General features: G+C 39.5%; 2 protein-coding genes and 1 long non-coding RNA gene across 4 annotated transcripts; all 3 read left to right on the top strand.

The window, feature by feature from the left end:
* The first annotated feature begins 6,423 nt into the window (after positions 1-6,423).
* LOC117088203 lies at positions 6,424-13,100 on the top strand. Of its 2 annotated transcripts, none has more exons than XR_004439066.1 (3): positions 6,424-6,606; positions 9,572-9,742; positions 12,887-13,100. It is a non-coding gene; the product is annotated as an uncharacterized LOC117088203 (long non-coding RNA). The 2 variants fall into 2 exon arrangements; XR_004439069.1 differs by lacking the exon at positions 6,424-6,606 and adding an exon at positions 7,665-7,733.
* LOC117088198 (cyclin-dependent-like kinase 5) lies at positions 10,113-12,164 on the top strand. The gene has a single exon (XM_033219315.1). It carries the CDS (start codon positions 11,091-11,093, stop codon positions 11,967-11,969), a length of 879 nt encoding a protein of 292 aa, XP_033075206.1. The 5' UTR covers positions 10,113-11,090; the 3' UTR covers positions 11,970-12,164.
* A 6,208-nt stretch (positions 13,101-19,308) lies between the features above and the next one.
* Positions 19,309-47,765, top strand: LOC117088191 (arf-GAP with GTPase, ANK repeat and PH domain-containing protein 5-like). The gene is given in 8 exon segments (XM_033219305.1): positions 19,309-19,995; positions 20,364-20,432; positions 22,718-22,786; positions 32,347-32,447; positions 35,035-35,070; positions 45,153-45,204; positions 45,837-46,071; positions 46,074-47,765. Coding segments are annotated over 8 exon segments (1,215 nt in total). The 5' UTR covers positions 19,309-19,974; the 3' UTR covers positions 46,706-47,765.
* Positions 47,766-64,440: the final 16,675 nt, after the last annotated feature.

Raw genomic sequence — 64,440 nt, 5'->3', positions numbered from 1 at the left:
ATATACATATATAGATAGATAGGTCTATATAGAAAACCATCTATATCTAGATAGAGATAGCTATCACTAGATATCTCCACCTATCTAGATACATTATTTATCTGTCTAATCCTCTATAAAACTATCTTAAAACCATCCTAATTTAAAAATCAAGATTCATCTTAATTTAAAAATCTTAATTTAAAAGTTAAGAACCATCTTTATTTTGTGGTTCATATATACCATGGAATAGTAGGCAGCCATGAAAAAGAGTGAGATCAAGTCCTTTGCAGGAACACAGATGGAGCTGGATGGAGGCCTTCATCCTTAGCAAACTAATGCAGGAACAGAAAACCAAATACTTCATGTTCTCATTTACAAGTGGGAGCTAAATTGTGAGAACACATGAACACATAGAGGGAAACAGACCCTGGGGCCTCTGGGAGGGTGGAGGGTGGGAGGAAGCAGAAGATCAGGAAAAGCAATTAATACTAGGCTTAATTAATGGGTACTGAGTGGTGAAATAATCTGCACAACAAAACCCTGTGACACTAGTTTACTTATATAACAAACCTACACAAGTGCCATTGACCTGAAAATAAGTTAAAAAATTATAAAAAATATGTAAATAAAAATCTTTAACCACCACAAGATGGCTTATCCCAAGAATCATCTTAATTTAAAAATCTTCACATCTTAAGAACCTACACGGGAGGCTGAGGCAGGAGAATCGCTTGAACCTGGCAGGCGGGGGTTGCAGTGAAGCGAGATGGTGCCATTGCACTCCAGCCCAGGAGACAGTGTGAGACTCTGTCTCAAAAAAAAAAAAGGAAGCAACTTTGCTGCTTAAATTGAGTGTAATACCCATTTTTATTTAATGTGGTGAATGAAAAATTTGGTTTTCATTTACCACCCTACAATTGAATTTTTAATTCCTCCACATATTCTATTTGCCTTTCTCAACTATTATTTTATAGATAAAAGGACTTACAGAAAGCAAACATATAACTCAATATTCGAATAAAAGTGCTTGAAATAATTTATATTGAGCACTTTATCCTTCTTTCTTAAAAATCTTAAGCTATACACATTACATAGCCAGGCACTGATGAGAATCTAGTACTAGATAACCTTTTCAAAGGCACGGATAGAATGCTTTCCAGGTATGGATTGTTTCCATGCTCCCCTTCCATACATTTTAAAGCCATTGCATAAAAAATATGGAATTTTGTAGAGAGGAGTGAGTTTATATCCTTTAATATTTTCTCACTTTAGAAATGTAGTCTTGGAATGATATAAACTCTGTAAACAGACTATCATGCTACATTTACAGAGAATTATATCAAGGTGTCTATTTTTAAGACAAGAATACAAATTGTGTTTTTTCTAATAATAGAAATGGATAAGCAGAATTCTGGCTTCTAATAATGAGAACATACTCTCCCTTAGTTTGAAATAAGTTAGATAATTTAACTTTCTCATGTTATCTTGAAGTTAATACATCGTTCGTATTGAATGTATCAGTGCACTACTTGAAGGGGTACATTTGGCACCATCCCTTTTATCCTCCACATAAAATGATTCAGTGTTTTAATACACCTCTTTCCATATCCTGCAGTTTTGCATAGCAGAAGAAGCATGCACTTTGAGGAAAATATACCTTTTAATTTTTTGTATTTTAAATATTATGGGTACAAAATATTTGTATATAATTATGGAGTACAAGTGATGTTTCAGTACCTCCTTTTTGATCCCAGATCTTCCCTGAATTTTTTGTCCAATTTGTATTGCATTATTTGTGTTTGAAAAGGAGTCATGATGTTCAGTATATACTATTATAAAATAACTGCTTCAAAGGATGTAAAGTATCTGATACTTACTATGTCCAAACATGATTTTTAAGCAAATGTTCCTAACAATACGTAAATAATAACATGGAATAAAATAAATTCATATAACTTTATGATAATAATTTTACCTAAATTAAAGAGTGTTATGTGCAAACAGATGGTATATGACACTTGGCATTTAATAATGCAATTAAGTCCAATTGAATATATTGTTTGATTTATTTCCACAATCTTTAATACATGTATTGTAGATCCAAACATCAAAAACCATAAGTAGCCTATATAATGCCTTTTTTATTCTCTGTAATGTTTTTAATGTAAATATATAAAAGAGCATCTTAAATTATTTAAATAAGTCAATTATTTTATATGTGGATTTAGTATTAGAACATATATTTTCTTTTGCACGATAAACTTTTTTAAGTATCAGAAATTATATAATTATATAGTGACTTTTGTTCACAAAGTAAGTTAGTTGTACATACCCACAAGGTACTCGAAAAATATTTTTGTCAACATTGAATGCATTTTTCTCTTATGGACTCTTAAAAATGTTAACAAGCCAACACGTGAATGTAATGAAGTATTTTTTAATCATCTTTTCTAGTGTTGATAATGAGTTGATTATATAGTCATTAGAGTGACAATTCAACAAATATTTTCTGTGGCATAACAAATGTCATTAACTTGCTAGTCTGTCATGCTGTTGCAAAGCTAAAACCACATTCATTAGTGTTTTTCGTTGTTGCTGTAGTGGTGGTTTGTTTGTTTTGTTACATGAAGTGGCCCACTTCTTGTATTAAATTATTTATTCTTTCTGAGAATGTTCTATCAGAATGTAATAAAACCTTTAAAAAATGATTTAAAAATGTATTCCCATAGGTGGGAACCGAACAGTGAGAACATTTGGACACAGGGTGGGGAACATCACACACCAGGGCCTGTCATGGGGTTGGGGGAGAGGGGAGGGATAGCATTAGGAGAAATACCTAATGTAAATGACGAGTTAATGGGTGCAGCAAACCAAGTCAGCACATGTATACCTACGTAACAAACCTGCATGTTGTGCACATGTACCCTAGAACTTAAAAGTATAATAAAAAATATATATATATTTCTACTGAACACAGGGTCTGTATATTAGATGACCTAGGACTGGTAGGGGACTCTAATCCAGGGGATTGTTGATAAACTCAGACAACTTCTATAATGTTTACATCGTTACTCTTAAAGTCATGTCATTGATTGTCTCAATATTGGAAAATAACATGTCAATATTCAGTGTATCAATAAACTGGAGGAAAAAATGGGCCAATATCCCATTCAATTAAAGACATTAAAAAGAATGTGTATGTATTACTTCTGCTCACATCTTAAATGTTCATCATGTTGTCACCAAGCCAGATAGAACCATATACTGGGGAATGTAATGTTTATCTGAGAAACCAAATGTCTAAATACAAATTTTAGTAGTATGAAGTAAGAGGAAATAAATATGGGGAATTTTCTAGTCTTCTCTATTACATATAAGTTGCAAGATTTGGCTACTTTAAAAACTATTAATATTTACTAATTTTTCATCAATTCAAATATATTGTGGAGAGCAATTTAATCAAATTAGATAACAGTCCTAAATATAAAATTTAACTGTACATCTTCCAGAAGCCAAAAAATGAGAAATTATCTGTGGCTTTTGGCTAGACAAAGATTGCTTAGATGTGGCCCAAAACAACCTAGAGAACAAACAGATAAAACAATTATAACAACAATAAATATGACTTCATAAAAACAAAAAATTCTATATTTCTACCCTATATGCCTCAAACTAGGAATACACATTTCCAAATTATATCTGATAAAGAATGTGTATCTAAAATATGTAAACTCAATTATAAGGAAAATTGCAGACCAATAATAAACAATAAGGAAAAGAATATATTTGAACACATACTTTGCCAGAGGAAATTCAGAGACAGCAGGCAATAACATCAAAAGATGTTCAATATCTTTAGCCATTGGAGAAATACAAATTAAATGAGATGCCATTCCACACCTACTAGAATAAGTACAATTAAAAATACTCATCATCATGTGTGTGGGTGATGATTTAGAACAACTGTAACTCAAATACCGATGATAGGAAAGTAAAATGATACAGTCATTCTGGAAAAAAAAAATGGACTATTTCTTACAAAGTTAAATAGACACCCACTATTTTACCTACTTATTCTACTGTTGCTCTTTAAGCAGAAAACATTATGGCACATACACATACAAGAATGTGTTTACACGTGTCCATGGCAAACTTATTTATAACAACACTAAACTGTAGACAACCCCAAGTTTATCAGTGGGTGAATAAATAAACCAAACACGGTATACTCATAACGCAAGATATAACTTCACACAGAAACACACACACACACACACACACACACATTCACACACACACGCACGCACAAAACCGTATTTTCAACAGTGATGGAACAATTGAACATCCACATCCAAAAAAAGAATATAGACACTGTGCTTACACAATATACAAGAATGGATAATAGATTTAAATATAGAAATGTGAGGCTATAGAAGAATGTTATAGGCTGAATTTTATAAAAATTAAAACTTTTGCTGTAAGAAAGACATAGTTAATATTTAAAAAAACAAGCCAAGACTGGGAGACAATATTTACAAAACATGTATCCAGTAAAGAGCTGGTATGAGCACTCCACAGAACTCTTAAAACTCAAAAAGAAAAAAATAAAGATAACTAATCCAGTTAAAAAATGGGCAAATGTGAACAGACATTTGACCGAGGAAAATATATTGATGGCAAATAAGCAAATGAATATGCTCAACATCATATGTTATTAAAGAATTGCTCATTTGAATGAGATACCACTGCATGCCTACTAAATGGCTAAAATCCAAAACACTGACAACACTAAATTGTGTTGAAGATAAAGAGCAAGGGAAACTCTCATTTATTGCTTGTGGGAATGCAAAATGGCACAGCCACGTTAGAAGATAGCTTTGCAGTTTCTTACAAAGTTAAATGTAGTCTTACCACATGGACCAGTAACTTCATTCCTATCCAAATGAGTCAAAAATATTTCTACACAAAAATGTCACATGACTCCTTAGGAGTCATGTGTCAAGTAGCCAAATCTTGCAATTTATATGTAATAGAGAAGACTAGAAAATCCCCCGTATTTATTTCCTCTTACTTCATACTACTAAAACTTCTCTCATAACAAAACTTGGTAGGTACCAGATGCCCGCAACAGGTGAGTAATGGTTCAATAAACTGGCATATCTATAAAATGGGATATTCAGTGATAAAAAATAAGCTATCAAGCCATACAAAACATGCAAGAGCCTAGCATGCATATAACTTAGTGAAAGAAACTAATCTGAAGAGGCTGTACACTGTGTAATTCCAATGATATAACATTCTTAAAAAGGGAAAAACTGTAAAAAGATCAGAATTTCCAGGAGTCTCCAAGGGAAGGGATGAATAAAACAGGCACAGAAATGTTTAAGAAAGTAAAATTATTCTTATAATATTGTAGTAGTGGATACATGACATGTGCATTTGTCCAGACGCATGAAATGTATAATGTCAAGAGTGAACCCAAAACTAATGTATGAACTTTCATTTATAATAGTATGTCAATATTGATGCATCAGTTATAACAAATGTACCACACTAATGCAAGATATTAATCATAAAGAATATGGAAGGTAGAAGACAGTGTATGGAAATTCTCTCTGCTTTGTTAGTTTTTACTACAAACCTAAAATCTATTAATTAAAAAAAGAAAGAACTGTTGTTACCCGTATCAGCACAGGCAAAAGAGTAGTTATGTTGCCCTCCCCTCCCCTCCTGTGTGGCACCTGCACGGCCCATCTTCATTTCTGCAAAATCATTGTGCTTTCCAGCTCTCGTTAGTCTTTTTCTCATTCTCAGTGGTCTCCTCATTCTGTATTTTAAAGTGGATTTCAAACGTTTATATCTTGTTCTGAAGTGGAATTTTATTGGGTTAAAATCGGGGTTATTTTAAAATGTTAGAAAAACTAGCATTCTTGTAGCACTGGAACTGAGCTTTTTCTAGTTAGGTGTTCAGGTTATCAGGTTATATACTCCCTGAACTTTGGAAAAGTTTAATGGAGATGGGGGTCCATTTCAAGCTTTGTTGTAAGGATTTTCCTTGCTTCTTTTTTTTTTTTGAGACGGAGTCTCGCTCTGTTTCCCTGGCAGGAGTGCAATGGCGCGATCTCTGCTTACTGCAAGCTCCACCTCCCGGGTTCACGCCATTCTTCTGCCTCAGCCTCCTGAGTAACTGAGACTACAGGTGCTCGCCACCACATTTGGATAATATTTTTGTATTTTTAGTAGAGATGAGGTTACACCTTGTTAACCAGGATGGTCTCGATCTCCTGACCTTGTGATCCGCCCACCTCGGCCTCCCAAAGTGCTGGGATTGCAGTTGTGAACCACTGTGCCCGGCCTCTTCTCTGCTTTTTGAGGCATTAAGAAAGGTTCTCAGGAAATGTGTCTAAGATAATTTTGAGAAACTGCATGAAACCAGTGTCTCTCCAAGATCTTTGTGCTTTCCTCACGTGCCCTTTCTTGATGGTCTTGACAGGACGAGGTGGAGCCCACCCATGAGCTGGTCCAGACTTTCATCTCCACTCACTCCACCAAGATGGCTTCAAGTCGAGTGATGCTATTTTCTGGTTCCAAGCCACTTGGGTCAGAGAATATAGATAATCACAGGTAAGTCTGCTTTTTTTCCTATTTTTAATTAAAAGATATATTATGGAAGATTTTATCACCCGTAATTCTGCCATCATAACACATTTTGTTGGGATTCATTCTATTTTTTGTTTTTCTTTGTGTGTGCATGTGTCTCTGAGGGCTCTTCACTTATCTGACATTATGAGGGAGTCTTTTCTTGAAATAAAATACAGGATGCACTTTTCAACAGACCCCAAATATTCCTCAAATACCACGCCATCTTCCATTGGTTGCTTTTTTGTTTTTTTAGGAGACCTGAGGCCACTTGGCTTTCTTTTGGTGGCCGAAACACTAGAGCAGAGTCAGGGAGTTGGTGGCTGTCCAGAAGCCACATGCCTTCTCTCTGAAAGTTTTATTTAGGTTATGTTGTATTATCTCATGGGTAGGTTTACACTGATATGGGGCTTATGTGAATTATTTTTCAGCCTGGGTTAAGAATTTGTATACTTTTATACATAGTGGATGTTTGCAAAACATTGGTTTTGTTGTACTGATTTATGACTCCCAGTAAAATTTATCTGAAAAATTTGAGATAATCTAGTATATAGTTTGTTACAATGTGCATAAACTATCTACCACAGTGACTGACATAATGAGTGTTATTAGCTACTTTCATTTTTGCATATCCTTCTAGTCATCCTTATCTACAAGCCTACCCTCTTCTAATATAGTTACATTTAAAATATGTAATTTTATTTCTATATTCTCAGCATTTCCTTTTTCTATACAGTCTTTACAGTCTTTATGTAGTCACATTTTGTTATTATTGGTGTATTTTTTTTTTTTTTTTTTTTTTGAGAGAAGGTCTTTGTCTCCCAGGTTGGAGTGCAGTGGCGTGGTCTTGGCTTATTGCAGCCTGGAACTCCCAGGCTCAAGTGATCCTCCCACTTCAACCCTGCAAGCAGCTGGGACTACAGGAGTGCACCACCACTCTGACTGATTTTTTTCTTTTTTTCTAGAGATTAGTTCTATGTTGCCCAGGCTGGTCTCGAACTCCTGGGCTCAAGCTATTCTCCCACGTTGGCCTCCCAAAGTCCTGGGATTACAAGTGTGAGCCACTGTGTCTGGCCTATTATTGCTGTCTTCAAACTTGGCCATCTCTTATGGTATGATTTTTCATTTTTTCTAATTTAGGTTTTCATACTTTTATATATCATGCTATGTTAAATATCTCTGTATAGTTTTCTTTCATCCAGTGATTTTAGCCTCCTTATGATCTTCTCTATCATTTATGGCACTGGTGACTTAAATTGAATGTTCTTTCTGTGTCATTCCTCCTACGTTTGTTACTTGGCATTTTTAACAAAGAGCTTTCACTTCTCCTCTTTATTTCGGTATCACTGCTGACTAGTGCACTTGCGTTTTATTCTATGGTTTATTTTCCATCACTGTCATTGTTCTTTCTGATGCCTGTGCTGTCCCAGATTTGGCCATGGGAGCCTTCAGCCTGTATCCTGTGTCCTGTCAACTGTCTCTGTTAGTCTTTAGCATTTCTTACTTTCTGACAGAACAAGAGGATCCAGGCTCATGTTGCCCTCTTCCTGCCTTGGGCCTGGACTCAGCCATTTCTCTTAAGGATCATGTGTTTTTAGCTTAGAAATTAATCAGCTTTCCAAAGGATCTACAAAACACTAACTTCCCTGTTGAGCAATTGTTTTCTAAAATTAGATTTTTTAAAAAAGGGTTATTCCTTTATTCTCGCTGTAAGTTCTTTTGAAGTGTGGTGTTAGGGAACCATGCCTGAGTTTGCTTATTAACTCCTCCAGTGTTGATCAGATCATTTTTTCCCTGCGCTATGTCATCTTAAACATGTTAAACAATTCCTTGACATTTTTCTATTTCTTTGTATTTTCATTGACTATATTGCCATTTCTAGATTAGCTGGTTAATGTACAAATCGAATTATTTTGCATTTCCTTGGTAATACAGGCTGTTGATGCTAAAGGAGGAAAAACAAATGGACTTGAAAACTGATCAGATGCATCGGAAAGCCATTTTTGGAGATGATTCTATGCTAACATCCTCTCTCCTTTCTTGATCTCTTAATTTTTTTTTCTTACCCAAGTATATACAGGTTGATTTTGTCTTTCTAGAAGATCCAAGATCTTTGGTTTAGAGATATATTCTCTTACTGTTAACTGGTATTAGAATAGCCTTTTCTGTATTTTATTTCAATACATTTTGAGAGTAGAAATGATTATATTTTCTTTTAACTTGTGAAGTAGAGCATGGCATACAAATGTTGTATTCACAGTATTTCAAAAAATTACCTTCTTACTGTACAAGTTGTATTTGGCATATAAAGTCTATCCAGCTTTGTTTTAGATGCAGTGTGATTATTACATGTTGATAAGGTATGAATTGGAGGTGGGATCCAAAATTACTGTACTTATTGTAATTTTTAAGCTAATTGTAGGTTTGGTGGTGAATATTTTGCTTCTGCAAAATGCAAACAGCATTTCATCAGAAGTTGTTTTATGGTCTTTCAGACATTTTGTTTTATATCTTTGGTGCTTTTTGCCCATGAAGTATCTCTTTTGTGTGTTTGTGCGTGTGTGTATTGATCTGCCTGTAAATTTCACAGCGCTCATTGTCAGGGATCAGCAGAATCAGGCCTAGGCAGAGAGCTGAGCAGTACTCTAGTACGTCTGTGTGTCCTGGTTGCCACGTTATCTCTGTTGTATATTTATAGATTGGAGAACTCTCTGACCTGTAACAAAGGTTGGATAGGACAGAGACAATTGGGAGAGGAATCCTCTGTTCTATTGTTCCCTGTGCCCCACTCCGAAATACGCTCTGAAATCTGTATTTAAATATTAAATTTGTATGGTTAATGTATTCTTTTTTAATGTCAAAAAATTAAATGATTGGTCAGCCCACTTAATATTTACAATGCAGGACTGACTTTGCATATTCTCTGTCTTGTATTTTTGCTTTATTTAAGCTAAGCTAGCCTTCAACGTTGGAAGCTGAATTGACAGTTGAAAAATAATGACATGTATACAAGGTGTGTTTGGAGGATTGCGGATGCAGGGGCACTGTACTGCTAAAGGAGTGTTGGAAGCTCACTGCAGAGGATGATAAAAGCAGACTGATGTGTATTACCTGCTGAAATGTAAGCTGGAGGCACAGGTGAAGATTACTAAACCTAATGAGCAGTTTGGCAGATAAGACAGGCTGTCAGGCCATGGCAGTTCAGCAGTGGGCGTGCTGCCTGTGAACCAAGTCATCTGTTCCAGAGGCCTACACTTAAATACCACAAGTAAAATCTTCCTTGTCACTGATACTTGGTAACACAATGAAACAGATACTGTCTTTCAGATTTCCGGTTGAATTACCAGCCATTAACATCTGGTTGTAATTTTGGGTTGGATTTGGGTTGTAAAATTATTTTTAGTTTTGCCTGTTCACATTTCATCCATAAAGCACAAACAAGATATATTTTCCCACATAAGAATGTAAGCAGTATAAGACTTAAAACACACTAATGAAATATGCATGGTTACATCCTTCAATAAACTAAAACTTGCATCTGTGATCTTTATTATGCAACACTCTGAAGTAACATTACAGTCTTTTCAGTGTGCTGTGTCATTTATATCCCTTACTTTATCCTAGGAATCCTGTATTGCCATTGAGCATATGAAAACTGAGACATGTGCATAACTTCTCCCAGTTGAGCCCATCAGTGGGGAGGAGCTATGTACCGGGGACATTTGCAAAGATTTTCATGAGTCTGTTGGATATAACAGCTTCTTAAGGAAACCTCACAGTTTACCTTCCCTGTTTTTTTTACCATTTGTAAACTAAGGCTCACTGATGCAAAATACAACACATTCTGTGCTGTGGCATAACTGCAGCTTAGGTTTTCATATTCAAGACAAGCACAAGTATAGCTGGAAAGGTATGAACACTTATTATGCCTCAGGATTCCTCTGTTGGTTTAGCTGGGGCATTTCCAAACAGCTGACTTGGGGCTAAAGCATCTTTCTATCTGGCATCAGTATTTCTAAGTTGCCTTTAAGCTTAATAAACGGTTGGTTTTTAGATTTCATTCCTTCAATGTGGAACACTGCAATTAAAAAAAATCACAGATATGTAGCGTATATAGTATTGTATATGTATATGTAATATAGTATTTTACACTAAGTAATAGTGACTGGCAGTCCATTGGTTGAAGAAGTATTATTTTTCAGATATTCCGCTCTGTGTCATCAGCTGTAGACACTGACCTGGTATTTATCTGGAAGGGCTGTCAGGGGTTCACAGTGCTGCCTGTGGGTTATCTCCAGACCCTTTACAGATGGCACTTTAGGACAGGGTGAGTCACAGGTTGCACTAGAAGTTGCCTTTGAAATTAGACCTGAGGGGGCGGGGCTGGAGGCTCGGGTGCCGCCTCCTCTGCAAAGCCAGGGCCAGAGTCTTAAAACCGAGGGCCCGCAGGGGTCCCCGCGGCCGCCGCGATGCAGAAATACGAGAAACTGGAAAAGATTGGGGAAGGCACCTACGGAACAGTGTTGAAGGCCAAAAACCGGGAGACTGATGAGATCGTGGCTCTGAAACGGGTGAGGCTGGATGACGATGATGAGGGTGTGCCGAGTTCTGCCCTCCGGGAGATCTGCCTACTCAAGGAGCTGAAGCACAAGAACATCCTCAGGCTTCATGATGTCCTGCACAGCGACAAGAAGCTGACTTTGGTTTTTGAATTCTGTGACCAGGACCTGAAGAAGTATTTTGACAGTTGCAATGGTGACCTTGATCCTGAGATTGTAAAGTCATTCCTCTTCCAGCTACTGAAAGGCGTGGGATTCTGTCATAGCCACAATGTGCGACACAGGGACCTGAAGTCCCAGAGCCTGCTAATAAACAGGAATGGGGAGCTGAAATTGGCTGATTTCGGCCTGGCTCGAGCCTTTGGGATCCCTGTCCGCTGTTACTCAGCTGAGGTGGTCACACTGTGGTACCGCCCACTGGATGTCCTCTTTGGGGCCAAGCTGTACTCCACATCCATCGACATCTGGTCAGCCGGCTGCATCTTTGCAGAGCTGGCCAATGCTGGGCGGCCTCTTTTTCCTGGTAATGATGTTGATGACCAGTTGAAGAGGATCTTCCAGCTGCTGGGGACGCCCACCGAGGAGCAGTGGCCCTCTATGACCAAGCTGCCAGACTATAAGCCCTACCCGATGTACCCGGCCACAACATCCCTGGTGAACGTCGTGCCCAAACTTAATGCCATGGGGAGGGACCTGCTGCAGAACCTTCTGAAGTGTAACCCTGTCCAGCGTATCTCAGCAGAAGAGGCCCTGCAGCACCCCTACTTCTCCGACTTCTGTCCGCCCTAGGCCCCAGGATCCCCGGCCTCCAGGCTGGGGCCTGGCCTATTTAAGCCCCCTCTTGGGAGGGGCAAGATGGTGGGGGGTGCCCCGTGCACTGTGCTCCAGCTGTGCTGGGCCCAGCTGGGGTGGGGTGCCTGAGCCTAAGTTTCTCACTCCCTTTGTGGACTTTATTTAATTTCATAAATTGGCTCCTTTCCCACACACACACACACACACACACAAAAGAAATTAGACCTGAACTATGTGGAACTGGAACACTTGTACACAAAGCTCTCTACCATCCAACTCCTGCTGAAGTCTTAGGGAAGAACAGTTTTCCAGATTCGTTCTTTCCACACACAAGATTTCCCCACTGCCCAATTACTCTCACCTTTTTTTTTTTTTTCCCTTGACTTTTATATTTTACTGGACTCTGGAGTCTTACCTTGTACTATCACCTTTGCATGGGAGTGTACCTTATTTCACCAGTTATACTATCTGTTTATCAAAAGCAGAAGTAGTTACTTACACCTGAAAATTTGTACCGAGAATATAGCTGTGAATATGTTACGAAAGTATACTTAAAGTAAGAAATCAAAGGAAGTATATTTAAATCAAAGCACGAAATCCCATTTCCAAATGGCAATAAAGCGTGTGTTACATAGAGAGAATCAGTGCAGGAAAGTGTTTTAGTAGCCCAGATTCAATTGTACACTGGTGAATAAGCAAGAGTTCTTTTTCATTTTCATCTTGCAATTAACCAGGTATTTGGGTTCTTTTTCTATTCACATATGTCAGATAGAGACATGCGTGTTGTAAATTATTTTGTCAGAATGAAAGCCTGGCAGATTAAATGCTTTCTTCTCTTCTTGCTGGACTTGATATCAATCTCTTCTTCATTTCTTGATAATATGTTTGGTTATTTATGTTTTCATTGCTGTTAGTATCAGAGATGGCTTTGGATTCCCAGTTCTGCGTGCTCCTGTCTGGCTCCTGAACCCAGCTGGAGAGGTGAGTCAGTCCCAACTGGTGAAGTACTGAGAAGAAGCTACACAAAAGGCAGCAAGGTGTTAATAAGTGTACCTCTGACATTTTAACCACCTCTGACTTTTCCATCTAATGGACAAGTAGTAGTCTCTGTCAGAGCTTCATTTTAAAGAAAAAAAAGAAACTTTGAAGTTATCAACTGTTTATTAATTTATGCTGTTGTGTTTACTCAACTCATTTTATTGACTTGTAAATTAGTAATTTGTGACCTATTATTTATGAATTCATTGCCTACATGTCAGCAAACAAATTTTCTTCTCAATAAAGAATCTGGTGGCTGGGCACAATGGTTCATACTTGTAATCTCAGCATGTTGGGAGAGCAAGTCAGGAGGATTCCTTGAGGCCAGGAGTTCAAGACCAGCCTGGGCAACATAGCAAGATTTCATCTCTACCAAAAAATGAAAACATTGGCTGGGCATGGTGGCTCATTCCTGTAGTTCAGGCTATTCAGGAGCCTGAGGTAGGAGGATCACTTGAACCCAGGAGTTTGAGGCTGCAGTGAGCTGTGATCCTAAAACTGCTCTCCAGCCCGAGTGACACACCAAGACACCATCTCTTCAAAAAAGGAATCTAGGGGCATCAGTGTGTGCATGCAGCATGGCTTGTGAATGCGGAAGTGCATGTGTGCATAGTTGGGCTCAAGAATGTGTTGATGATTACACCTTCTCAGAATGAAGATAATGTGAGGTGGAGTCTTGCTCTGTTGCCAGGCTGGAGTACAGTGGCACTATCTTGGTTCACTGCAACCTCTGCCTCCCGAGTTCAAGCGATTCTCCTGCCTCAGCCTCCCGAGTAGCTGGAACTACAGGCACATGCCACCACACCTGGCTAATTTTTAATATTTTAGTAGAGATGGCGTTTACCATGTTGGCCAGGATGGTCTCGATCCCCTGACCTCGTGATCCGCCTGCCTCTACCTCCCAAAGTGCTGGGATTACAGGTGTGAGCCACTGTGCCTGGCCTGAAGGTCACTTTTAGAAAGATCTCTCCACATCTTAGATTTGAGTCTTCCTTTAAATATTTTTCTCATTGACATTGGAAAGCACCTGACCATATATAAAATGAAGAATTTTCATAACTCCAAAAAGGATAATTATGACATCATCTATTATTTCTGTCTCTTGTTTCATAAATCTAAACCATCAACCTGCTTATTTTTGTATACTGTCACACTGTGTATTCCCTGCATTGAATGCCTTTCTATTGATATTCTCTGTAAAAATTATGGGAATTTTTCTGCACCCTACATTTTCTGTTATGGGGATTAAATATCCACTATCCATGTTTTTCCAAGTTTCACAGCAGCAACGGTAAATACCGCCCTCCCAGCAGCCTGTTTGTCCTGCTATTGTGTTTCTGTCACATTACACAAAGCCTCTTTGTCTTTGTAGTCGTACCCTACTAAGTTTTTAAAAAATTATGTAATATGTGTATATGCAAATACCTATATGTATGTGTGTGCACATACAGCTGATATCTAGTGAGATTATGCAGGCATGAACTACAGAATTAGCTTGTAATTTTAAGAAAATAAATTATTTTGTAAAGATAAATCTCATGTTTAAGAAGGGGAATTACAATGGAATCATTTAGGGATGCCTCAGCCTAAACATAATATGGAAAAAGCCATAACCAAAAGTCATGTTAGGTACTGCTAGGTTACTCAACCTATCATCACATTTAACTAAAATGTCAATTTGAACCATGATCAGTCTAGTTTGGTTAATATATTATTTAAATCAACTTGTGAAGTCTTCATTTTAAATGTAGAATTTGTGTTAATGAACCGGAGAATAACATTCTGTTGCTTGGAAGACGTGTTAAAGCCTAAAGATTTATGACGTTGTAAAAGAAGAAAACCAGCTGGTGATCAGTTGGCATTAGTACATAAGGATGTACTCATATTTGGTAATAGCCATTTTTTTCTAACTAGAGTAAGAGAGTTGGGAACGGGAAGCAGAAACGAGGACACGGATGTATAAAAAATCATAGAACAAAACTGCATTGAGTTCTGAGTATGGGTCTGTGATCCGTGGTTCAGTCTGAGAGGTTCATGTGTCCCTTATGAGAAGGGACAGGAAAGCCAGGAGGACAGGAGTGTGTTTGGGCCTGTGCCTGTGCTTCCACCACAGAAGTCAGCAGCTCTACCTTTCTTTTTTCTCCTCTTTATCTAATAATTGTCTCCTCTTCAAATTTGGGAAATGAGCTTAATCAAAAGTTTGTTGTGTTATTGTTTGTTTGTTTTTGAAATGTGGCCTCAGTGTGTTGCCCAGGCTGGTCTTAAACTCCTGGGCTCAAGTGATCCTCCCTCTCAGCCTCCTGAGTAGCTGGGACTACAGGCGTGCACCACCACACCCAGCTAAGTTAATGCTAACGTATAGTTTATCTGCTTCAGTTTTGAAGAGCAGGATATATGTAGTTCTGTGTGTATGTGTGGGTAGTGCATGTGTATATGTATATATATATACACACACACACACACACATATATACACACCAAGACACCATCTCTTCAAAAAAAGAATCTAGGGGCATCAGTGTGTGCACGCAGCATGGCTTGTGAATGCGGAAGTGCACGTGTGCATAGTTGTGCTCAAGAATGTGTTGATGATTATACCTTCTCAGAATGAAGGTAATGTGATGTGGAGTCTTGCTCTGTCGCCAGGCTGGAGTACAGTGGCACTATCTTGGTTCACTGCAACCTCTGCCTCCCGAGTTGAAGCAATTCTCCTGCCTCAGCCTCCCGCGTAGCTGGGACTACAGGCACATGCCACCACACCTGGCTAATATATATTTGTGTATGTGTATATATATATTTATTTATTACTAGTCCATTGCTGCTACAACAAACTACCACCATGTGAGGGCATAAAACAAATTTATTACACTCCTGTATGTCAGAGTCTGATGTGGATCTCCCTGGGCTAAAATCTAGGTGGTGGAAAGGCTACCTTCATCTCTAGAGGCTCTAGGGGATCTTTTTTCTGGCCTTTTCCACATTCTGGAGTCTGCCTGCGTTTTTTAGCTTTGGGCTCTTCTCCACTCTCACCATTAGCAACCTTGCATCCCATAGGCCCTTCTTCTATGGCCACATGTCTCTGTGGCTCTTTCCTTCCCCCTTCCTTCCACTGTTAAGGACTCATGTGCTTACTTAGTCCTGAATGGAGACGCCATTGTCATCCACATGAGCCCACTGTCCTAATCCATACAGGCTGCTACAAGGAAATGCACTAGACCGGGCAGCTTATAAACAACAGAACTTTGTTTCTCACAGTCCTGGAGGTTGAGAAGTGCAAGATCAAGGTGCCGGCAGTTGTAGTGTCTGGAGAAGGTCTGCTTTCTCATGGAGGCTTCCTTCTTGCTGTGTCTTCACATGATGAGAGGAACAAACAAGCTCCGTTGTGCTTTTAATAAGGGTGCTAATCCCAGTCATGAGGGCAGAGTCTCCCGTCAAGCTTAACCTCCTAATACCATCACCTTGAGGGTTAGGATTTTAACACAGGAACATTGACGGAACACAACACTCCTCCTGTCAAGGTTAATCATGTATGATGTACCGTTTTCATATAAGGTTCTAGGAATCTGTGGACATCGTTGAAGGGCCATTATTTTGCTGACCACGTTATACATATATTTTAATATTCTAGACTAGTGTGAAAACAATGGCAGTTCCATTGCTTTATATATGTGTATGTGTATATATATGTATGTATATATATAATATATATATTATCTAATGCTATAATTAAGAAAAACCTTGTAGACACAAATACACCCTTTTTTCAAAAAAAAAAAAAACTTTTTTTGCTATTTTACTTCATACTGCCAACTCCTTTTTCCTGAAACTGCTTCAACCCTGGGATTCTATTTTGGTATTAGTTTGATTTTATTGAAATATTCATGAATGAACATTGACTTGTATATGGATTTGAAAGTCACAGTAATGTTCCCATGAATTCATCTGTGAGTAATATTTTATAGACAAAATGTCTGCACCAGGATCAGGACAAGGGGAAGATGTATAATTCCCTTGTTCTAAGGTACTGCCGTTCATTGTCATTATTTTAAAATACGAGGGTTGACTGATGTTAAAACACAAAAAGGGGCCGGGAGTAATGACTCCCGCCTGTAATCCCAACACTTTGGGAGGCCAAGGCAGGCAGATCACCTGAGGTCAGGAGTTTGAGACCAGCCTGACCAACATGGTGAAACCCCATCTCTCTTAAAAATACAAAATTAACCAGGCATGGTGGCACATGACTGTAATCCCAGTTACTCAGGAGGCTGAGGCAGGAGAATAACTTGAGCCCAGGAGGTGGAGGTTGGGATGAGCCAAGATTGCGCCATTGCACTCCAGCCTGGGCAACAAGAACGAAACTCCATCTCAAAAAAAAAAAAAAAAAAGAGTGTTTCGCAAGGTTGAAGCATAAAGGGTTAATAGAATCATTTATCAGTTTTATTTCTGTACATCTGCAAGACACAATCTGAATATGAAATTAGAAAAACAAAAATTCGTTGGGCAATAAGAGCAAAACTTCGTTTCAAAAATAAAAAACAAAAAAAGAATAGTAATCTACAGTGTCACTTCCCGTCCAAGCTTGACTTCTACCTTTACTTTCTGATATGGTTTGGCCATGTCCCCACCCAAATCTCAGCATGAATTATAATCCCCATAATCCTCATGTGTTGAGGGAGGGGCCTGGGGGGAGGTGATTGGATCATGGGGGCAGTTTTCCTTATGCTGTTCTTGTGGTATTCAGTGAGTCCTCATGAGATCTTACAGGATTTTGTTTTGTTTTTTTGTTTTGTTTTGTTTTGTTTTGTTTTGTTTTTGGGATCAAGTCTTGCTCTCTCGCCCAGGCTGGAGTGCCATGGCGCCATCTTGGCTCACTGCAGTCTCTGCCTCCTGGATTCTAGTGATTCTCCTGCTTTTGGCCTTCTGAATAGCTGGGATTACAGGCATGCACCAGCACACTCAGCTATTTTTTATATTTTTAGTAGAGATGGGATTTCACTACGTTAGCTAGGCTGGTCTCCAACTCCTGACCTCAGTCAATCCCCCCACCTTGGCCTCCCAAAGTGCTAGGGTTATGGGTGTGAGCCACTGTGCCCAGCTGAGATCTGATGGTTTTATAAATGTTTGACAGTTGCTCCTTCACATGCTCACACTCTCTGTGCAGCCACCATGTTAGTTGGACCTGGTTCCCCTTCTGCCATGATTATAAATTTCCTGAGGCCTCCCCAGCCATGTGAAACTGTGAGTCAATTAAACCTCTTTCCTTTATAAATTACCCAGCCTCAGGTATTTCTTTATATCAGTGTGAAAACAGACTGATATAATTTCTGATACTCATGCTTGAAGAACTAGGGGATTCAGACTACCTGGGATCAAATTGTGGCCCCACCCTTAACAGTCATGTGAGGTTACTTGAGGAGGTTACTTACCTTCTCCATCTCAAGTTTTTCTGTAAAATCTGTAAAATGAGATTGTTTTGAGGGTTAAATGAGCATAGCACCGTGGGAACACTGTCAGGCACACACTACTTGCCAGATGTCGAATATTATCTTTATTGAGTTAGGACTGTGGTAACCCACTTTATGGCTCTCGATTTTGTATGACAAAATCATGCTTAGTGCTTTGTAGTAAAATAAAATCTGAAAAGTCCCTGCCGTGGAAGGAAGAAATAGCTGGGAGAAAAGGGAGTTTCAGCATTTCAGAGCTTGGAGGGACACGTTAGGTTTCTATTTTATGGAGAAGGAGGTGGAGGCAGGATGGGTCCTAAGGTGTCATTCAAGACACACAGCCGTAACTCTTTACTGAGAATAGAGCTAGGGCCCCAGGGATTGCTGTGGTCAAGTTGCAGACAAAAACAACCACTCATTGGAAGACAGGAGGGGAGTGTTTAGTTACAAAAGCAGTCAACCATTCAGGTGTATCTATATTCAGTCAGCAAATAAAAGTTGTTCAACTTGGTTGCTAATGGGACTCACTCTACTGAGGCTTTGTATAGAACTCACAGAGGAAGATGGCTTCAAGTAACGAACTACCCTGTGCTTTTCTTAGGACTAAAAAGCTCAGGAAGCTGGTGATGGATGAAAACCTTAGTCCCACTGGCACTGCAGGAGGGGCCAGGAGAGCAGCAGCATCATAAGCCACAGGGCGGGGCAGCCCAGCCAGGGGCATTCTGAGCTGTTGGGGATGGTGTCAGCCAGGGTGGGCCATGTGAGCTGTCGGGGAGGGCACTGTGAAGTGTGGGGTGGGGCATTGTGTGCCACATGCCTAGCCTCCCACCTGGGTCAGTGGGCTTCAGTCTGTAGGTGACTACAGAAGGAGGAGGAGCTCCATCTGTTCTTTCTTCAGGCAGTTGTTGTGTCTCTCAGCACTTGTTGGGTTCACAACCTATTAAATAAGCGGCTGGTCTTCACCCTCCCAGACAAGTCAACTCAGGGGAGGCGGCAGGGTGTGGGCCTTGGCCCGCAGCCGCGGCCGGGGCCGGGGCCAGGGCCGGGGCCAGGGCTGGCCTGTGAGGTGGGCAGGCAAGCAACGGGCAAGACCATCTCTGCAAGTGCAGCATAGCCTCGGCCTAGGGCAGTGGGAGTGCGAGGCCAAAGCTGTGAGCAGAGGCCCAGGTGGTGGCAGACAGTAGAGGCGCCCCATGGGGAACATACTGACCTGTTGTGTGCGCCCCAGCGACAGCCCTGAGTTTGACCAGCAGCAGGGGTCTGTGTGTCCCTCTGAATCTGAGATCTATGAGGCAGGAGCTGGGGACAGAATGGCAGGAGCTGGGGACAAGATGGCAGGAACTGGGGACAGGATGGCAGGAGCTGGGGACAGAATGGCAGGAGCTGGGGACAGGATGGCAGGAGCTGGGGACAGGATGGCAGGAGCTGGGGACGGGATGGCAGGGGCGCCCATGGCTGCTGCTGTGCAGCCTGCTGCGGTGACTGTTGAAGTTGGTGAGGACGTCCACATGCACCACAACCATGACTGGGAGATGCCTGAAGGTGAGGTAACGGGTGCCATCTGCCTTGGGCTTGCCTCTGGCTGTTGCTGTCCCCAAGGTCCCCTGGGAGGCATCGCCCACTTCAAGCTCCTTTCTGCCCGTAGCCAGCTTTCCCACGGGCTGGCCAGGAGCACAAGCTGGCTCTGCCTTGCATTCCCACCCCTTAGTCTTTCCCCACCAAATCCAGCAGTTTATTTTCGCCTCCCCTCCCAATTGCTCAGTTCTTGCTCTCTCATCTTTCTCCCAGGCTGCCATGGGACCATTTATTTATGGCTCTTCTTGTCAAATAAGCAGCAGTCAAATAAATGAGTTGATCAGTTTTTACAAATGATTACATCATTTTTTTCTTTTCTCCTTCTATACATATAGCTTTGGAGTTTAACCCTTCTGCCAATCCAGAGGCAAGCACAATATTCCACGGGAACTGTCAAACAGATGGTGAGACAACATTGTCTGTAGCTCTATTTATCATCCTGTGGGACTTTGCTAAGGCTTCTTTGGAATATTCTCTTCCTTTTCTCAATAAAAACTCAAATATCCCAACTTTCCAGCAGCCATCTTATTTTTTCTTTGTACCTGTCCAGATGGTACCTAAGTGAAGGAATCAGGTAAGTGCCTAATTGTTTCCTTTGTTAAAGTAGCTAGATCTCAGGACAGTTCATATTCAGATATTTGGGGATTTCTTATTTAAAATCGTAATGGAGGTTACCATGGGAGAGGCTGTATGGGATTCTTAATGGGCTGCTTTAAGTCACCTTGATAGAAGCTGCTTAGTTTCTTCTAACTGTAATTTGAACACAGAAGAGGGTGGGGGGAAGAGGGTGCTTAAAATAATTGTGAAAGGTGCAAAATGTCACGACCAGGGATGCAGAAAAATGGCTGTGTGTGGAGGGGGAGGGTTTGTCAAAGAAGTTTGCCCATGAGGCTCTGATGACTTTAAAATTCTTACTTTAACACAAAATGTGTCTCCAGATTTATTCTGGTGACTTAACAGATTTTATTTACCTCCTTGTTCTGAAAGATAGGTGAGGTTCATGGTCAAAACTTTCAAAAGACATCAATGTAGACTTTTAATGTGTATTATAAAAATTGCAGGTTAAAATCTCCGACCTTCCCTGTAAGAGTGTTTGTTGCTGTGGCTCTCCCTTTGTCCTTTCCCCTCCTGACAATAGCATCTTGTTCAAAGATACGAAAATTGGAGTTTTGGCCAGGCATGGTGGCTCACACCTGTAATACCAGCACTTTGGGAGGCTGAGGCAGGTGGATCACCTGAGGTCAGGAGTTCGAGACCAGCCTGGCCAACATAGTGATACCCCATCTCTACTAAAAAAATACAAAAATTAGCTGGGCGTGGTGGCGCATGCTTGTAGTTCCTGCTACTCTAGAGACTGAGACAGGAGAATTGCTTGAACCCGGGAGGCAGAGGTTGCAGTGAGTAGAGATCACGCCAATGCACTCCAGCCTGGGTGACAGAGCGAGACCCCATCTCACAAAAAAAAGAAAGAAAAAAGAAAAAAAGAAAGAAAGTTGGAGTTTTTTAGTCTCTACACTGCTGGGAGAGGCAGGGGATGGGTGGTGGTGGAAAAGAGAAAACAGTTGATTTGCCTCTAAAATTTTGTGAAGAGATGAATCTAAGTAAAAGTAATTCTGGGTAGTAATATAGTTCTTGAATAAAAATTAAAATTTTCATGGAAAACATTGCATCACAATGAAATTAAATCCAGTTGGCTTATTGGTTTCATTTAAATGCCAGAGATTTCATTACTGTAGAGGAAATGTCTTGTAGCTCTTCTATTTAAACTTTGGTTGGGCTCTTAATTTTTTAAGAAGTAGAATAATTAAGACTCATGATGAGTGTGACTTTGTAACTTGGAAGTACTATCCTCACTTTTCAAGATATTTAAGAATTGCTTTAGAATAAACAATATATTATGTGAATTAATTGATTATACCTTTATACACAAAGCGTGTAAGTAGTTGTGTAAACTTATACTCTGCTTGCTGATGTAAGGAAAGCCTCTGAGTGATGTTACACACCAGTTAGTAGATGGGTAGTATTGGATGAGAGCCCCAAAATGGCTGTTTATTGTCATTCTTTAGGATTACAACACAGTTTATGTATGTTTCACTTGGCCCTTTCCAATACAAATAAGGCCTGTGTATGTTCTCCCTTTGTATTGCTAGTGAAGAAATGAAGACTTAGAGATATCACATGACTGTGGAAGACAGCTACTCAACAGAACTAAGGTTCTGTGTCCTCAGAATGACATGGAAGTGACAGATATGCTGAATTTACTTTTAAAAAATTTTAAGAACTCTAGAAACTTTGCCTATAAAATAGACCTATCTTTTAAAACTTACTGCAATCTTGATTTATTTTATGCAAAGTTGATTTTACACAACTCAAAGCCAACTTTTACCTCTTTTTCTCTTCTTCTTCTTTTTTTTTTTTTTGAATAAAGGAGGGTGTCACTATATACTCATGCTGGCTTCAAATTCCTGACCTGGGTTCAAGTGATTTTCCCATCTCAGCCTCCTGAGTAGCTGGGACTACAAGCATGTGCCACCCTGCCTGGCTCTATCTTATGTCTATACATTCATTTCAATGGATAAGAATAAAAGTAAAAGTAGTGAAATAGCCTAAATACAGCAGTTGAGTAAACGAGTTGATAAATTTTAATAAATGATTACATCTTTTTTCTTTTCTCCCTCTATACATATAGCTTTGGATTTCAACCCTTCTGCCAATCCGGAGGCAACCACAATATTCCAGAGGAACTCTCAAACAGATGGTGAGACAACATTGTTTTTTCCACCAAGAGAAATAGTACAAACTCTTGTTTGATCAGGTGTATAACTCATATTAGTTTAATTTTTCAACTTTTCACATATTCACTTGTCTTATTTTAACATGTGATATACTTTCCTTTAGTTATCTTGTTAGTGAAAACATGTAAACTTTTTCTTTATACATTTTGCCATCTTTTTATCAACACAATTAATTTGTCATGTGATGGAGGAGTCATGGATTTCTCTTTATTCATAATTCTTGGCCCCTTTTCCCTTGCTCCAAAGAGTACATTTTAAAGATGAATGGTAGAACTTAGGCTTCAGCTTGGTTTTCTTTTAAACAAATTAAAAACATAGCTGTTTATCATCAGGGATTGAATCTGTGATTTGGGCCTCCTCTCACACAGTCCTCTGACCACATTCATTTACCACATCCAAGTTCATGCTACTCAAAACTTTAAAGTTATTAACCCTTTCATTTGATGTAATGTAAATTTAAACATGCCCTACTCCTGCTTATTTTCCTTAAAGTTATCGTTAAATCCTCATGTATTTGCTAAAAAGCCATGCACAACCAAGTTTTCCAGTTGACTTAAACAGCAAGAATACAAGTGAGGGTTCTATAATAATATGTGAAGTAACGCAGCACAGTAAAATATAGGAATTTGTAACCTTTGTTTTTATAGTTTGAGTAGACTTTGCCCATCTTGAGTCAGTTATTTCTGATTAGAATTTGTGTTCATTTTTTACATTACTATAAAGAGATACCTAAGGCTGGGTAATTTATAACAAAAAGAGGTTTAATTGGCTCATAGGTCTTTGGGCTGTACAAACATGGCTTCAACATCTGCTTCTGGTGAGGGCCTCAGCAAGCTTACAATCATGATAGAAGGCAAAGGGGAAGCAGGTGGTTCCACACGGTGAAAGAGGGAGGAGAGAGAGGAAGGGGGAAGGTATCACACTCTTTTGTTTTTTTTTTTTTTTTTGAATGGAGTCTCGCTCTGTTGCCCAGGCTGGAATGCAATGGAGCGATCTTGGCTCACTACAACCTCCGCCTCCCACGTCCAAGCAATTCTCCTGCCTCAGCCTCCCGAGTAGTTGGGACTATAGGCGGGCACCATAACACCTGGCTGATTTTTGTATTTTTGGTATAGACGGGGTTTCACCATGGTGGCCAGGCTGGTCTCAAACTCCTGACCTCAGGTGATCCACCCGCTTCAGCTTCCCAAAGTGCTGGGATTACAGACTTGAGCCACTGCACCTGGCCGGTACCACACTCTTTTAAACTACCATAATGAGAATTTGCTTATTACCATGAGGGTGGGACCAAGCCATTCACTGGGAATCCCCCGACATTACCCGAACACCTCCCACTAGGCCCTATCTCCAACATTAAGGGTCACATGTTAACATGAGGTTTGGAGGGGGAACTTATCCAAAACATATCAGAATTGTATTTCCCAGTTCCTTCCAGAGCCATGGGCTTCTCTCACCTAGAGAGCATGGAAGTGGTAAAAGAAAAGCTAGTCCATGTCCCTCACTCTTCAGTGGTAGGAACTTTTGCCTACAAGGCCCTTCCAGCATCAAAGGCAGAGGCAATGTAGGAAACAAAGCATGGCTCAAGTCCCTCTTTGTCCCGACCCGCAGGACAGTCGAACGGGCCCTGGAAGGGGGAGTGGGAATGGAGGAGACAAGAAAACACAAGAAATGGAGACAAGACAAGTAGCCTGATCAAGTCTCGTTTAATGGTGGTGGTGCAATGCCTTATATTGGCTGGCAGAGGAAGAGGTTGGGCCAGGGCGGTGACGGGGGCCGGGTCTTCTCAAATTACAATCGCGCATGCGCCGTGGGTTTGTACTTTTCCCAGGCGAGGGATCGCGCCTACGCCCTAGGCTGCATATCTTCCTGGGCGGGAAAATGTTTGCGCGCCTGCCGGAAAGGTTGGCGCACGCGGGAACAGTTTAGGCGCGCCCGGGAAAAACTTAGGCGCGCGGGAAAAACTTAGGCGCGCGCGGGAAGGGTTTGTAAATAAAGAACCCGGGAATGTGCCGTCCTGTCTCCGCTTTGCAGAGATCAAGCAACAGAGGTCGGCTAATTCCGGGCCTCATGGCTCCGGACAGGTCCCCCTTTTTTATATATAATTACGGCTAGAGGATTGTCCCTCGGGAACTGCGCCTGTCTTAGGTTGGAGTAATGCATCTCATCACTGGTACCCGTCATGGGATTAGGCAGTAGCTTATGACGGCCCTCCTGTCTTAGGTTAGTGAGAGATGATACTCTCTTACCCGTCATTGGCTGTCCAGTTCAGCGCATAGGGAAGGTGGTCATAATGGGTGTGAGTATGAGCCACCGCGACCTTCTTGTTCTAGGCGATGATAATGGACCTGTATAGGCTTCGCTTGGATAGCCTCGACTTGTTGCTTAATGAATGTCATGAGCTTATTGAAGACCAAAGGTCCTACAGAGAGTAAGAGCAATAGGCAAAGCAGGGGGCCCAGGAATGGCATAAGATAGGGAAGGAGTCCATGGAACCCAGTCCAAAACGGGTTATCGGTTATTTCTTTTCATCGTTTTTCTAGGTCTTCTTGTAGACGCCTGATTTTGTCCCTGACGATCCCGGATTTGTTGGTATAGAAACAGCACTTCTCCTGTAAAGCCAAGCAGATGCCGCCCTGTTCTGCAGTTAGTAAATCTAGGCCTCTTCTATTTTGGAGCACTACTTCTGCCAGAGAATCTACCTGATCTTGTAAATCTTGTATAGTACTTGAAATGGCCTGCATATCTGAGATCAATTGGCGAGACAATTTGGTGTATTGAGTAACAGAAACCCCTAGGCCTGTAGCCCCAGTTGCTACGGCAGTAGTTATGCCTAATCCTGCAAGTAAGGGGATAAATTGTATTGCCCTTTTGTTTCTTCCTAAAAAGTGATCTATAGCTGGGATAGGTACAGGTTCATCTCCAGGGATAATGTCTACGTCTGGCAAAAGTGTGGCTAAGACACAACGTCCTGTCCAGTTAGTAGGTAAATAGGTATAAGCCCTATTATTGCCACATATAAAAACCGAGCTGTTTGGGGCACACAGTGATTGGGAAATATTTACTATGGTGGAACAATTATTGAATTGATTGAATCCTACATCAAGGTCGTAAGTGTTATTAAGGGGAGGGGAGTAGATGCAAGAGGAACTAGGAAATTCTAAAGGCTGTACTTTAAGGGGAGGAATTATGATGCAAGGGGTATTGGATGTATAATTTAAGTTATTACTGGGTATGGCAAGAGGAATGGGATCTCCTGATTGCAGACACAGCCAGCAGTCATTAGCCAGACTAGAGTTGGAATTGTTAAGCAGGTTGTGAGTAGCCGTGAGGAGGGCAAAGGTCTGGGCATCAACTTTCTCTTTCCCTCAGGCTTTGGGCAAGGCCAAGGGGTGGTAGTGAATTTCCGGGTACAGGGACCTTTGTATCAAGTTGTGCAATCTTTTCTCTAAGCTCCTCTTTTGGGTCTATTACTGCCATAACTGCGGGGGCAGAAGCCTTATTATAGGGAGGGGGATAAGTAAGAGTTTGTGGCCAGTCAGAATTACGATATTTTGCTGCCCCTTCCTCTAAATTATCCCAGTTTACTTCTGAAGGGTTAAGGTTATTTTTACTTTTGCTTTCATTAGTTGTAGGTAAAACTGGGTATTTTTTAGCCTTTTCCTTATATGATGTTTCTATATTCGTAAAAGAGGGGACCCCAGCCTCTTCCTCATCGCTTTGTAGCGATATAAGGTCTATTTCTTTATTAGGTATGGATTTTTTGAGGTCGGTTTGGGAACTGCCTCTTAATATTTCCTCAGTCTGAGTAACCACCGCCATTACCTCAGGATCTTTTTCTTTTTCCTTTTTATCTATTATATCTCTGATTAGATTCCAATAAGAAAAAGCTGTCACCGGAACCTTCTCTGGTCCAAAAGTACTATAATAATCTTGAAAACAATCTCCCACTCTACGCCACCTCTTTACGTCAATGGTCCCCTCTTGTGGAAACCAAGGGCAGGTTTCTTTTACAAAATCAAAAAATTTAAACAAATCATTACTTTTAACCTTTACTCCTCGTGTTTTTAAAGTCTCTTTTAATTGCCCTACATAAATCTGATGCTGGCTTAATTCTTGTCCCATAATCAGACACTATTACTCACCTCTGGTTCCAACGCGGCAGGCTCCCGTGACGTCCGGAGGAATTTCTTCCACTTTCACTTTCGGCCAACTTTAGTGCCTTCTTCCTCACTTTTTCCCCCGTGTCCAGGTCCCTGTTCGGGCGCCAGGTGTCCCGACCCGCAGGACAGTCGAACGGGCCCTGGAAGGGGGAGTGGGAATGGAGGAGACAAGAAAATACAAGAAATGGAGACAAGACAAGTAGCCTGATCAAGTCTCGTTTAATGGTGGTGGTGCAATGCCTTATATTGGCTGGCAGAGGAAGAGGTTGGGCCAGGGCGGTGACGGGGGCCGGGTCTTCTCAAATTACAATCGCGCATGCGCCGTGGGTTTGTACTTTTCCCGGCGAGGGATCGCGCCTGCGCCCTAGGCTGCATATCTTCCTGGGCGGGAAAATGTTTGCGCGCGTACGGGAAAGGTTGGCGCACGCGGGAACAGTTTAGGCGCGCCGGGAAAAACTTAGGCGCGCGCGGGAAAAGCTTTGGGCGCGCGCGGGAAAAACTTAGGCACGCGCGGGAAGGGGTTGTAAATAAAGAACCCGGGAATGTGCCGTCCTGTCTCCGCTTTGCGGAGATCAAGCAACAGAGGTCGGCTAATTCCGGGCCTCATGGCTCCGGACACCTCTTAAGGCTTTTATTATTCTGGCCTTTTTTTTAGAAAAACAAACATGGTTTTTTTTGTGCTGCAGACACTATGACCAATTAGGTTTGTATACTCGTTTTAAAATTAAAATTTAGGAAAGGCTCTGTGGCTTACACCTGTAATCCCAGCTCTTTGGGAGGCCGAGGTGGGTGGATCATGAGGTTAGGAGATCAAGACCATCCTGGCTAATGCAGTGTAACCTCCTTTCTGCTGAAAATACAAAAAAAAAAAAAATTAGCTAGGCATGGTGGCACGTGCCTGTAGTCCCAGCTTGTCAGGAGACTAAGGCTGGAGAATCGCTTGAACCCGGGAGTCAGAGAGGTTGCAGTGAACTGAGATCCCACCACTGCACTCCAGCCTAGGTTACGGAGTGAGACTCCATCTCAAAAAAAAAAAAAAAAAAATTAGGATACATTACTTTCGAGTTGTGTAAAGACCCCTTTTTTGTTTTGTTTTGTGTTTAGTGGCATATTCGTAGATAATCACTAAGTGTGGTTCAAGATGCTTACAGGGATTCTGTTGCATCTAGAGATAGATGCCTGGTCAGGAAGTAGTTCTTAGAGCTGTTAGCTCTTAGCTTCTGATAATTAAAGTAAGCTGTGTGTAAATGCAGAATGAGAGAATACTGATGGATCATGGCTTATATATGCAACAGTTAAACTTTTTTATTAGCTAAGATTTTCATCTGGCCTAATTTTTTTGCCCTTTTCTTTTGTACATGAGGATTCCTTCATTTGTATGTAATAGAAACAAAAGGTAAAGTAGATGAAAAGCTAAGTTTTTAGATTTGACTCTATGATATTAATCGTGCCAGATAATTTAAATTACAAATTATTGAAAATAGTTTTTTAAAATGGAATTTTGTCTCATTTTACATAGGAGTAATCACTAAGATGTTAACAACCACTTTTATTTTATGGTATTTGTATCAGAAGTGACCAGTTTTTTTTTTTTTATTCTTAGTTGTAGAAATAAGAAGAAGCTCAAGCCTGTAATCCCAGCACTTTGGGAGGCCGAGATGGGTGGATCACGAGGTCAGGAGATCAAGACCATCCTGGCTAACACGGTGAAACCCCGTCTCTACTAAAAATACAAAAACTAGCCGGGCGAGGTGGCGGGCGCCTGTAGTCCCAGCTACTCGGGAGGCTGAGGCAGGAGAATGGCGTAAACCCGGGAGGCGGAGCTTGCAGTGAGCTGAGATCTGGCCACTGCACTCCAGTCCGGGCGACAGAGCGAGACTCCGCCTCAAAAAAAAAAAAAAAAAAAAAAAAAAAAAAGAAGAAGCAATTGTACAAACCATGTAAGTAAACAGTCAAATAGTTAAGAAATTGATAGTTTGACATAAAAGTTGTCTCTCTTGATTTCTTTAAATTACAATGTGGACCCAGTGGTGGTAGCATGGACCTCTTTTTGTGGATTTTCTAAATCTCTTCTGTTTTCCTAAGTATTAAATGTATCCAGAAAAGTCTTTAGTTTAGTGTGTCGACTTTTAAGGATGTCTGATATTTAAGTTACATTTCAATAGTCTGGTTGTGGTAAAAAGATCTGCCTTAAGGCTGGGCATGGTAGCTCATGCCTGTAATCCCAGCACTTTAGGAGGCCGAGGTGAACGGATCATCTGAGGTCAGGAGTTGGAGACAACCATGACCAACATGGTGAAATTCTGTCTCTACCAAAAATACAAAATTAGCCAGGTGTGGTGGCGCATGCCTGTAATCTCAGCTACTCAGGAGGCTGAGGCAGGAGAATCACTTGAACCCGGGAGGCAGAGGTTGCAATGAGTCAAGATTACACCACTGCACATTCCAGCCTGGGTGACAGAGCAAGACTCCATCTCAAAATAATAATAATAATAATGATCCACCATGATCAAATGGGTTTCATACCAGGGATGCAGGGATGGATTAACATACACAAGTCAATGAATGTGATAAACCACATAAACAGAATTAAAAACAAAAAATCACATGATCATCTCAATAGACACAGAAAAAGCATTTGACAGAATGCAGCATCCTTCTATGATTAAAACCCTCAGCAAGATCAGCATACAAGGGTCATACCTCAATGTAATAGCCATCTATGACAAACCCACAGCCAACATAATACTGAATGGGGAAAATTTGAAAGCATTCCCCCTGAGAACTGGAACAAGACAAGGATGCCCACTCTCACCACTTATTTTTTTATTTTGTTTTATTACTTTTTTTTACAAACATAGACTTTACTAAATGCTGCTCAATCCCCCAGTGAAGATCTTTCATTACAAAACAGTTTTCCACACAACTGCAAGTTAAGAGATTGGAATGGTACTCTGATAACAAAAGATGTGAGAAATACTTCAAGTAAAAACATAAAAGACCTCTATGTAGTCAACCTTTTCAGAGCTCTACAGAGGAAGCCTACTGCATTTCCTTTAAATAAAGCCAGGCAGTGACACCTAGTGCTCTGTATCACCACACTGTGGGACTCAAAGCCTCCGTCCCTAGGTCAGGAGGAACTAGGTGAAGGGCAGGTCGTGAGGACTGGAAAGGCCCTGCCTTCAGCCTTTGAGAGGAGGAGGAGGAATGAGTTGAGAGGCAAGCTGGGTAATTCACCTGAGCTGCCTCTACCCATCCGTTACCGCTCTGGGGAATTGCAGAGGAAGGGGGATATTCATGAGGAACAATCTGAAGAATTGTGGTTTACTTTCCCAGCTTTTAAAAATATTTTGTGCTTTAAGAAGCCTGGAGATTTAAGGTTTTGTCTAAATTCCAGAGTACAGTAATATATTTCTTGAGGGGAGGGGTTAGGGCAGGTAATTCCCCCCATCATATTTCTGGGTGAGACTAAGAGAAGGGTAAGGATGATACCTTAGTTTTATTTTAGGAAGTATTCTTTTTCCTAGGATGTAACTAAGGTTTGCAGCAGTCACTCTCACCATTTCTATTCAACATAGTACGGAAGGCCTGGCCAGAGCAATCACATAAGAGAAAGCAATAAAAGGCATCCAGATCGGTAAAGAGGAAGTCAAACTGTTGCCATTTGCTGATGATATGATCATATACCTAGGAAACCCTAAAGTCTCCTTCCAAAAGCTCCCAGAACTGATAAAGGAATTCAGGAAAGTTTCAGGAGACAAAATTAATGTACACAAATCAGTAGCTCTGTTATACCCCAACAGCGACCAAGCTTAGAATCAAGCCAAGAACTCAACCCCTTTTGTGATAGCTGCAAAAATAAAATAAAATAAATTACTTAGGAATAGACCTAACCACGGAGGTGAAAGACCTCTACAAGGAAAACAACATTAGTATTTTTAATGGGTTAAAATGAGAGGCAGCAGGTAAACAGTGGAAGATATCAGTGGGTGGGCTTCGGCGTCCAACAGGTACTGGACCTTTGATGGTAAGCTTTTTTTTTTTTTTTGACTTACTAAGTTACTAGGTACTATTATTTTCTAGTTTTTGTCATTAAACCTTAAAACTACTAAGTAACCCCTTCCATTTATTGTTAAAGAGCGTAAAATTTCATACTCTTAATTTATGCTGACTGATGTTAGATTATTTGTTTCTATTTTGTGACTACCTTAAATAATACCTATAAATAGTAAACTGTTAGTAGTGTTTTTGCTGTAATTGAATGTAGTAAGATTTATCTTCCAAATGATAACCGCATTGTCAAACACTTGTCAAAGTTTTGGATTTACTCAAAATTCTATGCTCAGCAGCTGGAGGTAGGAAGAGTAGGGGACCCTCCCTTACTTTTACGGAGAGGCATACTTTCTCATGAGGGGAATACTCTGCAAGAATTCGTATCTTGTTAGCGGTGGTAACTTCAACTAACTAGTGTACAAAAAGACATGTATTGGTGAGGCTGCCAACAGAGAGATCCAAGAGGGTAGATGGAGTTGAGCTTGCTGAAACAAGGAAAGAGAAAAGCAGTATTCTAGGCAGAGAGCAGGGCTAGATTAGGAAAATGACTAGGTGCAGGTCAGATGATTTATATAGAATGAAATGGATCAAGTTTTGAAATGAATGGAAAGTATTCTCTGAGTCTCATTTGAGTCATGTCATGGCAGTCTTATTTAAACATGAAGTGAAAGTTAGATTTTTTAAGTTGTCATCTGTTTTTAGGGTGTGAGAGAATATTTAAGTGATACTCTTTTTATCCTCCACATAAGAAAATAGGACTAGAGAAACCTATGGCTTCCTCGCTTGTTGGTGGCCTAGCAGCCCTGGCACACAGAGCCTCTGAATCTGAAACACTTGCTTTGTCACAATATCGCCTGAAATAATACATTTAGGATGAGTAATTTAGTAAATGCATTAGTCTTGTATTCACTGCAATAAAATGCTCTTGTACCAGTATTATTTAATACATTACATTTTATCGTAGTAAATAAATAATAGACATAGAAATTCTTAGTTGCTTTATATAGCTGTAGAAAAAAACAATGAAATCTTATTTTAAACTTTTCTCATGATTTTTAAAGGGAATTCATAAAATCCTTGTTAGGTTTGATGACAGGTACCACATTAAGGACAGCATTTTATAACCCGTATCTTAAACATCGTCTCTGGAAGTTAAGAGCCTCCGATGGGTTTTCTGTAGAGTGCACATGATACCGCACTCAGGCAGTTCATGGAGTGTAAGAAATATCTTAGTGCTTTGTCATTTGACATTTTAACCAAGAAAAAAATACACTTTGATAAGTTTAGCTAATACTTCCCTTCCGCTTCAGGTATCTACTGTGTGTTTCAGTCAACAATACAGCTCATGTTCGGCAATATTCCTTGATGACAGCACAGCCAGCCAGCCTTATCTTACAATGACAATAATATCGTGAGTACAACTATACTGCCGAGGGACAGATTCGTTTATTCTAAAATTATTTCAGCCATTTGGGTGTCCTCTTCCACAATCAGTTTAAGAAATTAGAATCAACTATATATTGATATCCAGATTCTAAATATTAAGTATCAGTTTATCTTTTAATCTTAGACGTTGTGGTGGAAGGAAAAAATCAGTTAGCAGAGAAGCAATCCCAGAAACAGTGTATCTTTTTGATGCCTTTATGCCTTTAGACAATGTTGAACACAGTGAGAAGGATAGGTTCCCTTTATTGAATGTTTTTTGTGAAAACTTAGTTGTTCAATGCATTATAGGCCTAAATCAGTGTGTACTACTTTGGACAGTAGCCTTGGAAGAAGGAACAGCTTTTCCTCTTCTGGCACCACAGTGTATCTGCATTTGAATTTCTCCCATTGTGCACGAGCACCTCGTGGGCCACAAAGATGCGCTTTGAGAGCACCCTGAGATGAAGTTTATTCTAAAAGGAACAACCAACACCAGCACCAGCTGCATAGGGGCTGTCCAGTGCACATTACCGCCACCTCCTCGGGTCATGAGTGTTGATTTTTAGAACACAGTTTGGAAAGTAGTAATTTAGACTATTAATGTCTTTAATTTTACTATTCATTCTGTAAACATAACTAGCTTATAAACAATTTTGTTCCAAATGCACTAGCCTTTTTAGCGAATTCAATTGTCAGTAACTTTTACTTCAATTAAAAATGGCAAGTTTACACTCATAATAATGTCACTTTTCTCCTTCCCTTTTAACAATAGTTGTGATGAAATTGTGTTTCAGCAAAAACTGGACTCAAACTCTGTCTCAAGTCCTGAACTTTGGGACCTATTGAGTAATCACTAAATGTCTGTAGTCAGCTGAGTCTCTTAAATCTTTGAGCACACATACACCAAAACTACCTTGACTACAGTCCCTGGCTTCTTTTGAGTTCAAAAGATTTTGATGTGTTAGCATACAATTCAAAAGTAGCTTTGAAGATTAATCTTGCTCAAACAAATTTCATGCTTTTTTTCTCGTTATTCTACTTTTTAGAAGTCTACTTTTGAAAGTAAAGTAACTTTTAATTTGCCATCAGCAAGTTTGAGAAATAATCCTTTGGTATATTCACTATTGGTGAAATAAAGGTTTATTGAGCAAATTAATAGGGCAAATTGGCTTCAAGAAAAGATTTTGAAAAATGTTTATGATGAGTCAGTAGTGCACTGTTATCAGTGGGATAGGTGGAACTCACTGAGATCACTTATGCAAGGTTTTTTTTTTTTTCCAAAATACATATCTGCAAACACGTGTGTCTTCCCATCTCCACGTTCCCTCTACCTCTAGGCACTGAGAAGCCTTTTAGGAAAATAGGGATGGATGTGAGGCATCTTTATGTGAAGAAAAGCATCCCAGAAGATTCTGATTTTCACCCCAGGTCAATCATTCCAAACTTTGCTGCACATTGAAATCACCTGGGAAACTTTTACCAACAACCTTGATGCCCAAAGTCATACCCAGCACTCATTACATTAAAATGTCTCATGTTGAAGATGAGGCCGTTATTAAAGCATCTCAGGTGATTTGAACGTGCAGCAGAGTTTGAGAGCCACGGCTTCATTTGAGTTTAGGATGAGAAACCGCTCCTATTTGGTGGGACCTTGGGCAAGTCAGTTTTAAGGTTTGTTTCCCTGATCTGTAAAATGAGTGTTGAATTAAATGTCATGTAAGGTCATTGGTCCTTTCCAGCATGTAACTTTAAATTCTGCGATTGTGAAATTATTTCAGAGATGAAAACTACTTGAAGCACTATAGACATATCCATCTTACATGCTAATGTTTCAGGCTTTCCAACAAGTGCTAATATTGTGTAGACCTATTAATAAAATTGAGATTTTCCTTCCCTCAGTTGTTTTGAGCCTCATTCTACAAAATTAGCTGGGTGTGGTTGCACATTGCTGTAATCCCAAATACTCCGGAGGCTGAGGCAGGAGAATTGCTTGAACCCGGGAGGAAGAGGTTGTGGTGAGCCGAGATCAGCACCATTGCACTCCAGCCTGGGCAACAAGAGCAAGACTCTATCTCAAAAAAAAAAAAAAAAAAAAAAATTACCTAGGCATAGTGGTACAAACCTGTAATCCCAGCTACTTGGGAGGCTGAGGCATGAGAATCGCTTGAACCTGGGAGGTGGAGGTTGTGGTGAGCCAAGATTGCACCACTGCACTCCAGTCTGAGCAACAGAGCCAGACTCTAAGTCAAAAAATAAATAAATACATGAAAGAAATCGCATGGGACGAAAGGCTTTGCAGGTAGAAGAGCATATAACAGGGAAATCTGTTATTATTTATACATTATAATCGTCAACAGAAACGCGTCTTCTAACAGCATATTGCCTCGCATTTTGGTTCTCATATTTTTGCAAAAAACCAAGAAATGAAACAGTGCCCTTATGGTACTGTTCCGAACTAGAAGATTTGAATTTCAGGGCCGCTAGGAAATTTTCCTCTGCCCCCGTTTTAAAAAATGTCTTCAGGCCTAACAAACGATAACATCTATTGTTATGAATTGTTTTTCCTTCCACAGAGTGACCTTGGAGATACATCACGATATCATGCAAAGGTGAGCGTTTTAGAAACCTGTCTTGTTATTCTAGCTAATTACTTTGCAAGATATCAAGCTCAGTGTTAGGTCACAGCTCTAGACATCATAAGCTGTATTGTGCCTGCTAAAATATCGAAGCAAATTATTTGTGTTTTCCTTGTTCCTTAAGACTCTTTTAATTTTTAAATGATTGAGAATCTCAAAGAGTATGTGTTTATATTGATTATATTGATATTTACTGTGGTAGAAACATAACATTGAGTTTTTTTTCAAAATCTATTTTTAGTTTAGATTTCACAGCCTTACCACTGTTGATATTATGAGCTAGATAACGCTTTGTTGTGGGGACTGTCCTGTGCGTTGCAGAGAGTTTGGCAGCATTCTTGGCCTCTACCAACTAGATGTCAGTAGTAACCCATGGCCCAGGTTGTGACAACAGAAAATATTCCTAGAGAACAATATTGTTAACAGAAATTTTTCATCGAAAAAGTAACTTTTCTACAACAAAAAGTGGAGTAAAAAGTGTGTCATGTATTTATATTATTTAAAGTCTCATGTTGACCTTCATAGGAGACACTGGATTCTCTAGATCTTTCTTTGCAATTTGCTCTAAAGAAGCAATGAGACCGGGCGCGGTAGCTCATGCCTGTAATCCCAGCACTTTGCGAGGCCGACGCAGGCGGGTCGCAAGGTCAGGAAATTGAGACCATCCCGGCTAACACTGTGAAACCTGTCTCTACTAAAAATACAAAAACTTAGCTGGGCATGGTGGCATGCGCCTGTAGTCCCAGCTACTCTGGAGGCTGAGGCAGGAGAACCGCTTGAATCAGGGAGATGGAGGGTGCAGTGAGCCGAGATCACACCACTGCACTCCAGCTTGGGTGACAGAGCAAGACTCCATCTCAAAAAAAAAAAAAAACAAAAAACAATAAGACGGCTGGGTGCAGTGGTTCACACCTGTAATCCCAGCACTTTGGGAGGCTGAGGTGGGCAGATCACTTGAGGTTCAAGAGTTTGAGACCAGTCCGATCAACATGGTGAAACCTGCCTCCACTGAAAGTACAAAAAATAGCTGGGCACGGTGGTGCATGCCTGTAGTCCCAGCTACTTGGGTGGCTGAGGTAGGAGAATCGCATGGACCCAGGAGGCGGAGGTTGCAGTGAGCCGAGATCTCGCCATTGCACCCCAGCCTGAGTGACAGAGGGAGACTCCGTCTCAAAAAAAGAAAAAAAGAAGCAATAAAGTGACCTAACCTCATGCAAATATGTAGTTGGTAAAAGGGGTATTTTTAAAGTTTTCAGACAGTTGTGGGTATTCTTTAATACTAAATCAAAACTTCACAAGTGCTAATTTCTTAAATTAGTTACCATGGCATTTTCCATATTAATAAATTTATTCCATCAGTACTCATTGATCTTTCTTGCACAGTAAATGGATCTTTTGCCCCATACTTGCATTTATAATATTATGCATTAGTTACTTGGAATATATTGGTTTATGTTTTATTGTGTCAAAAATCACTTTTAATTTAACCACCAATCTTTAAAATGCTTTTAAGAATTGAAAAGCTGTCAGGCCTACAGTAGAAGGAACAAGTTTTTCTTTTCTTTTCTTTTTCTTTTTTTTTTTAATTATACTTTAAGTTCTAGGGTACATGTGCACAACGTGCAGGTTTGTTACATATGTATACATGTGCCATGTTGGTGTGCTGCACCCATTAACTCATCATTTACATTAGGTATATCTCCTAATGCTATCCCTCCCCCCTCCCCCCACCCTACAATAGGCCCCAGTGTGTGATATTCCCCTTCTTGTGTCCAAGTGATCTCATTGTTCAGTTCCCACCTATGAGTGAGAACATGCTGTGTTTGGTTTTCTGTTCTTGCAATAGTTTCTTGAGAATGATGGTTTGCTGCATCCATGTCCCTACAAAGGACACAAACTCATCCTTTTTTATGGCTGCATAGTATTCCATGGTGTATATGTGCCACATTTTCTTAATCCAGTCTGTCACTGATGGACATTTCAGTTGATTCCAAGTCTTTGCTATTCTGAATAGTGCCGCAATAAACGTATGCGTGCATGTGTCTTTATAGTAGCATGATTTATAATCCTTTGGGTATATACCCAGTAATGGGATGGCTGGGTCATATGGTATTTCTAGTTCTAGATCCTTGAGGAATCGCCATACTGTTTTCCACAATGGTTGAACCAGTTTACAATCCCACCAACAGTGTAAAAGTGTTCCTATTTCTCCACATCCTCTTCAGCACCTGTTGTTTCCTTACTTTTTAATGATTGCCATTCTAACTGGTGTGAGATGGTATCTCATTGTGGTTTTGATTTGCATTTCTCTGATGGCCAGTGATAACGAGCATTTTTTCATGTGTCTGTTGGCTGTATGAATGGTTTTTTTTGAGAAGTGTCTGTTCATATCCTTTCCCCACTTTTTGATGGTTTTTTTTTTTTTTTCTTGTAAATTTGTTTGAGTTCTTTGTAGGTTCTGGATATTAGCCCTTTGTCAGATGAGTAGATTGCAAAAATTTTCTCCCATTCTGTAGGTTGCCTGTTCACTCTGATGATAGTTTCTTTTGCTGTGCAGATGCTCTTTAGTTTAGTTAGATCCCATTTGTCAATTTTGGCTTTTGTTACTGTTGCTTTTGGTGTTTAGACATGAAGTCCTTGCCCATGCCTATGTCCTGAATGGTGTTACCTAGGTTTTCTTTTAGGGTTTTTATGGTTTTAGGTCTAACATTTAAGTCTGTAATCCATCTTGAATTAATTTTCGTATAAGGAGTAAGGAAAGGATCCAGTTTCAGCTTTCTACTTATGGCTAGCCAATTTTCCCAGCACCATTTATTAAATAGGGAATCCTTTCCCCTTTTCTTGTTGTTTGTCAGGTTTGTCAAAGATCAGATGGCTGTAGATGTGTGGTATTATTTCTGAGGGCTCTATTCTGTTCTATTGGTCTATATCTCTGTTTTGGTACCAGTATCATGCTATTTTGGTTACTGTAGCCTTGTAGTATAGTTTGAAGTCAGGTTGTGTGATGCCTCCAGGTTTGTTCTTTTGGCTTAGGATTGTTTTGGCAATGCGGGGTCTTTTTGGGTTCCACATGAACTTTAAAGCAGTTTTTTCCAATTCTGTGAAGAAAGTCATCAGTAGCTTAATGGGGATGGCATTGAATCTATAAATTACCTTGGGAGTATGGCCATTTTCATGATATTGATTCCTCCTTTCCATGAACAAGGTGTGTTCTTCCATTTGTTTGTGTCCTCTTTTATTTCACTGAGCAGTGGTTTGTAGTTCTCCTTGAAGAGGTCCTTTACATCCCTTATAAGTTGGATTCCTAGGTATTTTATTCTCTTTGAAGCTATTGTGAATGGGAGTTCATGATTTTGCTCTCTGTTTGTCTGTTACTGGTGTGTAAGAATGCTTGTGATTTTTGCACATTGATTTTGTATCCTGAGACTTTACTGAAGGTGTTTATCAGCTTAAGGAGATTTTGGGCTGAGATAATGGGGTTTTCTAAATATACAATCATGTCATCTGCAAACAGGGACAATTTGACTTCTTCTTTTCCTAACTGAATACCCTTTATTTCTTTCTCTTGCCTTATTGCCCTAGCCAGAACGTCCAACACTATGTTGAATAGGAGTGGTGAGAGAGGGCATCCCTGTCTTGTGCCAGTTTTCAAAGGGAATGCTTCCAGTTTTTGCCCATTCAATATGATATTGGCTGTGGGTGTGTCATAAATAGCTCTTATTATTTTGAGATATGTTCCATCAATACCGAATTTATTGAGCGTTTTTAGCATGAAGGGCTGTTGAATTTTGTCAAAGGCCTTTTCTGCATCTATTGAGATAATCATGTGTTTTTTTCTTTGGTTCTGTTTATATGCTGGATTATGTTTATTAATTTCCATATGTTGAACCAGCCTTGCATCCTAGGGATGAAGCCCACTTGATCATGGTGGGTAAGCTTTTTGATGTGCTACTGGATTCGGTTTGCCAGTATTTATTGAGGATTTTTACATCAATGTTCATCAATGATATTGGTCTTAAATTCTTTTTTTGTTGTGTCTCTGGCAGGCTTTGGTATCAGGACGATGTTGGCCTCATAAAATGAATTAGGGAGGATTCCCTCTGTTTCTATTGATTGGAATAGTTTCAGAAGGAATGGTACCAACTCCTCCTTGTACCTCTGGTATAATTCGGCTGGGAATCTGTCTGGTCCTGGACTTTTTTTGGTTGGTAGGCTATTAATTATTGCCTCAATTTCAGAGCCTGCTATTGGTCTATTCAGGGATTCAACTTCTTCCTGGTTTAGTCTTGGGAGAGTGTAAGTGTCAGGAAATTATCCATTTCTTCTAGGTTTTCTAGTTGATTTGCGTAGAGGTGTTTATAGTATTCTCTGATGGTAGTTTGTATTTCTGTGGGGTTGGTGGTGATATCCCCTTTATCATTTTTTTTTGCAACTATTTGATTCCTCCCTCTTTTCTTCTTTATTAGTCTTGCTAGCAGTCTATCACTTTTGTTGATCTCTTCAAAAAACCAGCTCCTGGATTCATTAATTTTTTGGAGGGTTTTTTTTGTGTCTCTATCTCCTTCAGTTCCACTCTGATCTTGGTTATTTCTTGCCTTCTGCTAGCTTTTGAATGTGTTTGCTCTTCCTTCTCTAGTTCTTTTAATTGTGATGTTAGGGTGTCAATTTTAGATCTTTCCTGCTTTCTCTTGTGGGCATTTAGTGCTATAAAGTTCTCTCTACGCACTGCTTTAAATGTGTCCCAGAGATTCTGGTATGTGGTATCTTTGTTCTCATTGGTTTCAAAGAATATATTTATTTCTGCCTTCATTTTGTTATGTACCCAGTAGTCATTCAGGAGCAGGTTGTTCAGTTTCCATGTAGTTGAGCAGTTCTGAGTGAGTTTCTTAGTCCTGAGTTCTAGTTTGATTGCACTGTGGTCTGAGAGACAAGTTTGTTATAATTTCTGTTCTTTTACATTTGCTGAGGAGTGCTTTACTTCCAACTATGTGGTCAATTTTGGAATAAGTGCTATGTGGTGCTGAGAAGAATGTATATTCTGTTGATTTGGGGTGGAGAGTTCTGTAGATGTCTATTAGGTCTGCTTGGTGCAGAGTTGAGTTCAATTCCTGGGTATGCTTGTTAACTTTCTGTCTCATTGATCTGTCTAATGTTGACACTGGGGTGTTAAAGCCTCCCATTATTATTGTATGGGAGTCTAGTCTCTTTGTAAGTCTCTAAGGACTTGCTTTATGAATCTGGGTGCTCCTGTATTGGGTGCATATATATTTAAGATAGTTAGCTCTTCCTGATGAATTGATCTCTTTACCATTATGTAATGGCCTTCTTTGTCTCTTTTGATCTTTGATGGTTTAAAGTCTGTTTTATCAAGAGACTAGAATTGCAACCCCTGCTTTTTTATGTTTTCCATTTGCTTGGTAGATCCTCCTCCATCCCTTTATTTTGAGCCTATGTGTGTCTCTGCATGTGAGACGGGTCTCCTGAATACAGCAAACTGATGGTTCTTGACTCTTTATCGAATTTTCCAGTCTGTGTCTTTTAATTGGACCATTTAGTCCATTTACATTTAAGGTTAATATTGTTATGTGTGAACTTGATCCTGTCATTATGATATTAGCTGGTTATTTTGCTCGTTAGTTGATTCAGTTTCTTCCTAGCATCAATGGTCTTTACATTTTGGCATGTTTTTGCAATGGCTGGTATCGGTTGTTCCTTTCTATGTTTAGTGCTTCCTTCAGGGTCTCTGGTAGGGCAGGCCTGGTGGTGACAGAATCTCTAAGCATTTGCTTGTCTGTAAAGGATTTTATTTCTCCTTCACTTATGAAACTTAGTTTGGCTGGATATGAAATTCTGGGTTTAAAATACTTTTCTTTAAGAATGTTGAATAGTGGCCCCCACTCTCTTCTGGCTTGGAGAGTTTCTGCCAAGAGAGCTGCTGTTAGTCTGATGGGCTTCCCTTTGTGGGTAACCCGACCTTTCTCTCTGGCTGCCCTTAACATTTTTTCTTCAATTTTGGTGAGTCTGACAATTATGTGTCTTTGAGTTGCTCTTCTCGAGGAGTATCTTTGTGGCGTTCTCTGTATTTTCTGAATTTAAATGTTGACCTGCCTTACTAGGTTGGGGAAGTTCTCCTGGATGATATCCTGCAGAGTGTTTTCTAACTCGGTTCCATTTTGCCATCACTTTCAGGCAAACCAATCAGATGTAGATTTGGTCTTTTCACATAATCCCACGTTTCTTGGAGGCTTTATTTCTTTTTACTCGTTTTTCTCTACACTTCTCTTCTTCCTTCATTTCATTCATTTGATCTTCAATCACTGATACTCTTTCTTCCAATTGATTGAGTCGGTTACTGAAGCTTGTGCATTTGTCACGTAGTTCTCGTGTCATGGTTTTCATCTCTATCAGTTCGTTTATGGTCTTCTCTGCATTGATTATTCTAGTTATCCATTCTTCCATTCTTGCTTTCAAGGTTTTTAATTTCTTTGCACTGGGTACGTAGTTCCTCCTTTAGCTCTGAGAAGTTTGATAAGCTGAAGCCTTCTCCTCTCAGCTCGTCAAAGTCATTCTCCATTGCTGGCAATGAGCTGCCTTCCTGTGGAGGGGGAGATGCACTCTGATTTTTTTGAATTTCCAGCTTTTCTGCACTGCTTTTTCCCCATCTTTGTGGTTTTATCTGCCTTTGGTCTTTGATGATGGTGATGTAACTGGGGGTTTTGGTGTGGGTGTCCTTTCTGTTTGTTAGTTTTCCTTCTAACAGTCAGGACCCTCAGCTGCAGGTCTGTTGAAGTTTGCTTGAGGTCCACTCCAGACCCTGTTTGCCTAGGTATCAGCAGTGGAGGTTGCAGAAGATAGAATATTGCTGAACAGCGAGTGCTGCTGTCTGATTCTTGCTCTGGAAGCTTTGTCTGAGAGGTGTACCCAGCCATGTGAGGTGTGACGTGTTGGTCTCACTTTAGTGGGCGATGTCTCCAGTTAGGCTACTCAGGGGTCAGGGACCCACTTGAGCAGACAGTCTGTCCATTCTCAGATCTCAACCTCTGTGCTGGGAGAATCACTGGTCTCTTCAATGCTGTCAGACAGGGACATTTACATCTGCAGAGGTTTCTACTGCTTTTGTTTAGCTATGCCCTGTCCCCAGAGGTGCAGTCTACAGAGGCAGGCAGGCCTCCTTGAGCTGCGGTGGGCTCCACCCAATTCGAGCTTCCAGGAGTCTCTGTTTACCTACTTAAGCCTCAGCAGGCCGGGCGCAGTGGCTCAAGCCTGTAATCCCAGCACTTTGGGAGGCCGAGACGGGCGGATCACGAGGTCAGGAGATCGAGACCATCCTGGCTAACACGGTGAAACCCCGTCTCTACTAAAAATACAAAAACTAGCCGGGCGACGTGGCAGGCGCCTGTAGTCCCAGCTACTCGGGAGGCTGAGGCAGGAGAATGGCGTAAACTCGGGAGGCGGAGCTTGCAGTGAGCTGAGATCCGGCCACTGCACTCCAGTCCGGGCAACAGAGTGAGACTCCGCCTCAAAAAAAAAAAAAAAGCCTCAGCAATGGTGGGTGCCCCTCCCCCAGCCTCGCTGCCGCCTTGCAGTTAGATCTCAGACTGCTGTGCTAGCAATGAGGGAGGCTCTGTGGGCATGGGACCCTCCAGGCCAGGTGTGGGATATAGTCTCCTGGTGTGCCATTTGCTAAGACCCTTGGTAAAGCGCAGTATTAGGGTGGAAGTTACCCAATTTTCCAGGTGCTGTGTGTCTCAGTTTCCCTTGCTAGGAAAAGGAATTCCCTTCCCCCTTGCGCTTCCCAGGTGAGGCGATGCCTCACCCTGCTTCAGCTCTTGCTGGTCGGGCTGCACCTGTGGACCAGCATCAACTGTCTGACATGCCCCAGTGAGATGAACCCAGTACCTCAGTTGAAAATGCAGAAATCACCTGCCTTCTGTGTCACTCACGCTGGGAGCTGGAGGCTGGAGTTGTTCCTATTGGGCCATCTTGGGCCTCCCCTTCTTATTTTCTTTTTTTTCTGAGACAGAGTCTTGCTCTGTCGCCCAGGCTGGAGTGCAATGGCGCAATCTCGGCTCACTGCATCCTCTGTCTCCTTGATTAGAGTGGTTCTCTTGCCTCAGCCTCCAGAGTAGCTGGGACTACAGGGATATGCCACCACACCCGGCTAATTTTTTGTATTTTTAGTAAAGATGGGGTTTCACTGTGTTAGCCAGGATGGTCTCGATCTCCTGAACTTTTGATCTGCCCATCTCAGACTCCCAAACTGTGGGGATTACAGGCATGAGCCAACATGCCCGGCAGAAGGAATAAGTTTTTCAAAGTCCTCAGGAAAGCTCAAATTTTATCACTGGGAACAAATACTTATTTTCCTTGAAGTGACAACCTCTCACTTCATTTATTTTTGAGAATGAAAGTTGTACTTTTTTTTTTAGACCGAGTCTCACTCTGTCACTTGGCTGGAGTGCATTGGCATCATCTCAGCTCAAGCAATCCTCTCACCTCAGACTCCCCTGTAGCTGGGACCACGGATGTGTGGCACCACGCCAGGCTAATTATTTTTTGCATTTTTGGTAGTGACAGAGTTTTGTTATGTTGCCTAGGCTGGTCTCAAACTCCTGCAGGAGCTCAAGCCATCTGCCTGCTTTCACCTCCCAAAGTGCTGGGATTTTACAGGCGTGAGCCACTGCGCTGACCCAGTTGTACTTTTAAATAAAAATGATGTTCTGTGAAAAAAGTGATTGTTCAGTTCACAATTAAATCACTAATTCTTTAAAAAAACAAAACAAAACTGTACTGCAGTCAGCAGAAATGCTTCTTATTAACTTTCCACTTATTCAGAATATTAAAGAGACATGTCAAAGTTTAATAACAGCATTAATTTTTACTGCTTCATTAAAGACATTCTTAAATAAGTCAGGCTGTCTTTTTTAACGGTAGGGGACAGTAAATAATAGAATGACTACTAATGTAATTGGTACCACTGCCTTGATTTATGCTGAGAAACCAGCAGTTTTACCCACTTTTGCTTTTATACAATCATGGCAAGTGTCAACGAAAAAGCAGGTAATGACTTTGTATTCCTTTTACAGATTTTTAAATTTTTTATTCAGCTTTCTTAGGTATGATTCAGTACAGTGTTGGCCAGGCACAGTGGCTCAGGCCTGTAATCCCAGCACTTTGGGAGGCCAAGGCGAGTGGATCACCTGAGGTCAGGACTTCAAGACCAGCCTGGCCAACATAGTGAAACCACATCTCTACTGAAAATACAAAAATTAGCCGCGCGTGGTGGTGGGCACCTGTAATCCCAGCTACTCAGGAGGCTGAGGTGGGAGAATCACTTGAACCCGGGAAGCGGAGGTTGCCATGAGCCGAGATTGTGCCATTGCACTCCGGCCTGGGCAACAAGAGTGAAACTCGGTCTCAAAAAAACAAAACAAAACAAAACAAAACAAAAGCAGGGTTGACCTCTTAGCCCTTCTGGAAAGGGTCTTGGGGATCCCGAGAGGTCCACAGAGCACATTTGGGGAACCACTGGTTTATCACGTGGGCACAATGCATTAGTTTTACAAAGTTTAAAGTTCATCAAAGACTGGCCTCTTAAAAAGGCAGGTGAGTTTTTAATTCAAACAACAGAAAATACATAAATACATCACGAGAGTATACTGCAGAGAACTAAAGAGAAAGGAAGCTAGGAAATCTAAATCACGTTTACATTTATTAAAGTCATCACTATTGCTTTGTAAAACATTCTTGTGTTTCAGTGTGTGGTTAGAAGAGTGAAAATATATTTGGTTTGTTGCCATTGCCTGTTAGGGAGAGTCAATACTTATGGGCATTTCTGACTTGTTATCATATAAAATACTTCACAGTAAAGGACACGAAGTCCTCAGAAAGAAGAAGTCAGGAAACCCTCTGCAAGTCAGGATCCAGGAGAAAAATTTGTAAAAACTGCTTCGGTAAAGTAAACAGCAAAGCACACAGGAGGCAGTATTTTACTAAGCATATATTATACTAATATATTAACAGTTTTTGAAGTAATGTACATTCTTATTTTATAGACATTCAGATGGATCTTTGAGCATATTTGGTGAACAGTTATACTCATTTACGGTAAGTGGCGCTTTTATTGAGATTGTATTTTCATCATACACTTGTATCTGTTTCATGCTGAAGTCAAAGGCATCTTTTTTTAAATCTTCCCCATTTCATGTTGTATTTAGTCATCTTAAGTGTTGTAAAAAGAATGTGCTGGAATAAGAACGGATCTACAACTCTGTTTAGTTAGTGAGCTAGTATGAGTAAATATAGTATCCAAATAACAGAAAATGTATCTTTTTTTTTTTTTTTTTTTTTGAGACGGAGTCTCTTTCTGTAGCCCAGGATGGAAGTGCAATCGCACAGTCTTGGCTCCCTGCAGATTCTGTCTCCCAGGTCCCTGTTCAATCAATTCTCCTGCCTCAGCCTCCCTATAGCTGGGATTACAGGCATGCGCCACTGTGCCCAGCTAATTATTATTATTATTTTTTTAGTAAAGACAGGGTTTCACCATGTTGGCCAGGATAGTCTTGAACTCCTGACCTCGTGATCCACCCACCTCGGCCTCCCTAAGTGCTGGGATTACAGGTGTGAGCCACTGTGCCTGGCCCAGAAAATGTATCTTTTTAAAAGGTAATTGTGAGCTGTCCATAGGACCCAAGTCACTACCCAGTTCTTGAAGCCATTCCTCCTTCTGTTCCACACAGGTTTCCACCATGCACATTACCCAGACAAGAAATGGAGGTGGGAATTTAAATAACTATTCCTCATCCATTCCATCGACTCCCAGCACCAGCCAGGAGGACCTTCAGGTCAATGTTCCTCCCACTGCCAACACACCCACACCCGTTTGCAAGCAGTCCAAGCGCTGGTCCAAGCTGTTTACATCTGAGAAAGGGAGTGACCCAGACAAAGAGAAGAAAGCCTGGGAGAGTCATGCTGACCCATCGGGAGCGGCAGAGCCATCCCCATTAAACAGGGCATGCTCTTAAAGTTAAGTGGGAAATGGCTGAAGAAATGGAAAAAGAAATATGTCACCCTCTGTGACAATGGCGTGCTCACTTATTATTCAAGCTTAGGTGATTATATGAAGAATATTCACAAAAAAGAGATTGACCTTCGAACATCTACCATCAAAGTCCCAGGAAAGAGGCCACCCCTAACCACACTGGCCTGCGTGCCTATTTCCAGCTCTAAAGGCAATGCGCTATCCAAGGACATGAACAGCCTATGTACCTCAGCCAATTCAGACACCGGACTTGATGACTCCATATGCTCCAGCCCCAATATCTCCAGCACCACCAGCCCCAAGCTCAACCCACCCCTCTCTTCTCATGCCAACAAAAAGAAACGCCAAAGGAAGAAAAGCACCAACAAATTAAAAGACAATGGCCTGTCTGGCACTGCTGAAGAACAAGACGAAAACTTTATCATTGTGTCCCTCACTGGCCAAACATGGCACTTTGAAGCCATGACGTATGAGGAGCGGGATGCCTGGGTCCAAGCCATCGAGAGCCAGATCGTGGCTAGCCTGCAGTCATGCGAGAGGAGCAAAAGCAGGTTCCGGCTGCTTTAGACTAGCACAAGATTATTTACTAATAATCTTGATCTTTAGCCACATTTCTGTGCAATAAATTTGCTATGATGCCATGATGGGGATCAGCAAGCTGCGTTTTCCAAGTTCCCTCTAGTGGGATCCGGCTAGGTTCTGCTATTGGGAGGTACTAGGGAAACATAGAAAGGCAAGAGAATGGAAGAATAGATCTCCTTTTCCTGTTTATTTGCTGTCCTTACTGATATTCTCCCAAGAACATCCCCTTGCCGTAGGAGCAGTAATTGTTTCAGTTTACCAGTTTTTTCAGAGCCCCAGAAAGTGCCTCTTCAGAGGTAACAGCAGAAGTTGGAACATATCTCTCCCTCAGAGATCTAGTCTCAGCCCAGGAAGGCTTTTACTCTGAGTTTTAATTGTAATAACTCCAGTCTCTTCCCTTCATTCATCTCAGCTTCTGAGGAGGCCCCTATGTGGCCAGGAGATGGTGGTGATGGCTGCATTTTGCAGTCATTTTCTTTGCTTTCCACAGTGTTTTTACTTGTTTCTCCTATTTCCTATGTGGTCAATGTTTTAATATTAACTCATAGTCATAGTGTAGTATTAGTACTTTATGTGAAATGAAATGTTTTTTATAATGTAGCCATGGCCTACCAATAGCATATTTTCTTTTAGATTTGGTAATATATATTTTGCTTCAGTGACTTTATATCCTTATTTGTTGCCCAAATTCGTTTTTCATATACAAAACATCCAATATTACCCTGGTCCCATCATTTCTTCTGATATCCACTTCACCTGGAAAGTGAATTGTTTATCCGTCCATTTCAGTCTGTGAAGTCATACAGGTCTATCTATGTAGAACTCCTGTGCTCCAATTTATTCCCTGTGTGAAACTGGGCAATTTATCAATCTGGGAATATGTTTCTTGATATGCAAATCAGAGGTAACACTTACCTCACAACATTGTTTAAAGCATTAAAAGAAATATAATATGATATCTTTCACACAGAATTTTCCTGGGTGTGAATTGAACAATGTCAGTTTTTCTCCCATTTAATATGACAAGTGACTATATAAATAAACATATTGTAGAGGAAACACAGGCTCAGATAGGATATAAATTGCTCGTATCACAAGATTAGTAAGCGAAGGAGCTAGAATACAAACAAGATCTGCCTGTTTACAAAAATCAATAATTTTTCCTGTGAAACAAGTCACTATATGCCTTTGGTTTTTAAGTGAAATGCACTCAACTTCACATTTTAAAATATGCCACAAATGTACCCATAAAGTAAGTGAACATGACTATTGAGTGGGATCACAATTATTAAAAAGTTTGCCTTGGGAACAAAGACAGTACAATGACCCTCAGGGAACTGAATTACATACCCAAAGGGGACATGTGCCACCTACCTGGGCTCAGTGGGGGTTTTCCAATGGATTCTTTGTAAATAGGTGTTGCACATACTTCTGTGTCTTTAAGCTTTCCTTTATAACTTCCAGACCTACTTCTGATGGTGATGAGTTTCTTTCAAAACCTAACCCTAGATATGGGGTCAGCTTTAGGCAAAATTGTGAGTTGCTAGCTAACAAAAGTAGCTAATATTTTAATGAAATGTCTTATTAAGCTAAATGCCAAACACTATTCATTACATATATTAATCAGTTTAGTTATCACAATTTTATGAAGTAGATATGACCATCATTTTTATTTATCAGTTGAAGAAACTAAGACACAGAAAAGTTAAACACCTTACCTAAAGTCATGTTGCTTGTGGAGAAGCTGCAATTCATCTTGGTTGTCTTTACCTACAGTCTGCGTGCTGGATGACTTTTAGACTATTACACGTGCATGCAGAGTTCAGTGCTTGTCTGGTCCCACTCCCTCTGTCCCCTACCCTTCTGTCCCCTAGTGACTTCATCCTGTTCCCTACTTCTCAAGACTACTCCTCTTCTTGGACACTTTTTCATATTCCAGAACTAATCATTGTTTCTTTTTTTCCTGCTCATCATGCCAAAGGCAAAGTTAGCAGGGTAGCTGACATAAAGGAATTCATACTAAACAATGGCATGCTCAATTTGTAAAATTTCCCAGAGTTGAATAGGTAGAGTGAAAGGTGTAATTTCTTCTTTGAAGAAAACAATGTTGAATTTTACTTAAATGAATGATAAATATAATTTTGATATGTATTTGCAATCTGCATGAATAATATATCCTATCATGCTTCACGTTCTCACACTCTTATACCATTAAGGATCTCTACATCTGTCCCCAATCAGCTACTACCTCTCTTCCTCAGCTGTTATGTCAGGTCTGAAAATTAAATTTTAAAAGTAGTTCCTAAGTTTTAAACATTTTAAAATATTTTTCCTGGAAGGACACGATGAGTAACCTGATTGTCAGCAAATGCCTTAGGTATTAAGGAGAACAATCCTAATGGCAATAGCTAATATTTTTTGGCAGGGCCAAGTTTTAGTATCTCTTTGCAACTGTGTGACAGCATGATCATATTCTTATTACAAACCTATGAAGTGGCTATCCACTTTAATTTTATAAGGGAAAAAACAGGTCCTTAGTCTAAGTAACTTGGCTCTGGATTTGAACTTCAATGTAGCTACCTCTATAACTTGACCTTTAAACATTATATCACCTTATATGTCAAACTTACCTTGAAAAACAACCAGCAAATCAAATAAATAAAACAGTAAGAACAACCTATAATAAAAAGCCTTGTCAGCCAGGTGCAGTGGCTTACACCTGTAATCCCAGAATTTTGGGATGCTGAGTGGGTGGATGGTGTGAGCCCAGGAGTTTGAGATCAACCTAGGCAACACAGTGAAACCCTGTCTCAACAAAACAAACAAACAAAAAATTATATAGGTGGACATGGTCGTGCTCACCTGTAGTCCCAGCTACTCAGGAGGCTGAGGTAGAAGGATTTCCTGAGCCCAGGAGGCAGAGGCTGCAGTGAGCCGAGATAGTGCCACTGCACTCCAGCCTCAGCAACAGAGAGAAACAATTTCTGGAAAAAAAAAGAAAAAGGACTTATTATTATCTAATTCAATATATTCCATAATAAAAAATACCATTGAATGAATGGGGAAGAAAATTAGATCAACTGCTGTGAAGTCAACTTGTTTACTCTTGATCAAGAAATAGCAGCAGATTTTACCTCTGTGGTATTAGTAAAACATATCTTTGCACTGGGCGCAGTGGCTCACGCCTGTAATCCCAGCACTTTGGAAGGCCGAGGTGGGCGGATCACGAGGTCAGGAGATGGAGACCATCCTGGCTAACACAGTAAAACCCCGTCTCTACTAAAAATACAAAAAATTAGCCGTGCGTGGTGGCGTGCGCCTGTAGTACCAGCTACTTGGGAGGCTGAGGCAGGAGAATGGTGTGAACTCGGGAGATGGAGCTTGCAGTGAGCAGAGATTGCACCACTGTGCTCCAGCCTGGGTGACAGAGCGAGACTCCATCTCAAAAAAAAAAAAAAAAGTATGTATATGTGTATGTATATGTAATTTTTGCTTTGGTTCCAAATATATTTTTAAATGTTTGATATATGGGGACACATCACAGTGTATACTGTCAAATTACTTTAAGTGAGTTATAAACAGAAGAGGAAAATCAAAATAGGAAATTTGTAATAGCCTTAAATCCCTCAGTTGATATTAAAAATACTAAATTCTGGGCCGGGCACGGTGGCTCATGCCTGTAATCCCAGCATTTTGGGAGGCTGAGATGGGTGGATCACGAGGTCAGGAGATGGAGACTCTCCTGGCTAACATGGTGAAACCCCGTCTGTACTAAAAATACAAAAAATTAGCCTGGCTAATATGTATTATTATATATGATATATGTAATTATATATAATATTATGATATAATTATATATCATATACAATAATTATGTATCATATGATATAATTATATATCATATATAATATATATTAGCCTGGATAATATGATACATGATATATATAATATATATTATATATATAAGAAAAAATAGATACAGCACTTTTTCTATATTCCTGTTTTAATTATGTCTATATTTGGAAATAAATTCATAATCTATTAGTCACATTATTTGAAATTTCAAATTATAATTCTATTTGTTTCAGATAAAAGCCTCGTCTTTTAAAACATACGTTTGGATGAATAAACAAAGCACACTTGCTATGACTTTCATGTAAACTACTTTATCATCCTATATTGCTCCATTGAGTTAGTGAGGTCAGGGTTTTGATAGAATGAAAACATTCATAGAGTGAATTACAGACGTATTTGAAGGTTTTTAGAAATGATGTTGGCTTTGTCTAGGGCTGAGGGTGATGTTGCAGGGCAAGTGTAAAGGACAGAGTCACATAGAGACTCCTGAGAACTAGAAAGCAACCAGTGAGTCCCAGCATCTGAAGGCAAGGAAGTGTCAGTGTAGTTCCGTATAAATTTAGTAACACATAAAGCAAGCACTCAATTGTTTTCCAACACAATATGCTAATTGGAGTGGCAGAATTGTATGGTAGAAAGAACATACAAATAACAAATGTATTCACAACACTATGCCAAGTGCAGTGAGAGGTACAGTGACGTAAAGACATGCATTTTCAGACATCATAGTCAGTTTGAGGATTTAATATATTAATCATCTACAGAGATCTAAAATGTCCGTGAGTACCTATTATGCATGTTGAATGCTAGGAAATGTGTGTTAAGTGTTTTGTTCTGGATTCTTTCAGATAAAACTGACTTCATAGCTCTGAGTTAAGTAGTTTTATATTTACCACATAAGAAAATTGAAGTACAAATGAGGAAATCGAGGCACAGACAGATTAAGCAACTTGTTCAAGACTATACAGCTGCTACGCAGAGCATCTGGGATTCAAATCTAGGAATGAGTGAAGAATTTTATTACTAATTGCATAAGTAAATACATATGTCTAACCCAGTCATATATTCTTTGTTGGATCTATGACCCAATATTGCAGAAAATAATTATAGAATTAGATTTTGGCCGGGCGCGGTGGCTCAAGCCTGTAATCCCAGCACTTTGGGAGGCCGAGACGGGTGGATCACGAGGTCAGGAGATCGAGACCATCCTGGATAACACGGTGAAACCCCGTCTCTACTAAAAATACAAAAAAACTAGCCGGGCGAGGTGGCGGGCTCCTGTAGTCCCAGCTACTCGGGAGGCTGAGGCAGGAGAATGGCGTGAACCCGGGAGGCGGAGCTTGTAGTGAGCTGAGATCCGGCCACTGCACTCCAGCCTGGGCGACAGAGCGAGACTCCGTCTCAAAAAAAAAAAAAAAAAAAAAAAATAGAATTAGATTTTGAGTACAAAATTTACTTCACAAAACTGTAATTCTGTTGTTTAAATATTGCATGTATAGTATGAAATACTATCTAATAGTAGCATCTGTTTTAAAGTCACATATTGGTAAATATTGCCTTAATAATCATTATGAGTCAGGAACTGTTCTCAACACATGCTTTATCAATGAATCCTTTCAAAGAGTTAATGTGGTAAGTGTAGACCAAATCAACCGATAATTAGCTAAACCTCAGAGGATTTGAGTACTGTATCTATATTTATATGGCCAGTGAGTAGAGAAGTTGAGTCTTAATCCCAGTGATCTGACATCAGTGATCTCATCTGTGTTTATAATTCCAGAATCACTGTGGGAGAATGTGAACCTGTATTTAGACAATGCATAGTTCCCAGCAACTACTACAGTCTTATCTTGCTCTGGCAGTGAAGAAAATACCTTATGATAACTTGGTAATATTGTAATGTGAAAAGTGTAAAGAGAATAACTCGCAAGAAAAATATTAAGAAGTTTTCTGAAGCAAACTTCTCTGTGGCTTCCAGATTAATGTGCTTGCATAATCTAAGCAGTGTTTTCCACAGACAGATTTTCTGTGTAAGCAGAAATTGGCTCAATTTAAGGAGGTACAAAGGATGGTAGAGTATTTTGTGTTGACTACAGAGGTTGGCTGCCATTTGTTAGTGCCATAAAATTTTGTAAAGCTGCTTTGAGATTCTTTGAAATTCATTTATAATAACGAGACTGGATACTTTACCATCTTCTGCAAATGTTTCCTAGGAGATTTAGTAACTCATGTTCCCTACTTTCTATAGTTTATTTCCATTCTATGATTGTTCGTCTTTTGAAATAATTTCAACAATTGAAATCTGTTTAATTTGTCTGGTTCTGACAAAACATTAGCTAGACGACAAATTTAACAGTTTAATCCAACAGGCCTTGAGTGTTATATATATGCATGTGCTACTAAAGGAGTCGAGAAATTAACTCCAGGTCTTCAACATTAAAAAATGAAAAAGAAGGTAGGGGAGGGACTCTTGATAGCCACTTTGGTAATGAAGCAAAGTGAGAGAAAATATCATCCTGGAGCTCAAGGGTGAGTACACTTAATGGCAAAAGAAGTGAGAACTGACCACCTGCTCATCCACATGGTGAGATACAGACAAATACCTCTTCTTGAGAATGAATGAGTAGATATATGAATGAATAGGTGAATGAGCAAATGAAGGCCTATCTGTGAATAACCAAACTGGAAACCCACAGTCAGTTTACAAGCCTCTTGAGGATTTGGTCATAACTTGAATATCTCACTGAGAGTTAACCCTTTATATGGACTTAGTTCATTTACTTTCCCACTTGTTGTTGAAGGTCCTTAGTACTCTGCTCGAAGGCTGAATTCTTAAAAATATACTACCACCATTAAAAAAGAACAAAAACAATTTTTTGGAGGTGAGTATGTTCAGTACCTTGGTTGTGATGACGGTATTGGTATATGCACACATGTCCAAACTCATCCAAGTGAACATATTAAAGGTGTATAATTTTTTATATCAATTATACCTTAATAAAACTTCTAAAAATGATTTAAAACTGAACAGCAACAACAACAAAACACTTAGGCAACAGCAGAAGTTTCTGTCCCTGTTCTAAATGTTAATTTTAAAGATTTGATTAGGAATTTTTAATGCAGAAACATGATTTTTTTTCCAAAACACAAACATTATAATACAGAGCTAGTTAAAATCTACACATTTCCCTTCCTAAAGGCAGAGGCCCTCATGCAACAATCATCTTTAGAAATAGAAGTCCCTGTAAAACCACAATGCATGATTTTTTTTGACTTGTTTATGCATTAACAGCTTTTTTTGTTTTTAGCCTTGGAAATACATCAGAAATAGATCTCCTGGCTGTGTTTGCATGGGTTCCTTAGAAATGACTTCAATATAAGCAAACCATATTACTTAAACAATGTTAAGCTATGCTGTAGCATTGTATTACTGCTTTGAGAAATGTATGTAGTTCAACTGAATATTGTAGCAGTAATTCATGTTCATAGAAAAATCAATCAAAGGTTTTGACAAGTTGGAGACAGGTAAGGAAATAAAGGTCAGGCACTGTATTGCAGGTTCCCTATTCTAAACTGTAGTTCTTACAAATAGGCTTCTGAGGTCCCGAAGCTTTAGCAGGCCTCTTACATATGCCTTCATTGTCTGTTCTTTCAACGGCATTCAGACATTTCTTTCTTTCTCCCTCCCATTGTGTCCGAGTCCCTCACACTGTTGAACTTGTGCCGCTCTCGCCTCTTCCTTCTGTCTCTCTTTTTAATACCCTGATGCAGCAGCAATGGATGGTGGGATGCATTTAATTCAGCTCTCAAGCCAGTCAGAGTTCCACTTGAGTTTATGCAGCATCTGTTATACCAAGGTTAAAATTACAGAAAGTACATGATTTTATTCCCTTTAGCTGAAGGACAACAAAGGTGGATTTTCATATTTCCTGGTAAAGTGCTGCTTCAGAGAAAGCACATTTTGGTATCCACTAATCCCAAGTAAAGTGACTTGGTTCCTAATGTGGATTTTGCCATTAGCCTGCTGGTTTTGTTAGGTTATTTATTTTCTTTAAGCCCATCAACCCTTCAGTTAGTCTCCATTCTGCCTACTTGTTGGTGAAATTTAAAAGGCCTCCTAGCAGCTCCAATAGTTACAGAATAATAGAAACAAGCAAATACTCCTTTTTAAAAGAAAAAAATTATATGAAGGTGAAAACACTTGGATTCAAAAGTGAGTTTGGACATTATCTACCAAGCGGTAATCAGATATACTCATACTTTTAAACTAAAAATACACCACAAGACCATTGCACACTCCTACTAAGGTACCAAGGATTATTGAAAAGTAGAAAGAAAAAAAAATAGTGGGCACTTCTTTTAGTTAAAATGCACATCTTATCAGGATTACCATAGTAACAATAATTGTGACCTTCAGTTTGAATTTCTTTTCTGGAAATATAAAGTCTTAGGGAATTGTGATATAAATCCCAAGGCTAAAATAGGTGTCCACTGATCATTCTGATGTTTATTTGATAACAGTCTTCCTAAATAGACTATTATTCTTATAAAATGGAAGGAGGAAGTTGGAAAGCTTAAGAAAACTCTGAAGAGCAGGCATTTCTAATTAGGAAGCTATAGGAGAAAAGGCTTATGACTACCCAAAGCACTTAGGCATCTGATGTATTATATGGAATGTCTTTCTCTTTTTCCTCAATTATTATCAAAGACAGAACAAGTTTGATGATATTAAAAGAATAAAAAATAGTCTTAGTTGAATTAAATAGGCCTTCAAAGGGCTGACAGATACACTCATGAAATTATGACACAACTCTGCAAACTTAATTAATCTATATGAAATAAAAAACACGTAGAAGACACAAAATTCTAAGGGAAACTCAAGGATTTTCTAAGATTGCTTTACATAACTTCTTCTTTTTTCCAAACTTTACCTTCTCTAACAACAAGCCATGCTATAACAGCGTCAAGGGCTAGATAGTCCAATGGCAAGAATGCTGACAAAGGTAGTTGTATAAGAATGAGTCATATTTTGAATGACAAAATGGTTAATATCTTCTTTCTTGCTTTTTTATATTGGCATTTTTTTCTATGTTTTAGAGGAATTGAGGATTAGAAGGTTATTTATGAGAGTATGATTTGTAAGAGTATAGGCAAATTTAACTCAATTCATTAGTTATTAAATCTGGAAAACATTGTGGAGGTATATAAAATTGTTACAATATGAATCTTATCCTCAAGGAGTGTAATCGTTTTATTTCAGCTGGAGTTTTTTACGACTTAGACGTAGCTTAACTTTTGAATGCAAACCTTAAACACTCTTTATGCCGAGTTTTATTTGCTTTGGATTCATTGTATGGCCGTGGTGGCTGTCACAAAATTTACCAACGCTAAATATTAGTATAGTCATACTTTCACTTATTACTTACGATTTATCACTGCTGTTTCCCGTGGGAGTGTGGTTGAGTAAAGTGTTTTGAACTGTGTTTATGCGTGCTTGATACCTGCTCCTTTTGATCCAGGTCATCTGGAGAGCATTCTCACTGGGGCGGGGATGCTTGCACCTGTAATTTTACTAAGAATTCATAAAAAGGCCAGGACCAAACTTCTATGTTTATGGGGTTGTACTGACTCATCTAGGCATTTTCAGTTCCTTGCTTTAAATAATTAAGCTACACTAACTGGACGAAAAACATTTGAATGGTATTTTAAAATACTAGAGGGATTTCAGGGTAGGATCTTGCTGGGTATAAATCTAAAGTGGTCCTTTACAGTTTGGGAAGTTTAGGGCCTTTTAAAAAGTTGAATTAGCAGAGGCTTTCCCTGAGGGACCATTTGCAGTCGAAGTTGTATTTAAGACTGTAACATCTGAGATACACGCTTTTCAGACAGAGATATCTTAAGTATTACATAAGTATGAGTGTGGCCAGAATTGGTGGGTTCTGGCTCTTGCTGACTTTAAAAATGATGCCACCGACCCTCGCGGTGTTACAGTTCTTAAACATGGTATGTCCAGAGTTTGTTCCTTCATTCAGTTGTGTCTAGAGCTTCTTCCTTCTGGTGGGTTCGTGGTCTTGCTAGCTTCAGAGGTGAACCTGTAGACCTTCACGGTGAGTGTTACAGCTCTTAAAGACAACATCGACCCAAAGACCGAGCAGCAACAAAATTTATCGCAAAGATCTAAATAACAAACCCCCACGACCGCAAACACCACCCAAGCGTTTTTCCGTTGGCTAGCTCAGGCAGCCTGTTTTTATTCCCTTATCTGGCCCCACCCACATCCTGCTGATTGGTCCATTTTACAGAAAGCCGATTGCTTCACTTTACAGAGAGCTGATTGGACCGTTTTGACAGGATGCTGATTGATGCATTTATGATCCTCTAGCTAGACATAAAAGTTCTCCAAGTCCCTACCTGATTAGCTAGATACAGAGTGCTGATTGGTGTACATACAGTCCTCCCGCTAGATATAAAAGTTCTCCAAGTCCCCATCCTGCTCAGGAGTCCAGCTGGCTTCACCCAGTGGAACCTGCATGCGGGCTGCAGGCGGAGCTGCCTGCCAGTCCCGAGCAGGCCTGCACTCCTCAGCCCTGGGGCTGTGGATGGAACCAGTCGCCACGGAGTAGGGGGCGGCGCCCGTCGGGGAGTCTCCGCCCCGCAGGAGCCCACCGCAGCAGAGGAGCTCAGACGTGGCGGGCTGCAGGTCCCGATCGCTGCCCCAAGGGGAGGCAGCTAAGGCCCCGCGAGAATTTGAGTGCAGTGTAGGGGGCCCGGCACTGCTGGGGTACCCTGCGCAACCGCCACAGCTGCTGGCCCAGGTGCTAAGCCCCTCACTGCCCTGGGCTGGCGGCGCCGGCCGGCCGCTCCAAGTGCGGGCCCGCTGAGTCCGAGCCCGCGCCTGCTCCCGCGCCTGCCAGAACCAGCGCTGGCCTGTGAGCGCGGCGCACATTCCCGGTTCCTATCCGCACTTCTCCCTCCACACCTCACCACAAGCAGAGGGAGGGGGGCTCCGCCTTGGCCAGCCCAGAGAGGGGCTTCCACAGTGCCATGGCGGGCTGAAGGGCTCCTCAAGCGCGGCCAGAGTGGACGCCGCCTGAGGAGGCGCCGAGTGAGGGCTGCTAGCACATTGTCACCTCTCATTAGGACGGAAATTTAGTTAACATATAAATAGGAGAGCTTACTTGGTTGGAGAATATTAGAATTTTTTAGAAAATTACGTTAATCGAGAGGCCAGGGTTAGAGTGTTTTTGGTTAAATTATGATTTTTAGGGCTCCAACAAGGTTCAATTTAAGTACCTTGTTTTTGGGGGTTGGCAAGAGTACTTCTTAATTTAGCAATAAAGTCAGAGATGGGGGGAGGGCAGATTTGCGGATTTAATCGGAAGCAGTCCTTTAGTGCGTGAACGTATGTGTGTGTGTGAACTTACGTGTGCGTGAACGTACTTGTGTGCGGGAACATACATGCGTGCGGGAACGTATGTGTGTGCATGAAATGTGTATTGATTTTTATGCCCTTCAAGCATGAATATAATCAGCACCTTATGGTTGGGTATGTTGGTTCAGAATATTCAAGATAAGTCCAGCTACAATCGATTCCGCAGGGATCAGGCTCCTGCCATGGTAGGTGGCAGCATCCCGAAAATTAAAAAATACCCAATGCACGATAGTGCTCCTGTGACTGGTTACTAGGGTGATAGTCACTAGTACATTGAGATAAAAGGTTTGCAAATATTTTCTCCCAGTTTGTAGGTTGCCTCTCCACCCTCCATCCGCCTGTTTCCTTTGCTCTGCACAAACTTTATAATTTTAAGTAATCCTGTTTATCTAGTTTTGTCTTTATTGCCTCTGTTTTTGCTGTACAAACTAAATCCTCAAAAACCTGTATTATCATAGTTATAAGATTTATTTTGATAATATTTCAAACAGTTTAAAATGCTTTGTTTGTTTGACATAATGGCATCAGATATAACATGGCATAAGTTATAACATGGCATAATGTCATACTATTACTCTTTTTCACTTAAAAATCAAAAGGTAAAAATTATAATTTTTAAATATGGCAAAAACATACATTAAAAAGACATTAAATGGTAAATAACAAACTGCTGTAAATCCCACATATAATCATGGCTTACTTTTATAATACCTTGAACATTATAAAGTGATTTTCTATCTCTTATTACATTTTATAATAACCTATGGGATAGCTGGAGTAGATATTATTTTCTCTGCCTTACATGTGCCAAAAACGACAGAGGGAGAGAAGTGAAGTGACTTTCCCCATATTACAAAGACACAATGGTGCAGAGCTGAAACTTTACTGATTATTTGAAATACTTTACAATTTTTCTAAAACATAGTGAGATCTAGGGACTTAAGTGTTATACCCAGCCCTGTTTGAAAATTTCTCAGGATATTGGTTCATCCTTTATTAAAACGAACAAACAAAAAAAGTAGGATCAAGTTAAGAAAAGCAGAATGTTTTGGTAGGATTAGTATCTCAAAATAATTGTCTGAAACCAATAAAGTGTTACATTATTTTTCATTCTATAATTTTTGCTGTGTCTATATGGTGGTGTAATAACCTGAGAAAGACGGTTCTAATCACACAAGTACTAACCACAACCATTCAACATAATTTTAGAGTAAGATTTAACCAGGATGTAAATGTAAAAGTTCTTAAAAGTATTCAACTTCTGTGTCTATACTTAAGACTCCATCTCTAGGTGTCTGTTGATTATGCAAGTAGAATTAACAATAATTAATTTATCAACCTAATCTTTAAGCAGTGCAAACATTATTATTAGACTTTCTTAAATGGGCACTAAAATATGTATCTTGATTGAGCTTATTTCATAGAAGAATGGTATTTCTAACATTATTTTAGAGATTTTTGATATTCAATCTCAAATGTTTAATATATTTTCCAAAATTATCAAATAAGGATGAGCACTAGCATACTCTAATATTTACAGGAAAAATGTAAACAAAAACACTTAGATTTCTAGATTCTTTAATAATCTCAACGCCAGGATGAATTCTCTAAGTCTGAAAAAATTGCCATGACTTGGTACTAAGATCAGTATCAATTCAATCATTATTTCTTTCAAAAAAATTAATTTAAATAAAAGTTGCATTTACCATTTTGTGCAGTGGTTCTCAACCCTGGTTATCCCTCTATAGTTTTAAGAAATAATTCAACCATTATTTCTTTAAAAAAATTAACTTAAATAAAAGTTGCATTTACCATTTTGTGCAGTGGTTCTCAACCCTGGTTATCCCTCTATAGTTTTAAGAAATAATTCAACCATTATTTCTTTAAAAAAATTAACTTAAATAAAAGTTGCATTTACCATTTTGTGCAGTGGTTCTCAACACTGGTTATCTCTCTGTAGTTTTAAAAACTACTGATACCTGGGTCCTTGGCCTAGTGATTCAGCATAAATTAGTCTCACATGTGGCTTTGTTATCAGGAGCTTAAACAGTTTTCCAGTTTATATTAATGTGCAGCTGAATTTGAGAACAACTGCTTTAGTCTTTTGAAATGAGGCCAGGTGTACATATAAGGCCTTACTGTGCAAAGCTTTAAATTTGGGGGACATTTTGGTCATATAAAGCTGGTTAATACAGATGAAGTTTAAAAGAAATAGACTCTCACTTACCAGATATACAGATGAAGTTTAAAAGAAATAGACTCTCACTTACCAGATATACTAATACTCTGCAGGAATACAGATGAAGTTTAAAAGAAATAGACTCTCACTTACCAGATATACTAATACTCTGCAGGAATCAAGATCATTTTGAGATAATTAAAAATAAGAGAAAAATAAACTTCCTGAATGTTGACTTTATAATTACATGGTCTACATTTCTCACAGTATACTGTCTTGATTGATAGAATAAAATTCCAAAGAATCTGAAACTTAGCATACAAAATTATATTTGTATAATTTTTATGTTCAACATATTTCAGTGAAATTCAGTGATTAAAAATTAATTATCCATGAGTGATATATATGATTATTCCATTGCCAAGACTCTTACATTAAGTAAGGCAGCTCGTTCCCAATAGATCTGGAAATCAATGTTGCAATCTGAAGAAGGCTTTTAAAGTCAATATTCTTAGGTACATATAAAATTTTGTTATAATCTCCATATTATTGCAATTCAGTTCTACGGAAGATGTTTCTTGTCACATCACCAGTCCAGTGACACTGGTAGAGTGTATCAAGGGAAATGTGAATTGTCCTTTTAAACTTCCAAACCAAATAATAGAGTGAATTGATTTATATTTCAACCTTGACTATGAAACACATTAACAATTATGATCCATAGTAAAAATTCTGTTTTTATACATTATAATTTACTGAGACTCATTTAAAATTCACATAACATTTGTTTGAATTGGACAGTGTTTACAATTGTAATTTTTGCAACATTGAAAATGCCAAATGTGTTTCATTAATATCAGCTTCCTGCAGCCACACCTGTATAATATTTATGTCTCTCAATTACTATTTGTGGTAATTAGCGGTTTTTCCATTGCAATTAACCAACTTCAACCTCGAACATTGTCTGAGATACTTAACTTCTTGCTTTTTTTCTTAGTTGAAATATTTTAATTATATTTTACTTTGTGATTTTAGTTTTCCTTTTATCTTCTTGGAGTTTAACCTCAATAAAATTTTGAGTTGGTTCTTATTTGCATCAAACAACTCTAAAATGTAATACAAATTATTGTCACTCTATCTACATGGAAAAACATTGTTAACAAACCCGTGAATGACTTAATCATTTCAACAATTAAGATATTTACACACACACACACACACACACACACACACATTTCTTCTAAAAAGAATGGTTAAAACTACCTGTACACTGGAAACATTTTCACATAAATTTGCTCATTATTATTTGTATTTATATTGTGCAAATTATGTCAGTAGCTAGAATGAGTTGGATTTGACAATAGAGAAAAGGTGGTCTCATATCCCAGACTCTTAAAACACACTTTTCAATTTAGGACACAAGCACTCAAAAGATATGTATGTGGTCCTCATGTCTGGCATCTAATTCCTCAGAGTTTCCTCCAGTTAATACTAAACACATACATAGAAATTGCCATAAACTGAGCTGTATGATGGTAATAATCCCCAAATTACAATTCAATCATCCAGATATTTGGCTTGTCCTAATTCCATTATACAAGGTGGATCTAATGGTCATTAGATCCCTAGATATCAGGGAACCCTAGAAAAGTGTTTTCTTAATCTTAGATAATAGTTTTCAATGCTTTGGTGAAAATTGCTTATGTAACGCTTTGATTTTAATCAGTCTTTGAAAATGGCTCTTTCAATGGTTGATAAGGTAAGTCATCACACAGTACTTCTATACTGTAAAGAAAAAAAGCTAAAACAGTAATCTTAATATACATTAGGTATTCAGTACCTCTTATTTCCAGATGTATACAATAAATTCCTTTTATATCTTAGAGCTAAAACCAGAGAAAAAATTATCTCCATAAACCATGCACTCTCTTTTGTCAGATAAAGAAAAAAGTGTAATTCATCTTTATCTTTTCTGATCTATTATGTTGACTTTTATTTTTGGTTTTAAAAATTGAACTTATTGATTTTTTCTTGATACATAAATTATACATGTTCAGTGTGTACAGCATACATTAAAAATTGTTAAAAACACCTATAATCTCAGCATACAGAAAATTTATTTTATTTTGTTGAAAATGTTACCTAACAACATTTTAGTTTTCCTAAATATCAAAACTGTCTTATTGACAGTTTTGAAAATGTATGCTACATTTTCAAAATAAATTTTATTCTATCTTCTTTAATAACATACCAGTTTTTCCTTTATATGTATTTTGAACATATATTTGGGTCACTAAATGCTATCTTAAAAGCATGGATTTCATTTGTTAGTATTCCATAACTAGCAATTATAAAGTTGGACATTTAGATTTATTTCAGTTTTCAATATTCACTTCTAAAGAAAGGTTACAATGAATATTTCTGTAGTTAAATCTAACCACACATGCAAGATTATTTCTTTAGAATACATTTTAGAAGTAGTATTACGTTAAGGCATTTGACTTACACTTTTAAAATCTCTTTAGAAAATGTTCTGTTATTATAATGATCTATTTTTGTATGCCTTGTGTTATAATTTGTATCAAATATATTTTTATATACATGGTATAGGTAAGAGATGCAAATCTAGTTAGATAAAGCAACAAATGTATTACATAATTAAATAACACATTGACATTGTTTTAAGTGTATTTTTAAAAAAATACTGTGCTAAATTCCTCTCAAGTCAGCATCTAAACTAATTCTTGAAAAAGATCCGGAAAACAAAGGTCTCAAATTTCTAGATATTTTAGGTGTACATTCAGGTTTCCAAAAGATAACTGATGTGGTAACTTGAGAAACATGAAATAAAGATTTGGGCACCCCACAGGGAAGCCACACAAGGATAGTCTAGAACCTCTCAGTTAGTAATAAAGGGGCCCTGGTAGCATTCCTAGTCCTGTAGGGGAGAGGTAAATAATTTACTAAAATCCATAGACAGAGAGGCTTGTGAGGACAGGGCTGCCTGGCTGGATCTGTGACTTTTGGTCAAAGAAATAGTTAATGCCAGCACTCCTAGAAGGGGGAGGGAGCCAGGAATGTAACTACTTGCCGCAGCCTTCTCTCTTCTTCCAGTCCTTGCTCTTCTCTCTTCCTCCAGTCACTTGCTCCTGCTTTTTATTGGCTGAACTCAACTGACATCAGGCAGTAAGGGAGCCCTGGAAGTAGTACATTGTGTATTTCAACCTCCTGGGTGCACAGAGCAGGTTTGAGAATAGGGATTGGACTTGCAGGGGCAAATGAAAGATATCCAGTGCAATAAGAAATCTCTACAGGTATCTTCCTCCTTTTATTTTTTCTTATGACTGTGTCTAGACAGGGGAATTCATTTTTCTACTAGAAATACTTTATGTATATTCATTTATGATTTTCACTCTAAGAGGTATTCTTTCAGTGAGATCTTGAAAATCCTAATCACTTTAATTTACATGTATAGAACTCAATGTCTATGAAAACAAGTGTAGCATCTATACATATATGTCATAAATATATGACGTGTATTCACATCTAATACAGTATATCATCTTAGTATTTAATAATCTATGATTATTCAAACAACTCAATATGTAAACTCAAAATATACACGCATTGCTTTTTTAAAAAATCTTTTTTTTTTTTGAGACGGAGTCTTGCTCTGTCGCCCGGGCTGGAGTGCAGTGGCCGGATCTCAGCTCACTGCAAGCTCCGCCTCCCGGATTTTACGCCATTCTCCTGCCTCAGCCTCCCGAGTAGCTGGGAGTACAGGCGCCCGCCACCTCGCCCGGCTAGTTTTTTGTATTTTTAGTAGAGACGGGGTTTCACTGTGTTAGCCAGGATGGTCTCGATCTCCTGACCTCGTGATCCGCCCGCCTCGGCCTCCCAAAGTGCTGGGATTACAGGCTTGAGCCACCGCGCCCGGCCTAAAATTTTTTGGTTATGTATTATGTGACTGTTTACAATGGAAAAGGACACACAGTTCAGTTTGATGGCTGTGTGTCAAATGAAAGCTAAATATCCTACTCCTATCCAGCTTTTCCTACCTATTTCTCCTTACTCCTCCCCTGATACTCAGACATCCTCAGGTGAAATTTTCACAGAAAAAGAGAGGAAAAGTTGGTCAAATAGGATATTCCTTTAAATCTTGGATTTTATTTTAAGTAATTATGTTTAATTATTGAACCCTTGCTTTTTTCTTTACTGAAAAATGTGGATGATGACCACTTGCCATTTTTTTAT

The sequence above is a fragment of the Trachypithecus francoisi genome, unplaced genomic scaffold (assembly GCF_009764315.1).
Source record: "Trachypithecus francoisi isolate TF-2019V2 unplaced genomic scaffold, Tfra_2.0 Contig00734, whole genome shotgun sequence".
Lineage (NCBI taxonomy): Eukaryota > Metazoa > Chordata > Mammalia > Primates > Cercopithecidae > Trachypithecus > Trachypithecus francoisi.
This window is presented reverse-complemented; position numbering and strand designations above follow the sequence as displayed.

Bases quoted from the DNA above. Each gene is read 5' to 3' on its own strand.
- LOC117088198 (XM_033219315.1), top strand. From the start codon at position 11,091: ATGCAGAAATACGAGAAACTGGAAAAGATTGGGGAAGGCACCTACGGA.